The 68,199-nt window shown below is 60.8% G+C and overlaps 3 protein-coding genes across 10 annotated transcripts; 2 read left to right on the forward strand and 1 right to left on the reverse strand.

Moving 5' to 3' along the window:
* Positions 1 to 17,944: 17,944 nt before the first annotated feature.
* DPP9 (dipeptidyl peptidase 9) lies at positions 17,945 to 46,074 on the forward strand (the record flags this gene model as incomplete). 8 transcript variants are annotated; one of them, XM_080712861.1, is made up of 20 exons in its annotated part: positions 17,945 to 18,000; positions 22,975 to 23,228; positions 25,553 to 25,665; positions 26,997 to 27,170; positions 27,249 to 27,417; positions 27,603 to 27,716; positions 28,749 to 28,877; positions 31,387 to 31,448; positions 31,983 to 32,083; positions 34,015 to 34,192; positions 34,274 to 34,436; positions 37,041 to 37,120; positions 39,363 to 39,515; positions 39,619 to 39,754; positions 40,167 to 40,312; positions 40,386 to 40,532; positions 42,054 to 42,206; positions 42,688 to 42,830; positions 44,898 to 45,009; positions 45,982 to 46,074. In XM_080712861.1, 20 exons carry the CDS (start codon positions 17,945 to 17,947, stop codon positions 46,072 to 46,074), a joined length of 2,676 nt encoding a protein of 891 aa, XP_080568987.1. The 8 variants fall into 8 exon arrangements, with proteins under 8 accessions (XP_080568987.1, XP_080568988.1, XP_080568989.1 ...); XM_080712862.1 differs by having other exon boundaries at positions 40,392 to 40,532; XM_080712863.1 differs by having other exon boundaries at positions 40,179 to 40,312.
* A 3,120-nt stretch (positions 46,075 to 49,194) lies between these two features.
* On the forward strand, positions 49,195 to 56,575 carry MYDGF (myeloid derived growth factor; the record flags this gene model as incomplete). The annotated part of the gene is made up of 6 exons (XM_080712891.1): positions 49,195 to 49,368; positions 50,007 to 50,057; positions 52,247 to 52,308; positions 53,259 to 53,340; positions 54,833 to 54,905; positions 56,450 to 56,575. The coding sequence occupies 6 exons, from the start codon at positions 49,195 to 49,197 to the stop codon at positions 56,527 to 56,529; spliced, it is 522 nt and encodes a 173-aa protein (XP_080569017.1). The 3' UTR covers positions 56,530 to 56,575.
* A 3,075-nt stretch (positions 56,576 to 59,650) lies between these two features.
* TNFAIP8L1 (TNF alpha induced protein 8 like 1) lies at positions 59,651 to 60,211 on the reverse strand (the record flags this gene model as incomplete). The annotated part of the gene is made up of 1 exon (XM_080712890.1): positions 59,651 to 60,211. The coding sequence occupies one exon, from the start codon at positions 60,209 to 60,211 to the stop codon at positions 59,651 to 59,653; it is 561 nt and encodes a 186-aa protein (XP_080569016.1).
* Between the last annotated feature and the right edge of the window lie 7,988 nt (positions 60,212 to 68,199).

Raw genomic sequence — 68,199 nt, forward strand, 5'->3', positions numbered from 1 at the left:
TCTCACTAGGTTGCTGAGAGCCTCACTCAGTAGCTGAGGCTGGCTTCGAACCCGTGCGATCCTCCCGTCTCAGCCTCCCAAGTGCGGGGATCACAAGCGCGCGCCACCACGCCCGGCTTCTTGTTTATTTAGTTACGGTATCGGGATAGCACCCAGAGGCATTCTACCTCTAAGCTACATCCCCAGTCCCATATTTAGTCTTTTTAAAATTTTTTGAAACAGGGTCTCACCGAGTTGCAGAGGGCCTCACTAAGTAGCTGAGGCTGTCCGCGAACCGGGATCCTCCGGTCTCAGCCTCCCGAGAGCGCCACCGCGCCCGGCTCGATTTTTATTTAGAAACAGAGCCTCGCGTCTCAGCCTCCCCATCACGCGATCTCAGGCGTGTGCGCCACCACGCCAGGCCAGGCATGGTCCCTCTCATTTTTGTGCATTAGCAGCCCAGAGCTACTGTGCCAGCGATGGGTTCCTCCCCGCACCCCCAAATCCACATTCCCCGAGGCTGGAGGCTGAACATTCAAGCCCCCCGCCCGCGGGAGGTGCACACAGGAGGCGACTGACAGGTGCGGGCTGCCGAGGGAGCCCTGCCAGCCCCGCGCGGCCCCGCCGGCGCGCACGGAGCTTTCCCCCCGCAATTACGGTAATTAGCGGGCGAGGGAGGGGGCCGGAGGCGGGCTTGGGCCCAGCCTGACCTGCTTCCCGGCGCGCGCCCGGATTGGCCCGCGCCCGGCACGTGACACGCGCCGCCGACCGGTTGCTGGGCATCCCGGCGTTGCCAGGGCAACGCCCGCGTGCGGCGGAGAGGCGGGGAGGGGGATCGCGAGGGCCCGGCGCCCGGAGCCCCAGGGTCGCCATGAGAGAGGGCCAAGACCCCGAAGCTCTTGGCAATTCGTTCTTTTAACACCCGCGAGGCAGGCATGGGGGTTTCCCGTCTTTTGTTTTTATTTTTTATCTATTTATTTTTTGTGGTGCTGGGGGTGGAAGCCCGGGCTTTCTACCCCCCCCCCCCCGGCTGCACCCCCAGCCCTATTTTTTATTCTTTATTTGGAAACAGGGTCTCACTGAGTTGCAGAGGGCCTCCTCACTAAGTAGCTGGCTTCGAGCCTGCACCATCCTCCTGCCTCGGCCTCCCAAAGGCTGGGAAGGCCTCACTAAGTTGCTGAGGCTGGCCTCAAACCTGGGCTCTTCCTGTCTCAGCCTCCCAAGTACTGGGAGGAGAGGCTGCACCAGTGCGCCAGGCTCAAGAGTTGACCTTTCCTGTCTAATTCTTTTAATCAGTAGGACACCCATCCTCGAGCTTCATCCATATTGTGCATGAATCCCAACTTCCTCTTAAGGATAACTAGTACTGCACCGCGCTAAGGCGGCACAGTTCGCTGATGCACGCGTCCACAGACGACCCTAGGCTTTCCTACTTGGGGGCATCGTGGCTGCTGGGCCCAGCCCACGCACCTGTCATCCCGGCAGCCAGGGAAACAGGCAGGAGAATCACAAGTTCCAGGCCAACCCCGGCAGCTTGGCGAGACCTGGCCTCAAAATACAAAGGGTCCGGGGCGTTGCTCATCGGTACGGCCCTGCACCCCTGGCTTCAGCCCCCCACCACACACAGCGCCGAGGCAGGAAGGTGCGTGTGTTGGGGACCAAGAGTCCCGAGGCGGCCTTCTGATGGGGCGCAGGGTCACAGAGGTGGAAGGGGCGTCAGGTGTCGGCTTGCGGGAGGCTCCTATCAGTCTAGATGTGGGATTATTTTCCAATTATTCTAGAAACCGGTCAGCAGGCGCAGAGAGGAGGACAGTTTGTTTGTTTGTTTGTTTGCGGGTCTGGGGATGGAACCCAGGGACATTCTACCTCCGAGCTACACTCCCAGCCCTATTTTTTATTCTTTTATTTGTGGTACTGGGGGTGGAACCCAGAGGCTTTCTACCTCCGGGCTAGACTCCCAGACCTATTTTTTTTTATACTTTATTTGGAAACAGGGTCTCACTAAGTTGCTGAGAGCCTCACTCAGTAGCTGAGGCTGGCTTCGAACCTATGCGATCCTCTTGTCTCAGCCTCCCAAGCCCGGGGTTTACAAGCGTGCGCCACCAGGCCCGCTCTTTTATTCTTTATTTTGAAGCAGGTCTCGCTGAGGTGCAGAGGGCCTCACTAAGTAGCGGAGGCTGGCCGCGAACCGCGATCCTCCCGTCTCAGCCTCCCGAATGCTGCGATGGCGGGCGTGGTGTTGCACGCTTGTATGCATTTCAAAACCACGCCCATCTTGTATGCATTGTAAAAACAGTAGTCAAAGTAACATAACATCAAATTAAACCGCTTACAGCGCTGTAAGGACTCCGCTCGACATGACCGTAACCACCTTGAGACAGAGTCACCGAGAGCAGCTTGGTGTCAGGGGCCGGCAGGGAGGTCCCCAAGCACTAGAAAGCCGGGAAGGCCGCCATCAGGAGGAGAACAAACAGCAGACGGCAACTTTATTTCCAGGCCCGTCCCTTACGTAGAGTTCTTCGCGAGATAGCACCTGCCTAGTCAGCGAGATGTGCGCATGCGCGTTACCCCAGCCAGGCACTGCACATGCGCGCTACACGCGGCTTCCATCGTCGCGCGTGCTCCAATGCGCATGCGCGAGACGTGGCTGCTCTTCGCTGTGGGAGGTAAGTGCAACCTGTGGAGCCAGGGCCCGGGGCACCTGGGCCGTGCAGGTGCGCGTGTCTGCGCATGCGCGGTCCTGCCGTGCGCGGACCTTCCCAGCCGGACCCTGGCTCCCAGGACGGCTGAGACTACCTTGAGATCAGCCAGGGCCGCTCCAGCCGGGGGGAGTCACTCAGCCCTGACCCTTTTATTTTACTTACTAATTAATTTTTTGCGGTACCAGGGACGGAACCTAGAGGCATTCTACCTCTGGGCTATATTTTATTTTCTGTTCTTTCTTTCTTTTCTTTTTCTTTTTTCTTTTTTTTTTTTTTTTTTTTGGTACTAGGGATGGAACGCAGGGACATTATACCTCTGAGCTATACCCCCAGCCCTATTTTTTATTCTTTTTTTTTTTTTTTTTTTTGTGTGTGTGGGTCTGGGGATGGAACCCAGGGGCATTTGACCTCCGAGCTACACCCCCTGCCCAATTTTTTATTCTTTATTTTGAAACCCTGAGTTGCAGGGGGGCCTCACTAAGTAGCTGAGGCTGTCCGCGAACCGCGATCCTCCTGTCTCAGCCTCCCGAGTGCTGGGATGACAAGCGTGCGCCACCACGCCTAGCTCTATTTATTTATTTTTTTGGTGGTACTGAGGATGGAACCCTTCTACCTCCGGGCTACACTCGCAGACCCGTTTGGAAACAGGGTCTCTTAAACTAGCGAGGCCGGCTTGGTACCTGCGCGACCCTCCTGTCCCCGCCCCGCAAGCGCGGGGGTGACCAGGTTCGCCCCCAGGCCCGGCTCGCCCTGCTTTTGAGCCTTCAAATCTGTTCTTTTTCTCGTAGCACTGGCCACTGAGCCGCACACCACCCCCCAGCCCTTCTTATTTTCTATCTCAAGACAAGGTCCTGTTAAGCCGGCCTCCAACTTGTGGTCCTCCAGCCTCAGCCTCCCGGTTGCTGGAAGGAGGGGCGCGCACACCGGCCCAGGTTGCATTCATTTGTCCTCGTTGGTGAGGGGCCCATGCGTTGCTTTTTAACGTTCTGTTTTGAAAAGACTATGAAAGGTTCCGAGGATTGCAGCCGTGCCCGTTTCTGCCGTTGGCAGCACTTTAGCCACCTCATGGTTAATGAACGCCTCTAAGAACAAGACGGCCCTCTCGTTTATCCAGAACGTAACAGACTCATGAAATTTAATGACGTGATTAGCCAATGTGCACTCCATATTCAAATGTCACCGTCTGTCCACCTCTCCTCCTCTTTCTTCCTTCCTTCTTTTCTTTCTTTTCTTTTGCACTGGAGATTGAGCTCAGGGGCCTTCTACCTCCAAGTTAAACCCCCAGCCCCATTTTTTATTTTTATGTTGAAACAGTGTCTCACTAGGTTGATGAGGGTTTCACTACTTTGCAGAGGCTGTCCTTGAACCTGTGATCCTCCTGTCTCAGCCTTCCAAGTACGTGGATAACAAACGTGCACCCCCATGCCTGGTTTGTTTCTTTCTTTTCTTTTCTTCTTTTCCTTCTTTTCTTTTTTTTCTGTTACTGGGGATGGAACGCAGGGGCATTCCACTTCCAAGCTACACCCACAGCCCTATTTTTTATTCTTTATTTTGAAACCGGGTCTCACTGAGTTGCAGAGGGCCTCGCTAAGTAGCTGAGGCTGTCCGCGAACCGCGATCCTCCGGCCTCAGCCTCCCGAGTGCTGGGATGACCAGCGTGCCCACCACGGGCTCCAATTTTTATTTTCGAAACGGGGTTCTTCTAGGTTGTTGCGAGTCTGGTATGTTACCGAGACTGTCCTCTGACCTGCGATCGTCCTGTCTCAGCCTCCCCACGTGCTGGGGTGCCGGGCGTGTGCCGCGGAGCCCAGCTATGCTGGCGGGGTTTGGGTTTGGGCAAAAGGAGGTGCCATAGACCCCCAGTTTCTGGCCTGGGAGGAGAAACAAATGTTGCTGAGGTTGGCGCATGCTAGAGGGTGCGGGCCCCGTGTTTGCGTTCAGGTGCGCTGATGGGGGCAGGTGAAATGTGGGAAGTGGAGGAGAGGCTGGCTGGGGACCAAGTCCCCGCTTCTGCAGAGGCCAGGCGGCGATGGGCACGTGACCCGCAGCCCCGGTAGACCAGCTCGGAGCCCGTCCTCCCCACCAGCACCCTCCTCCAGCTCCAGACGCAGGGCCAGCCTCCCAGGGTCCCGAGAACCTCGGCCTGCCGCGCTGTCTGCCCTCCCAGAACACGGAATATATTTCCACATCCATTAAATTCAAAGGCAAGCCGGGTGCCGTGACGCGCCTGCCATCCCAGGACTTGGGAGGCTGAGACACGAGGAGCGCGCAGGTTCGAAGCCAGCCGCAGCTACTGAGCGAGGCTCTCAGCAACTCAGTGAGACCCTGTTTCCAAATAAAGTATATAGGTCTGGGAGTGTAGCCCGGAGAGAAAAGCCCCTGGGTTCCACCCCAGGACCACCACCAAAGAGAGAGAGAGAGAGAGAGAGGGAGAGAGAAATGGCCAATTAGCCACGGTGGCCATGTGGCTGGGCACGGCGCCGAGGACATTAATAGTAATTCTGGAGGATTCTCGCAATAGGCCGGGGCGGCCTGAGTGCACTCATGGCGGTGCGCCTCGCGAGGGCAGGGCCGACGGGGCGGCTGGGTGGCGGCGCCTGGCGAGTCCCTGGCACGGGGTGCTGGGTGGCACCGTGTGGCTCCGGGCCTGGCTGTGCGCAGCTGCACGAGCAAGGGGATTCTTGGTCCAGCTCGTGCAATACTCGAGCCCACACATGTGTGCAGGAAAGGTTGCTCCAGGCAGGACAAAGGGGGACCGCTGCCGAGACCCAGGGCCTCCCCAGATCCAACCGAGAGGGCGGGGACAGCCTCAGGGGACCCAAACGAGCCCTGAGGTTGAGGCAGGAGTCAGAGCCTTCCGATGGCGCACACTTGTCACCCAGCATTCGGGAGCCGGAGACAGGAGGGTCGCAGGTTCGAGGCCAGCCTCTGCAATCTAGGTCCTTTGCAACTTAGAGTTTCAAAATAAAACCTGGTTTCGGGAGGAAAAATGAAAGCCGGGCGCGGTGGCGCACGCTCGTCATCCCAGCATTCGGGAGGCTGAGACAGGAGGAGCGCGGTTCGAGGCCAGCCTCAGCTACTTAGTGAGGCCCTCTGCGACTCAGTGAGACCCGGTTACAAAAAAAAATAAAGAATAGGCCGGGCGCGGTGGCGCACGCTTGTCATCCCCGCGCTTGGGAGGGGGAGACAGGAGGATCGCGCAGGTTCGGAGCCAGCCGCGCGCTGGCTTAGGAGACCCTGTCTCCAAAAAAAAAAAAAAAAAAAAAGTAAAAGTAGGTCTGGGAGTGTAGCCCGGAGGTGGAAGGGCTTCCAGGAACCCCAGGACCACCTAAATAAATAAATAAATAAATAAATAAAAATGGGGCTGGGGGTGTAGCTCGGAGGTAGAACGCCCCTAGGTCAATCCCCAGTGTCGAAAAGAAAAAAGATTGTGCCTACTGACCAAGTTTCACTGTGTCGATGCACGTTTGGTGGAACCTGTAAATCAATAAATACGATTCATCACATGCAGTCAATTAGCTCAGGAATTGCGTAATTATTTCAATAGATGCAGAAGGAGTCTGGAACCACGCTCAGCACCTATTCACGTTAACGAGACGGGCAGACGGGTGGCGGGAGCGAGGCCGACCCATTGCGAGAGGACCACGCGCGTGACAGGCAGCGAGCGCCCGGAGAAAACCCGGATCCTGAGCCGGGCCTGTCACCCCAGCATCGGGAGGCTGACACCGGAGGACCGCGGTTCGAGGCCAGCCTCAGCTACTTAGGCCCTCTGCAACTCAGTGAGACCCTGTTTCAAAATAAAGGATAAAAAATTGGGCTGGGGGTGCAACTCGGAGGTAGGATGCCCCTGGGTTCCATCCCCAGTACTAAATAAATAAATAAATAAAAACCGATTGCAGGAAAAGTAGACACTGGAAGTATGAGCCAGGGGTTGTGGCACACTGCGCTTGGGAGGCCGAGACAGGGGGTCGCAGGTTCGCAGACGCCTGTGCAATGTGTGGAGACCCAGGCATTAGGGCTATAGGCGCACCAAGGCGCCCGGTTTTATTTTTTATTCAATTTTTGTTGCGTGGGTAGTAGCAGGGATTCAACCCAGAGGCATTTTACCTCTAAGCTATATCCCCAGACCTTTGTAAACATATATATTTTTGTTTTGAAATAAGGTCTGAGAGTCTGAGGTTGCTGAGGGTGGTAATTTGCGAGGCTGGCCTTGAACGTGTGATCCTCCTGTCTCAGTCTTACAAGTGCTAGGATTGCAATGAGCCCGCACGCCCGGCGAGCCTAGCATTTTATGTGACTGGTTTTGGGAGTGGAACCCAGGGGCATTTTACCTCTGAGCAGAGCCCCCAGCCCCCAGCCCTATTTTACTTCTTATTTATTTATTTTGCGGTGCTTGGGATGGAACGCAGGGGCACTCTACCTCTGAGCTCCACCCCTGCCCTATTTTTATTCTTGATTTTGAAACAAGGTCTCACTGAGTTGCGGAGGGCCTCGCTAAGTAGCCGAGGCTGGCCTCGATCCTCCAGTCTCAGCCTCCCGAGTGCTGGGAAGACCAACCTCTAGTTCAAGGCCAGCTTCAGCTACTTAGTGAGGTCCACTGCATGCACCATCATGCCCATTTTATTGTTTAAATTTTGATTCAGGGTCTCTATAAGTGGCTGAGGGTTTCACTAATTTGCTGAGGCTGGCCTTGAACGTGTGATCCTCCTGTCTCGAAAGGTGGGGCCACCGTGTTCAGCAAGCCCATGGATATTTTTCAGGACACATATCTGGGGAGGAGAAAAAGAAACGGGAATTTCAACACACCCCTTTTTGTGAGTGCTTAGAACATGCAGGTGAAAATTGGGGGGCCAGCTTGGCACCGCACGGGGTTCGGCTTTGGACAGGGGGGCTGTGACTCTAGCCAGCCGTGCAGGTGCCGCCCGGGGAGGGAGCTGGGCTGCGCGGGTGGCAGGTGTCCGCCTGTGGCCGCCCGGTGACCCTGGATCAGGCCGCCTCTGCAGGCGACCTTGTGGGGCTTTGCGGAGGGAGGACAGTTAATCAAGGTGCCCGCAGCCGCGGGGAGGGCGGAGCCGCGAGCCAGGTGTCTGTCTGGCCACCTGTCTGCCAGCTGCAGGGTCCTTCCCAACCCCAGGACCTAGTTTGGAAGAGGTGTGGGGATGGGGAGGGACAAAGACAGCCTGAAGCCCAGCGTGGTGGGGCGCGCTTGTCATCCCAATACTTGGGAGGCTGAGACAGGAGGGTCGCAGGTTCGAAGCCGGCCTCGACAACTTAGCGAGGCCCTCCGCAACTTAGAGAGACCCTGTTTCCAAATAAGAAATAAAATCAGACTGGGGGTTTAGCTCAGAGGTAGAATGCCTCTGGGTTCAATCCCCAGTGCCACATTAAAAAAAAGAAGAAAGAAAGAAAGAAAGAAAGAAAGAAAGAAAGAAAGGGAGGAAGGAAAAAGAAAAAGCTAAGCCCGGTGGCACAGACTTGTCATCCCAGCACTCGGGAGGCTGAGACAGGAGGTTCGCGGCCAGCCTCAGCTACTTAGCGAGGCCCTCTGCAACTCAGTGAGACCCTGTTTCAAAACAAAGAATAAAAATAGGGCTGGGGGTGGAGCTTGTAGATAGAATGCCTCTGGGTTCCATCCTTAGTATGAAAAAAAAAAAAAAAGAAAAAAGAAAAATAATAAAAGACAAGTTCACACAGGGTTCCTGGCGGCTGGCCGGGCCTGGGTGCAGTCCAGTGTGGATGGGTGCTGCCAGGTTTTCCTCCCAAGATGCAGCCTTCATAGCTCCTCTCGGGGCTCCTTATACTAATTACGCCTCCAGAGGTTGCATGTTGGGCCTGGGGAGCACAGTTCTTCTAAGGGAGGACTCCCCAAGGACACACACTCTTTCTAAGCAGGTGTGTGTGTGTGTGCGCGTGTGTGCGCGTGGCACTGGAGATTGAACCCAGGAAGGAAAGGGGGGCATTCTAACTCCGAGTTACACCCCCAGCCCTATTTTATTTTTATTTTGAAACAGGGTTTCCCTAGGTTGACAAGAGTCTCACTACTTGCTGGGGCTGGCCTCAAACCTGCAATCCTCCTATCTCAGCCTCCCAAGCACTGGGATTACAGGCTTGGGCCACCATGCCTGGCTACCATCCTTTTTGTGTGTGTGGCGAAATGCATATAACATATTATGTCATATCTTTGTTATTTCACAGGTCGGTCCCCAATGGCTGCGCCCAAAAGTTTATCTTGCAAGGTGCAGTGGTGCACACCTGCACTTCCAGCACTCGAGAGGCTAAGGCAGGGGGATTGCAGGTTGGAGACCAGCCTCAGCAACTTAGGGACATCCTCAGCAAGTTATGGAGACCCTGTTTCAAAATAAAAAATAAACCAGGCATGGTGGTATATACACATAATCCCAGTACTTGGGAAGTTGGGACAGGAGGATCGCGGTTCGTGGACAGCCTCAGCTACTTAGTGAGGCCCTTTGCAACTCCTGTTTCAAAAATAAAGAATAAAAAACTAGGGCTGGAGGTGTAGCTCAGAGGCAGAAAAGCCCCTGGGTTCCATCCCCAGTAATGCAAAAAAAAAAAAAAAATGGGAGGCTGAGACGGGGGATCGCAGTTCATGGCCAGCCTCAGTTTATTAGTGAGGCCCTCTGCAACTCAGTGAGACCCTGTTTCAAAATAAAAAGAATAAAAAATATAGCTCGGAGGTAGACTATTCCTGGATTCTACCCCCAATACCCTCTACAAAAGAGACTGTCCTTCCTCTTTAAGGCTGAGTACTATTCTGTGGTTGGGCGGGTCACGTGGTACGTCCATTCATCTTTTCCTGGACCTTGGTGGCTTCTGGCTCCCGCGGTCGTGAATCATGCTGCTATATAAGTGCTCCAGTGCGCTCTGAATCCTTGCTTTGATTTTTTTGGTGTGTGTGTTAGGTCTGGGGATGGCACCCAGGGCATTCAACCTCTGAGCTCCACCCCAGCCCTATTTTTTATTCTTTATTTTGAATCAGGGTCTCACTGAGTTGCAGAGGGCCTCACTAAGTAGCTGAGGCTGGCCGTGAACCGCGATCCTCCGGTCTCAGCCTCCCCAGTGCTGGGATGACAGGCGTGTGCTAGCATGCCCGGCTTTTTCTTTATTTTGAAACAGAGTCTCACTCGTTGCAGAGGCTGACTTTCAATCCACCGTCCTCCTGTCTCAGCCTCCCAAGTACCAGGGTTACAGGTGTGGTCCTTGTTCCTGGCTACACATGGGGCATTTTCTTAGAACATCCCACAATTATTGCAAGCACCGTTATTTCTGCGGGGCAGGACCCATTTGCAGGAGACATGGACCCCTCGGGTGGGCTTCCTCCTGGGCACTCTCTCCCTTCTCCCCGATGCCTGCGGAAGTCTCCTGGGCTGCGGAGACTGCAGGTAGCGCAGGCCACGAACCTGCCGCCAGGACGGCCTGCTGGGGACGGGCGGCCTGCCCAGCCCGGAGGTCTGGGGAGCCACTTGTGATTTTGAGGTCTGGGTCCAGGACGGGGATGGGGAGCAGGAAGCAAGGGCACTGGTCCCTGCTGACACCTAGCGGGAAGACGAAATTATTGCCCCTTCTGCCAGGGCTTCTACCCCGCCAGCCACGGCCCCGGGCCCAGCGCAGAGATTGCGGCCACCTGCTGGGAGTCACAGCATCTTCAGTGCCCTGGGCGATGGGGATTGGGCCGGTAGTGATTTTTTTAAATTTTTTTTCAGTACTGGGGATGGAAACTCAGGGGCATTTTACCTCCGAGCTATACCCCCACCCCTATTTTTTTGTTTATTTATTTATTTATTTATTTATTTTTGTGGGTCTGGGGATGAAACCCAGGGGCATTCGACTCTGAGCTACACCCCCTGCCCTATTTTTTATTCTTTATTTTTGAATCAGGGTCTTACTGAGTTGCAGAGGGCCTCACTGAGTAGCTGAGGCTGGCCGCGAACCGCGATCCTCCGGTCTCAGCCTCCCGAATGCTGTGATGACAGGCTCGCGCCGCCATGCCCGGCCTAATAAGGGCTGTATTAATTCTTAAATAAGAGCAAGCTTTCATACTTAGGCAGAATAATGTACTTTTCCCCCTCTGTTTCTAAGCTATCATCCAAGAGCTGCAGTCAGGGTTGAGCTTGGTCGGCTCAGAGTTGGCTGTTGGCCCCGCTGAACACGGACACCAGCCGGGCATGGCGGCACGCACGCGCGTCATCCGGCATCTGGGAGGCTGAGACAGGAGGGTGGTGAGCAGCCTCGGCCTCCTCCTCCTCCTCATCCTCCTCCTCCTCCCCTCCTCCTCCTCCTCTTCCTCTTCCTCCCCTCCTCCTCCTCCTCCTCCCCTCCTCCTCCTCCTCTTCCTCTTCCTCCCCTCCTCCTCCTCCTCCTCCTCCTCTTCCTCCCCTCCTCCTCCTCCTCCTCCTCTTCCTCCTCCTCCTCTTCCTCCTCCTCCTCCTTCTCCTCCTCCTCTCCTCCTCCTCCTCCTCTCCTCCTCCTCCCCTCCTCCTCCTCCCCTCTTCCTCCCCTCCTCCTCCCCTCCTACTCCTCCCCTCCTCCTCCTCCTCCTCTTCCTCCCCTCCTCCTCCTCCTCCTCACCTCCTCCTCCTCCTCCTCCTCCTCCTCTCCTCTTCCTCCCCTCCTCCTCCCCTCCTCCTCCCTTCCTCCTCCTCCTCCTCCTCCTCCTCCCCTCCTCCTCCCCTCCTCCTCCTCCTCCCTCCTCCTCCTCTCCTCCTCCTCTCCTCCTCCTCCCCTCTTCTTCCTCCCCTCCTCCTCCCCTCCTCCTCATCCCCTCCTCCTCCTCTCCTCCTCCTCCCCTCCTCCTCCTCCTCCTCCTCCTCCTCCTCCCCTCTTCCTCCTCCCCTCCTCCTCCCCTCCTTCTCCCCTCCTCCTTCCCTCCTCCCCTCCTCCTCCTCTTCCTTCTCCTCCTCCTCTCCTCTTCTTTCTCCTCCTCCTCCTCCTCCACCTCCTCCTCCTCCTCTCCTCTTCCTCCTCCTCCTCCTCCTCCTCCACCTCCTTCTCCTCCTCCCCTCTTCCTGCTCCTCCCCTCCTCCTCCCCTCCTCTTCCTCCTCCTCCTCCTCCTCCTCTCGTCTTCCTCTTCCTCCTCCTCCCCTCCTCCTCCTCCCCTCCTCCTCCCCTCCTCCTCCCCTCCTCCTCCTCTCCTCCTCCTCCCCTCCTCCTCCTCTTCCTCCTCCTCCTCCTCTTCCTCCTCCCCTCCTCCTCCCCTCCTTCTCCCCTCCTCCTTCCCTCCTCCTCCTCCTCCTCCTCCTCCCCTCCCCCTCCTCCTCCTCTCCTCTTCTTCCTCCCCCTCCTCCACCTCCTCCTCCTCCCCTCTTCCTCCTCCCCTCCTCCTCCCCTCCTCCTCCTCCTCCCCTCCTCCTCCTCTTCCTTCTCCTCTTCTTCCTCGTCCTCTCCTCTTCCTTCTCCTCCTCCTCCTCTCCTCTTCTTCCTCCTCCTCCTCCTCCACCTCCTCCTCCCCTCTTCCTCCTCCCCTCCTCCTCCCCTCCTCCTCCTCCTCCCCTCCTCCTCCTCTTCCTTCTCCTCTTCTTCCTCGTCCTCTCCTCTTCCTTCTCCTCCTCCTCCTCTCCTCTTCTTCCTCCTCCTCCTCCTCCACCTCCTCCTCCCCTCTTCCTCCTCCCCTCCTCCTCCACCTCCTCCTCCTCTCCTCTTCCTCCTCCTCCTCCCCCTCCCTTCCTCCTCCCCCACCTCCTCCTCCTCTCCTCCTCCTCCTCCCCTCCTTCTCCCCTCCTCCTCCCCTCCTCCTCCTCCTCCTTCTTCTTGGTGGCACTGGGGTTCCTGGAAACCCTTCTCCCTCCGGGCTACACTCCCAGACCTATTTTTATACTTTTTATTTGGAAACAGGGTCTCTTAAGGCAGCGCGGCTGGCTTCGAACCTGCGCCATCGTCCCGTCTCCGCCTCCCCAGCGCGGGGATGACAAGCGTGGCCGCCACGCCCGGCTCCCCAGTACCTTTTTAACTTTTATTCTGAAACAGGGTCCCCCTAGGGTGCTGAGAGCCTCACCAAGTTGCTGGGGTTGGCCTGCCACCTGCCATCCTCAGGCTTCGGGCGGCGCCACCAGCCGGGCCTAGGCGGCGTCCTGAGCTCAGTACTTAGCACCGTGCACTCACCACTCAGTGCTTAATTCCATTCTCAAGCTCAAACTCCGAGAAGCTTCTTACAGGCACTACACACCTAGACAGGGCCAATGCACCAGACTTAGAACCTGTTTGAAAAGAGACTGGAGGATCACAGGTTCGAGGCCAGCCTCAGCTACTTAGCGAGGCCCTTTGCAAACCAGTGAGACCCTGTTTCAAAATAAAAATAAGGGCTGGAGGTGTATCTCCGAGTTAGATCATGATTTGAACTGAAGTAAAAGGGCGATTGTTTAGATGATAATTTTCAGTATAAATTGTATCCTGACCTGCATCAATGAAAAAATAGTTTGGCTTCTGGATGGATTTGTGAGCCTTTAATTTTTCCATTTTAATAGAAGGTGTCATTCACGATCTAATAACGGGGTGTCTATATTTATTTTTCCTATGGTTTCCTTCTTTCAGTATCCATAGCTGGAAGGGGAATGACCTATATTCAAGAACAGAAGAATTTAACCCGCTGACCCCAAGCAAAGCTTTTCCGCTTCAAGAATTACAATGTCGCAGGGAATATTTGCTTAGAGTTACGCTGTAGCACTGCGGGGAGCGCCCCCCTCGTCGGTTTCCGTAGTGTAGCGGTTATCACGTTCGCCTCACACGCGAAGGGTCCCCGGTTCGATCCCGGGCGGGAACACGAGAGGGTTACGGGTTATTTTTACCGTAGACTACCGCTATTGGTTCGGATAGCCTGTGACAGCAATTCTAGCGCGTCTTAGGCTTTCTTGCGCTTTTCTTCCTCCTGTCGTTTAGGAATATTTAAGAAAACGTAGGCGTTATTTCAAAGTAATTAAAAAGTTCCTCTCGGTCACCTGAATTAGGAAAAAAATTGCAAAACGTAGCTGCGTTGGCCGGGAATCGAACCCGGGTCAACTGCTTGGAAGGCAGCTATGCTAACCACTATACCACCAACGCTGGCGCGGCAGGCCCGCCTTTCCAGATCCTTTAGTAGAAGCGGAACGGGCGCCACTGGCCGGCACCACCGCGCGGGGGTGTCTCTCCCTAAAATTCCCCACCAGCTCTACCGGAAGGTGCGGCGCGCGGCGGGTCCGACGCTCGCGCCTTCCCCCGGCGCCGCCGCCACGTTGGTACCGCCCGGCGCCATCCAATCGCGGGCCGCCGCCTGGGCAGCTGCACTTCCGGGTCAAAGGGCCCGAGCCGGCGGTCCCCCGTGTCCGCCGCCGCCGTCCCGCGCCCGCCACTTCCGGGCCGCAGCCGCGGGCATGGAGCCGCGAGCCTGAGGCGCCGCCGGCCCGGGACGCCCTGCCGCCCGCCCGGTAAGCCGCGCCCCGGGCCCGCCTTGGCCCGCCCCGCCATCGCCCGCTCTCGGCCTCGCCGGCCGCGGCCCCCCTCCATCGCGCCCCCTCCCCGGCCGCCCGCCATGGCCGGCCCTCCGGCGCCGCGCCCCGGCCGCCCTCGGCCCCGCCATCCTCCTCCTCCCGCGATCCCCCGCCGCGCCGGCCATTTCCCCCGACCCGCGCCCGGCCCGTGCTCGGCCTCCGCGCGGCCTCGACTGCCCCGTGGACGCGGGCGCCGTCCTCACCCCCGGGGCCTCGGGCGGCTCGAGCCAGCGCCCCGGGGTGTGGGCCCCAGTCCTCGGCCGGGCCCGGGGGACTCGGCGCTGTGGCCCCGCGGGCCTCCTGGGGCGGACTGAGCGCCGAGGCATCCCGAGGCCCGGCGGGCGGAGCGCCAGCGCCCCGCCAGGGCGCCCGCAGGCCGGAGGGCAGCTCGCCCCTGCAGAGCCCACCCGTAACCGCCGTCTGTTCTGCCAGGGTCTGTGCCCCATGACTGCAGTGGAATGGCGGCTCCTTGGACCCTGTAGAAGGTCAGTTGTCCCGGGGGCGGGCAGCCTCGGGTGTGGCCGCTGGGATTCGTCCGCCAGCTGCGGGAAGCGCCTTTCTGCGGTCGCCGGGGCCCTGCCCCGAGGGCCGCGCCGGGGAATTCAGGGGCGTCAGGGAGGGGGCGTGCGCGGATCCCGCAGGGTTCAGAGGAGGTCCGGCTGCCCCCCACTGTGCCCCTCGCACTCGGTCAGTGATTGGTGGACTCCCTCTTGGTGTGATTTTTATATTTATTTATTATTATTATTTGTGTGGGGGGGACTGGGGTTCCTGGAAGCCCTTCTACCTCCGGCTACACTCCCAGACCTATTCTTATACTTTTTTAATTTTAATTTGGAAGCAGGGTCTCTTAAGCCAGCAGGGCTGTCTTCGAACCTGTTCCATCCTCCTGTCTCCGCCCCCCAAGCGCGGGGATTACAAGTGTGCGCCGCTACGCTCGGCCTTGGTGTGATTTTTAAATAAGCTGTTCAGTTGACAGAAGGATTCTGCTTATGCTGTGTCAAGGGCCGTATCATAAAGACTTTGCGGGCACCATCCCAGCTCACCCGGATGGCCATCCCATTTTACAGCTGGAGGAGTGGAGGCGCACAGAGGTCGGGTGGCTGCCCCAGCCCCCGTGTCACACAGCCCAGAAGGGCTGGGCTGGGATTTGAACCCCCTCTGTCTGACATGGCAGCCCCCCCCCGCCCCCCCCGTCCACCACTGGATGGAGTGCAGCCAGTGCCTCTCACAGGGACTTGCTGCTTACCCCCTTCCACCCAGTCTCTGTCCCGTCTCGGCACTACGGGAAGCCCAGGCTGGGGCCTGGCTCTCTCGGGAGGAGGCCAGGCAGTGACTGAGCGGGCAGGAAAGTGCCTCTACCTCCTGTGGTTCCGGTTCAGGGCTGCGGTGGGGAGAGGGCAGCAGGCGCTGGACACCGCAGCCAGGTCCCTCTGTGGGCGTGGCAGGTGCCCAGCGCCTCCCTGGCCCCTGCCACTGTAGGCCGGGGCTCCCCAGTCACAACCACCCTCACCCTCGGACGCCGTCCATGTCTCCTGGGGCACAGCTACCCCCATGAGACGCCCAGACGGGGAAGGGTGGCGTAGGACGCCCTCCAGGCCGCGCTCTTGTCCAGGTGACAGGTGGCCAGGCGGCAAGGGCGGCTCACGTCCGCAGCGCTGTGGGCGCAGAGGAGCCACGGGAGCCGGTCCCAGCACCTGGGGGCAGGGTATCCCCGCAGAGGGCTGTGTAGAGGAGCCGCAGGGGGCCTGCAGCTGCCAGCACGGGTCTGGGGCCATTCTGGGCAGACGTCCCTTGAAGTATTTCCCGTAAGAATCACTTACAACTTCTAGGGATTTCTTTTCAAGTTTTAGGATGAATCAGGCATGGCGGTGCATGTCTGTAATCTGGTACTTTGGAGGCTGAGACCGGAGGATCATAGGTTCAAGACCAGTCTCAACAATTTAGGCCCTTACCAACTTAGATGGTTTCAAAATAAAAAAAAAATAAAACCCAGGCGTGGTGGCGCATACCTGTGATCCCAGTACTTGGAAGACAGGGGGGTCACAGGTTCGAGGCCAGCCTCAGCTACTTAGCAAGGCCTTCCTAGGCCAGGCTTGGGGGCGCACCCTTGTAATCCCAGCACTTGCGAGGTTGAGATGGGAGGATCAAGGTTCCTGGCCAGCCTCAGCTACTACTGAGGCCTTGTACAACTCAGTGAGACCTTGTTTCAAAATAAAGAATAAAAAAAAACAGGGCTGGGGGTGTAGCTAGGCAGTAGAATGCCCCTGGGTTCAATCCTCAGTAACCCCACACCTACTAAAGAAAAGGAAAAGAAATGTAGTGGAAACAAAATTGCATCTGTCTGAAGGTGTCCAGGCTTTTTCCCTTTTCTTGTTTTCTAATTGATAATATATTACATTTACATTGTAACAGGCAGTGTAACCCAGAAGTAGCTACTGGCCTAATACTTGGGAGGCTGAGACAGGAGTACCACAGGTTGGAGGCCAGCCTCAGCAATTTAGTGAGGCCCTGTTTAAGATAGATAGAGCTGGGCATGGTAGCATACGCCTATAATCCCAGTACTTGGGAGGCCGAGACAGGAGGATCACAGGTTCATGGCCAGCCTCAGCTACTTAGCGAGGCCCTTTGTAACTTGGTGAGACCCTATTTCAAAATAAAGAATAGGCCAGGCGTGGTGGCACACGCTTGTCATCCCCGCGCTGGGGAGGCAGAGGCAGGAGGATCACACAGGTTTGAAGCCAGCCTTTCTGGCTTAAGAGACCCTGTTTCTAAATAAAATATAAAAAATAGGTCTGGGAGTGTAGCCCAGAGGTAGAAGGGTTCCATCCCCAGCACCACCTAAATAAATAAATAAATATTTAAAGAATAAAAATTAAGCTGGGCGTGGTGGCACACGCTTGCAGTCCCAGTGCTAGGAGGCTGAGACAGGAGGATCGCACAGGTTCGAAGCCAGCCTCAGCTACTTAGTGAGGCCCTTTGCAACTCAGTGAGACTCTGTTTCTCAATAAAGGCTACAAAAAAAAAAAAAAAATATATATATATATATATATATATATATATATGGCTGTGGGTGTAGTTCAGAAGTAGATTGCCCCTGGGTTCAATCCCTAGTACTGCAAAAAAAAAAAAAAAAAAAAAAAAAAAGACAATGCTGGGCGTGGGGGCGCACGCTTCAATACCAGCATTCGAGAGGCTGGGACCAGAGGATCACGGTTCGCGGACAGCCTCAGCTACTTAGGCCCTCTGCAACTCAGTGAAACCTGGTTTCAAAATAAAGAAAAGGAAAATAGGGCAGGGGGTGTAGTTTGTAGGTTGAATGCCCCTGGGTTCCATCCCCAGACCCGCAAAAAAAAAAAAAAAAAAAAAGACCAAAGCTCGTGGTGTAGCTCACAGGTAGACCACCCCCTGGGGCCCGTCGCAGCACCATGTACGTTCACACATCATTCGCACACACACGCGGGTTCTAAGACGCACGTGGGCTCTTGGTCCCCGTCCAGGTCGGGGTCTGCGGCTGGGGTGCCCCTCGCCGGCAGTGGGCGCAGGCTGTGGGCTGACGGGTGGCGGGGACCGGCTCCCGGGGTCATACCTCGAGACCCCGCACCCCTGGCACTCCAGGGCTGGCCCCCAGCCTTCGCGGCATCGGGCTGTGCTTGGTGCCGGCGTCTCCTGCGTTGGGCGCAGCGGAAGCGGGCGCCGGGCGAGGGTGCCCTCCCTGCCCGCCGGGACTGCAGCCCGTGTCCTCTGCCGCGCAGGCCCCCACCCTCCCGAGGTCAGCCGAGCGGTTAATGCGGAAGGTTAAGAAGTTGCGCCTGGACAAGGAGAACTCAGGAAGTTGGCGAAGGTAAGGCCGGCTGGAGCTGGGGCCGGGCCGTGGCACAGGCCCCTGTGGGGCCACAGCCGGCACCCGGCTGTTCTGCAGGCCTCGCGCAGGGTCCCTCCCTCCGCACGCGGGGTCGCCCTCCGAGGCGGGACGCCTTGGACCCTGCGGGGTGCTGAGCAGTGTCCCTGGTCCCCACCCACTAGATGAGCAGTGCCCCCAAGTCATGATGGCTAGAAATGCCCCCAGCCACCGACAGGCGTCCGTGGGCCAGGCCTGCAGCCCGTACCTGGACTCTGCCCCCCTCGCTTCCCTGGGGGGCTGGGGGGGCAGGCCGTTCACCCCAACTCCGTTTCCCAGGCTCTGGATTGACCAAAATCCCGGAGCGTGGCTCACCTGCTCACGGTAGGCAGGGAACGTGCCGGCCCGGCTGTGGGGATTTCTCTGCCCAGCCCTTCTGGCCCGGCGCTGCTTTTCTAGTAGCGCGTGTCCTCAGTGGGTGGGAGCAGGCCAGCGAGGAGGCAGGAGGGCTGGGGAGACGGGTGAGCGCCGGGACTCCTGCACGCCGGGGTGTCTGGGGGCAGTGCCTCGGGGGTGGGCGGCAGTGGCGATCGGCGCTCTGCCAGTGCGGTCCCAGGCTGCAGAGTGCTGTCAGAGCTTGGTTGGCAGCTCGGTGGGCCCAGTGGAGCTGTTTCCTTAGCCGGCCCTGTGACCCCCCGGCTACGCCCCTGCCTCGGGCGGCCCTCCTGGGCTTTCGCCCTCCTTTCTGCCTGGCTGTCGACCTGGCCTGCGGAGCCTCAGAACCTGGCTTCTGCCCTCTACCGCGGCGTCCTCGGTCTCTGGGATGCGCGGGGGCAGCGGGGCCCCACCCTTCCAGCACGGAGGCCACGGCGTTCAGCCCAGTCCTGGTGATGGCCCCTGCAGGGTCCTCGGCGGTGTGTGCGGCCGGCCACTGGCGAAGGCGCTGCCAATTGGCCGGAGGAGAGTGTAGGCGGACTGGGTTAAGTGGCTTGGAACCCGCTTTCATCTCCCAGCTGTGTAAACTCTTGAGCTGGGAGCCGCGGCGCAGGCGGCGGGCCTGGGTCACCTGTGCCTTTCCCGTCCCCTCGCCCCGGGCTTGCCTGGCCGGGCTGTGGTGCCAGGCCTCGGCCTGCTGGGCGCGCTGGAAGCTGCAGCTGCCTCTGGAGGACCCCAGGCGCCCTCCCAATGTCTCGGCTCCTCTCCCAGCTCCTGGATCGCGCTTTTGCTTCTTGGGCGCTCTGCGGTGATCGGAGGCAAGATAAAGCTTTACGATTCTTTGCTGTGGAAGTCATTTCCTAAGTGTTCCTGCCAGGCTCTAGCCTGTAGGGCCGCCAGTGCCAGGCCGCTTTTCTTTCTGCCATGAGCACGGGTTTGAACTGGGGCGGCTCAGTGTGGGTGCTCAAGCTAATCGGAGGAGCTCCCCGGCTCGGTCTTCGGGGCGAGGAGCCGGCAGCTCGTGGGGCTGTGTGGGTTCTTTGCATTTTGTTACTGGGGATTGAACCCAGGGACAGTATACTGCTGAGCTGCACCCTCAGCCCCGTTTTATTTTATTTATTTATTTATTTATTTATTTATTTATTTATTTATTTGTGGTACTGGGATAGAACCCAAGGGCATTCTACCTCTGAGCCACACCCCCGGCCCTATTTTTTATTATTTATTTATTTATTTATTTTGCGGGTTTGGGGGTGGAACCCAGGGGCATTTGACCTCCGAGATACACCTCCTGCCCTATTTTTTATTCTTTATTTTGAAACAGGGTCTCACTGAGTTGCAGAGGGCCTCACTAAGTAGCTGAGGCTGGCCGCGAACCCTGATCCTCCGGTCTCAGCCTCCCGAATGCTGGGACTACAATTGTGGCCACCACGCCCGGCTCCGTTTTACTTATTTATTTTATTTGGAAACAGGATCTCACTAAGTTTCCGAGAGCTTCCCCAAGTTGCTGAGGCTAGCTTTGAACCTGAGATCCTCCTGTTTCAGCCTCAGCCTTCAAAGTATAGGGATTGCAGTGGTGTGCCGCTGTGCCTTGCTTATTTTTATTATTTGTTTATTTAGTGGTACTGGGGATTCTGCCTCCAAGGTGCACCCCAGGCCAGGTTTACTCCTTATTTGGAAACAGGGTCTCGCAAGGTTGCTGAGGCCTCACTCAGCTGCTCCGTTGGCCTCAAACCTTCGATCCTCCTCCCTCGGCCTCTCAAGTACTGGGATGACGGGGCTGCCTCACCATGCCTGGCATTTATTTTTATTTTTCAGTTTTGAAACAGTCTCGCTAGGTTGCTGAGAGTCCCCCAAGGTCGTGGAGTCTGGCCGTGAACCTGTGACCCTCCTGTCTCAGCCTCCCAGGCACTGGGATGGCAGGTGTGCGCCAGTCCGTGGGGGTTTCTGGGCCTGCCCTGCCTAACACTGCCCGCGGCTTCCTGCTGCCCTGAAGGTGCCCGCCACCCGGCGTGTGCCACGCAGCGAGTGCCTGCCAGAGGCCCCCCTGCAGGGGGAGGGCAAGGGGAAGCTGGCCCCGTCGCGCTGGGGTTGGGCACCCACAGCCACAGTGCTCGGAAGCCACCTGCAGTTGGCCCTCTCCTGTCTTCTCCCGTGTTGGCCCCCAGCTCCCGCCCCGCACCCGCATGCCTCCTGCCAGGCCCCTTCGGGGGGGGGGGCACTTAGCCCTTTGGGACTCCAGGACTCCCCCCGCGACCCCTGCTCCAGTGGGGGGCGGGAGTCGGGCCCCTCCACCAAACAGCAGTGTCTCATCCACTCTGCCCCGAGTGTGAGGAAGTCTCTTTGCCCTTCCTGCCTCAGTTTCCCCACCTGCACAGCAGGCTGTTGCCGGCCCAGGTGAGCTGGCGTTCCCAGGGCCTGAGTGTTGGGGTGCTCAGGGACGCCTGTGCCATGCCCCTCCCTCGCAGAGAGCCGGGTCCTCTGCTGTGTGGCCGTGCTATGGGGTCTCCTGTGGCCAAGGGGCCAAGTCTTCGGGAGTTGGGATGCGCCAGGGCCCGGGGCCGCCCCAGCCACCCTGTTTTCCTGAGACCTCGCCAGCCATCCTGACTCCCCACGGTGGCTCTGGCTCTCTTGGCGCCCCGTCCCTCCTCCCCGGGCCATCCTGGTGTTTCCCAATGGGGCTGCTGTAGATGGGTGTTTAGATTTCCCTAAAATAAATATTTGCCTGGCCAGTCCAGTGGGGCGGTGCGCCGAGTGGTGGCGGCGAGGGTGAGGGGGGCCGGCCTCCCAGAGATGCGCAGATTCACCCTGTGTCCCCGTGAGTCCAGGGTCTCCTTGCGACAGGAGGCTGAGCGTGGGCCGCGCCGGGCTTCTCATCCTGGACCCTCAGGCCTGGGTTCTGCGGCCCAGCAGGCATAGCGATAGACACCTACCCTGCAGCGCTGCCCTGAGCAGGGCCCAGGGTGCCGGGCCCCACCAAGGTCGGGGATACAGCATAAACAGACAGATATGGGAGACGGGCCTGAGGAGGGACAGCAGGGTGCCCTGTGAAAGAGTGCCAGGGACCGGCTGAGGGGTGATGGGTGGGGTGAAGTGTTTGAGGATCTGCCAGGCCAGGTGTGGGGCGCACGCCCTTAATCCTAGTACCTGGGAGTCTGAGGCAGGGGGATTGTGGGTTCCCAGTCAGCCTCAGCAACTTAGTGGGACCCTGTTTCAAATTAAAAAATAGAATAAACAGGCTGTGGTGGCACACGCTTGTAATTCCAGCATTCGGGAGCTGAGACAGGAGGATCTGGGTTTATGACCAGCCTCAGCTACTTAGTGAGGCCCTCCGCAACTTAGTTAGGCCCTGTTTCAAAATAAAGAATAAAAAAATAGGACAGGGGGTGTAGCTCAGAGGATGAATGTCCCTGGGTTCTATCCCCAGTACCCCTCCCACACACACAGAAAGGTCTGAGGTGTATTTCAGAGGTAGAACTCCTGTGAATTTTTTTTTTTTTGGGGTGCTACTGGGGGTGGAACCCAGAGGCTTCCTATCTCCGGGCTATACTCCCAGCCCTATTTTATATTTTAATTGGAAACAGGGTCTCACTAAGTTGCTGAGGCTGGCTTTGAACCTGTGCGATCCTCCTGTCTCAGGCTCCCAAGGGCGGGGATTACAAGTGTGTGCCACCACACCTGGCAAACTCCTTTGAATTCTACCCAATGTCACAAAAAGGAAAAAAGAGAAACCTGGGTGTGGTGTTACACACTTGTAATCCCAGCATTCTGGAGGCTGAGACCTGGAGAATTACGGTTCGTGGCCAGCCTCAGCTACTTAGTGAGGCCCTCCGCAATTCAGTGAGACTCTGTTTCAAAATAGAGAATAAAAAATAGGGCAGGGGTATAGCTCAGAGATAGAATGTCCCTGGGTTCCATCCCCAGTACCGCAAAAAAAAAAAAAGAAAGAAAGAAAGAAAGAAAGAAAGAAAGAGTAGAGGAAGAAAGACAAGAACCTCTCAGATGCTTAAGCTGAGATCTGATAAGTTTCTCAAGCGAGGAGGGGAAAACGTTGCAGGCCGAAGGGACAGCGAGTCCTGAGGCCCTGCGTTGGTTGGCGAGCTGGCCCGTCTGGGAGCTGCCTGAGGGCAGATGCGGGGCTGTGCTGGGGGCACGGGCTGGGATTCAGGAGCGTGGCGGTCGGTCACCTGAGGACTGGGTGTTTTTGGTGGTTCATTGCTTGACTGGTCGTGGGGCTGGAGGCGGAGCCCGGGGCCCACCGTGCTAGACAGGCCCTCCCCCGCTGAGCCACACTGCAGTGGACACTGCCACTCCCACCTGGGGGCCGGTCTTGCTCTTGGGGCCCCGGGGCGGGAGGGAGGCTTGTGGGGGTGAGGGGGGGAGCGCAGGCAGGAGATGGTTTTAGGCTTTGCGAGCGTCGGCAGCTGCGCCTGGGATCTCAGAAGTGTGAGCGCGGAGGCAGGAACGGCCGGCGTCGTGTGGGGCGGGCTGGTCTGGGAGCACCCGGCATCTCAGTGTCCTGCCCGGTCCTCCTCCTCGTAGCTTCTCGCTGCGCTCCGAGGGGGCCGAGAGGATGGCCAGCGGGACCCCCGCGGCCGAGCGTGCGGGCGCGGGCGACGCGGAGGAGCTGGCGGCCCGCTTCCAGGTGCAGAAGCACTCGTGGGACGGGCTGCGGAGCATCATCCACGGCAGCCGCAAGTACTCCGGCTTCATCGTCAACAAGGCCCCGCACGACTTCCAGTTCGTGCAGAAGACGGACGAGGCCGGGCCCCACTCCCACCGCCTGTACTACCTAGGTAAGCCGCTGCCGCGCCCACACGCGCCAGCCAGCACCCCAGGGAGCCTGTCCTCTGCCGGTGCCCCAGGCGCCCAGCTTCAGGGTAGGGCAGGGCGCTCCAGGCCTGCACACTGTTCCACGCAGTCACTCAGAGGCAGAGCACCCTGGGTTCAGTCCTCAGTGCCCCAAAAACAAAGCGGCCGAACTTTGTTCTCTCAGGCCAGGAGTCCACCATGTGAGCTGTGTGGCTGATGGCCCTCCTGAGGTCCTCCTGAGGAGCCCCCTCCAAGGTCCCCTCCTGAGGAACCCTCCGGAAGCTGCAGGCGGGGTCTGTTCCTCCTGCCCAGCTCTGGCTGCCGCCGCCGGCCCTTGGCTTGTGGCCACATCCCTCTGCCGTCTCTGGTCGGAGGCCTCCTCAGCCATCGGCGGCTTTCCCTGCCTGCCTGTCACCAGGACGGGGGCTGGCAGGATGCCTCCCCAGCCCAAGCTCTTAATTTACTGCCAGCTGCAAACCCAGAGCTACTGACACGGTGGTGTTCCTACCCAGGCCACGGAGGTGGGCACCTCTCTCTGGGGCCCCTGTTCAGCCTCTACAGACCTGCTAAAGGAGAGACTCCCTCCAAGCCGCAAAGGACAGCTCGTGGTAGAGATGTGAGGGAACCCGGGGTGGAAAGCCCAGCGGCCGGAGCCAGAGGCTGGAGCCGTGTGTGTCAGGGCTGGGGCAGAGACCCCCAAACACGCTCAGAGGAGCCCAGGGCCACGGTTCTTGGTCAGAGAGAGGGTCACCCTGAACTAATTCCGTGTGCTCACGTAGCCCCCAGGGCAGCCCAGGCCTCCCCGCAGCCCCGCGTGTTTAGGACATGTCTTGGTGCCAGGCCACGCCTGATTGCCGTCCCGGGAGGACTGCGAGGGCTCCGAGGCTGCCCGGGGAGCCCACGCCTCGGCAGGTGCTGGGCTTGCCATCTGGAGCGCGGCCCAGGGCGCCCTGGGACGGCGCCTCTGGCTCGAGCAAGGGCTGGGACAGCAAGAGAAGCCGGGAGGGACAGTGGCGGCACAAATCAGCAGCTGTCCTCGGCCGTCCCCGCCCCTGCCTCTATGCCAGGCAGCGCAGCCCGGCGCCAGCACAGCCTGCCAGGCACGCTCTGGCTCACGCCCCTCGGCGCAATCGCTTACTGATCAGCGGAGGGGAGGCGGCTCCTGCGCCTTGGCCAGGCCTCTCCTGAAGGCTGGTCTCCCAGAGCGCCCCTGTGAACTGACTGTCCCACACGCCTGCCTTGCATTCCGCCCTGCTCTTAAAAGATGAGATACACGCCGGGCGTGGCGGTGTGTGCTTGTGATCCCACTACTCGAGAGACTTAGTGAGACCCTACTTCCAAATAATACTAAAGGAGGGGCTGGGGTGCAGTTTGGAGGTCGTGCCTGCGAGGGCCGCCCCAGAGTGGCCCGCAGTCGGTCCCAGGCCGTGCTTTGGGGGAGCGGGCTAGCGTCCTGCTGTTCATCCTCGACTCGGCCGCTAACGCAGTGCCGGGGGCTGGACCCCGTGCCAGGGGCTCAGCACACGGCCATCCTGGTCACAGCCTGGTTTGGGCGGAGAACAGAACCGGAGGTGCACGGGAGCTGGTCGCCCTGACCCTGGCGATCGTCGGTCGCCTTAGTAATGACCACAGTGTCATTATCCGTCATGTCCAAGATGCTTCTAGGTGGAACACCCAGCCCCAGCCAGGGCTCTGTGCCTGGGGTTCCGCACCCCCAGACTCATCCTACCACAGACTCGGCCAGCCCTGGACTGGATACTATAGTACACTACAGGGCTTTCTTGTGGCTTGTCCCTAAGTGATACGGTGTAGCCACCACGGGCATGGCATTCCAGTGAGGCAGGCCAGGCCCCAGAGGGGCACGTGGAGGAGGCGTGTGGGTCCTGTGCGCACACTGCACCGTGGGCATGAGGACTTGGGCTCCGTGGGTTTGGTATCCATGGGGACCTGGAACCAGTGCGTGGTGCAGCCGGCGGTGACTGTTCTCTCTGCTGAAGAGCATGGGGCGCCCTGGACCCGCAGCCCCTCCCGCCTCACGGGAGCGGGAGCGTGGCGGCTGCTGAGGCGGCAGTGCCCACCCGTCCTCACGGGACCGAGCTGTAGCCGCTCTCGCTGTGCAAGGAGGAGTGGACTGAGGTGGCCCTGGCCCTCGCAGGACACTGGGCGGGGTCTGGGGGCATCTGCCTGCCTTGCTCCTGGCGGGGAGCAGCGCAGAGGGACCCTGGGGTGGGCCCCGTGGCTGGGCTGTCCGCGGAGGGCTGGGCCGGTGGCGGCCGGGTCCTCACGTGGCTTCCCTGCTCTGCCTCAGGGATGCCTTACGGCAGCCGGGAGAACTCGCTGCTCTACTCTGAGATCCCAAAGAAGGTGCGCAAGGAGGCCTTGCTGCTACTGTCCTGGAAGCAGATGCTGGACCACTTCCAGGTGAGTGTGTCCCGCCCGCCGGCCGCCTCCCGCCCGGAACACGCCCCCGGGGCATCCCGCTGCATGTCCTCTGCAAGGCCAACCCGGTGCCGGTGCCGTGGTGCCCACCACCATCCCAGAGAGACGCAGGAGCCCGAGGCAGGAGGGTGGCAAGCTTGAGGCCAGCCTGGGCAACTCGGCCGGGCCTGACTCAGGATGGAGGGCTGGGATGTGGCCCAGCGGCAGGGCCCCAGGAGTTCAGTCTGTCTTTCTCTCTTTCTTTCTTTCTCTCATACTGGGGATGGAACCCAGGGGCCTTCTACCTCAGAGCTATACCTCCAGCCCTATTTTTTATTCTTTATTTTAAAACAGGGTCTCACAGCCGGGCGTGGTGGCGCATGTAATCCCCGCGCTGGGGAGGCTGACACAGGAGGATCGTACTGGTTTGAAGCCAGCCTCAGCTGGTTTAAGAGACCCTGTTTCCAAATAAAATATAAAATAGGTCTGGGAGTGTAGCCCGGAGGTAGAAGGTCCCTGGGTTCCATCCCCAGTATCAACACACACACACACACACACACACACACACACACACACACACAGAACAACACAAAAAACAGGGTCTCGCTGAGTTGCAGAGGCCTCACTAAGTAGCTGAGGCTGGCTTCAATTGTGATCCTCCTGTCTCAGCCTCCCAAGTGCTGGGGTTACAAACATGTGCCCCCAGAACCACTGGTTCTCATTTCTTTTCTTTTTTCTTTTCTTTTCTTTTTTTTTTTTTGTGGTACTGGGGTTCCTGGAAGCCCTTCTACCTTCGGGCTATGCTCCCAGACCTATTTTTATACTTTTTTATTTGGAAACGGGGTCTCTTAAGCCAGCGCGGCTGTCTTCGAACTTGCGCGATCCTCCTGTCTCCGCCTCCGGAGCGCGGGGATGACAAGCGAGGCCGCCACGCCGGGCGCACCTCATTTCTATGTTGTCATCTTTGCGTCTTGGCTTGGGCCTGGGCCTTGGGCATGGCGGGCAGGTGCTCCACCACTGAGCCCCTCCCCAGCTGCTTCTCCCTTTTACACATGCAAGAGTGCTCCTTCGGAGTCCTCTCCTTGGCCGGAGTCCTCTCCTTGGCCAGGTCTTCAGAATGCCCCGCAGCCGCGTGCTGGGCGTGACAGGTCGCCTGCCCGCCCCGGCGCCCCGTCCTGCGGTCAGGGATGGTGAGCTTGGGCCCCGCCGCTGCAGAGTGCTCGCAGGCGGGAGCGTCCCCGGGGTGCTCTTGGGGGAAGGGCGGGGTCTGCGGGGCTGGCAGCGGGGCCAGGCAGGCTCTATGGCCGCTGCCAGCCCCGCCCGTGCGTCCCCAGGCCACGCCCCGCCACGGCGTGTACTCGCGGGAGGAGGAGCTGCTGCGGGAGCGCAAGCGTCTGGGCGTCTTCGGCATCACCTCCTACGACTTCCACAGCGAGAGCGGCCTCTTCCTGTTCCAGGCCAGCAACAGCCTCTTCCACTGCCGTGACGGCGGCAAGAACGGCTTCATGGTGAGCCCCGGCCGGCCGGCGGGGGGCCTGCGGGGCCGGCGGCCGCCTGACCGCCTCTGTCCGCGCCTCTGTCTGCAGGTGTCGCCCATGAAACCGCTGGAGATCAAGACCCAGTGCTCGGGGCCCCGCATGGACCCCAAGATCTGCCCCGCCGACCCCGCCTTCTTCTCCTTCATCAACAACAGCGACCTGTGGGTGGCCAACATCGAGACGGGCGAGGAGCGGCGGCTGACCTTCTGCCACAGGGGTGAGGGCCGCGCCCAGCGGCTGGGGGCACTCCTGGGGCCGAGCCACAGCCCCATCCTGTGTGGGCCCACTGGGAGGGGAGCCCAGCACGGCGCAGGTGGCAGGCGTGGTGAGGGCCGGCTCTGAGCGCCATCCCGCGGCCCCGCCTGGGTGTTGGAAGGCCGTCTCATCCCTGCTGTCTCCTAGGTCTGTCCAATGTCTTGGACGACCCCAAATCCGCGGGCGTCGCCACCTTCGTCATCCAGGAGGAATTTGACCGCTTCACGGGCTGCTGGTGGTGCCCCACAGCCTCCTGGGAAGGTGGGTCCCCCTCCGGGTTGCAGGCTCCTGCTCGGGGCTCGCCGCCCTCGCTGACCTGGTCCCCACAGTCTCAGAACCCGCACAGCCTGAACGCCCTGCCGCCCCATGTCTGTAGTTGGGACGGATCAGCACAGGACGGGAGACCCCTGCTGCCTGCCCGCATTCCTGGCCCAGCCACACGGTTTCTGGAGGTCTCAGTGGCCAGTCCATAGAGAGTTGGGGACCCAGTGGGTGGGGCGTGTGCTCAGCACCAAGGGGGGCCTCAGTCACCCTTCTTTCTTTTGTGGTACTGGGGATTAGATCTAAAGGAGTTTTACCCCTGAGCTCCACCCCCAGCTCCACATTTTGTTTTTTATTTTGAAACAGGATCTCGCCAGCTGCCAAGACTGGCCTTGAACCTGTCTCAGCCTCCTCAGTACTGGGATTACTGGCACGGGCCACCATGTGGATGCCAGGCTATTTTTTTTCTTGGTACTGTTGATGGAAGCCAGGAGCATTCTGCCTCTGAGCTACGACCCCAGCCCTTTCTGTTTTTTTTTTTAATTTTGAAACTGTCTTGCTAGCTGCCAAGGCTGCCCTCAGACCTGTAGTCCTCCCCAAGAGTACCGCAGACGGGGGCCTTGAGCCACAGAAGCTCTGGTCCCGCAGTCGTGACAGGCTGGGCCGCGGCGGCCCGCGCTGGCCGGCAGCTCGCGCCTTCCCTCACGCAGCCGTCCCTTCGTGTGTGTCTGTCCTGGTCTCCTCTTCTAGAAGGACAGCAGTCACACTGTCTGGGCCACCCTATGACCTCCCGTTACCTTGATCACTTCTTTAAAGGCCTGGCCTCCAAATCCAGCCACGCTCCGAGGTACCGGGGGTTAGAGCGGCAGCATCGTAGGGGCACAGTCCGGCCCGGCCCGCCCCGTAGGGGCAGCTCCGGCCCGAGGACCCCCACGGGCTTACGGCGGGGCACGTGGCGGAGCAGGCCCGGGGTTGGGGCGGTGGCAGCGGGCCGGCGCCCCATGCCCGCCCCCAGCAGCCTGCCCTCCGCAGGTCCTGAAGGCCTCAAGACGTTGCGCATTCTGTACGAGGAGGTGGATGAGTCCGAGGTGGAGATCATCCACGTCCCCTCCCCCGCGCTAGAGGACAGGAAGACAGACTCATACCGGTACCCCAGGACAGGTGAGCAGGGCAGGGGGCTCGGGGTGTGTCGGGAGCCGCGCGCCCCAAAAGCTTCTGCCCTCGGGGGCTCGGCTCCTTGCTTGCTGACCTTGCCGGGCCTATCTTAGAGTGCAGAGGTCAGCCGGGGGTCTCTGGACAGGGCCAGAGAACAAACGCAGACTCGTCGTGCCAGGTGGAGTCTATTCCAAGCACCGGCTCCACCATGGCGGCCCCCACACAGCTATCTATGGGTGGCCCAGCCCAGCCCGACGGAGCTTTCCGCCGGCTGCCCGCCGTCCCCAGCGACTCAGAAGCCCGAGGCAGGGCGCCGGCCTGTGGTAAAGCAGTGACGTGGGGCTCACTGGCGAGGCGCCCCTGGCGGGCACGTGGCACCCACCTCGGTCCCAGCCCTCCGCCGAGCCCCGGAGGGAGGCCACAGGCAGTGAGCTAGACCCCGCGGGTCAGAGAAGCTGCTTGAGATTCACTTCTTTGTTGTCCTGGGTTCAAGCCCAGAGACAGTCTGCCTCTCCACCACACCCCCAGCCCTTTTTGAAACAGTTTTAAAGCCATTTATTTATTCATGTTACTGGGGATTGAACCAGGGGCATCCTGCCCTAGAGTTATACCCTCAGCCCTATTTTATTTTATTTTTTATTCTGCTTGTTATTACTACTTTGGAGTACTGAGTAGTGGACTCAGGGGCCTTCTACCTCCCAGCCACACCCACAGCCCTAGCTCTGTGCGTGTGTTTGAAGTAGGGTCTCCGTAGGTCTCACAGGGTATGGCTGCATTGCTGAGGCTGTCCTCCCATCTGCAGTCCTGTCGTAGCCTCCCAAGTACTGGCTTTACAAACAAGCATGTGCCGCCATGCCTGGCTCTTATTCTGAAACGAGATCTGGCTAATTTGAAGAGAGTCTTAACCACTTGCTGAAAGGCTGTCCTCAAACCTGCAGTCCTCCTGTCTCAGCCTCCAAGTACTAGGATTACAGTTGTACACCACAAACTCAGCTTATTCTCTTAATATTTCTTTTTCATCATTTAAAAAATTATATTTTATTGGGCACAGTGGCACATGTTTTTAATCCCAGCACTTTGGAGGCTGAGACAGGAGGGTCGCTGGTTCACGGACAGCCTCAGCTTAGTGAATCTAAGTTTGTTTGTTTGTGTTTTTGGTACGGGGGTAGCACCCAGAGGCTTTCTACCTCCGGACTATATGCCCATACCTTTCTTAAAAATATTTTATTTGGAAACAGGGTCTCACTAAGTTGCTGAGCCTCACTAAGTAGCTGAGGCTGGCATTGAACCTCTGCGATCCTCCTGTCTCAGTCTCCCAAGCGCGGGGATTACAAGCGTGCGCCACCACGCCTGGCTTTCCCCGGGGTTTTATTGTGACACGTCCCGTCCTTGTAGCCAGCCTAAGCTCACCAAAGGCAGGGGCTGGCCACCCCGTGTCTGCCCACCACCTCACCCCAGAACCGCAGTGAACAACAGTCTGGCCCGGTTTTCTTTATCCTTTTTTTTTTTTTTTTTTTTTTTTTTTTTTTGGTGGTACTAGGGGTAGAACCCAGGGGCTTTCTACCTCTAAGCTATATTCCTATTTTATATTTTATAATATAAGTTGCTGAGAGCCTCACTTAGTAGCTGAGGCTGGCTTCGAACCTGTGGCATCCTCCGGTCTCAGCCTCCCAAGTACTGGAATTACAAGTGTCCGCCACCACGTCCGGTTGTTATCCCTTTTTTTTAAGCCCAGGAGTATTCTACCTCTGGGTATACCCCCAGGCTGTTTAATTAATTAATTAATTTATTTATTTATTAGAAACCGTCTTACCTCAGCCAGACGTGGTGGCGCACGCTTGTAATCCCCGCGCTTGGGAGGCTGAGACGAGGATCGCACAGGTTCGAAGCCAGCCTCAGCTACTGAGTGAGGCTCTCTGCAACTTAGTGAGACCCTGTTTCCAAATAAAATATTAAATAGGTCTGGGAGTGTACCCCGGAGGTAGAAAGCCCCTGGGTGCCACCCCAACTGCCGAGGGCCTGCCTAGGTTGCTGACACTGCTTGAAGCGCGTGGCTTCTGGCTCGGCCTCCCAGGTGCTAGGATTAGAGGCTGGCGCCAGCATACCCGGCACCGTTCTGCCCCAAGCCACCCTCAGCCCTTTCCGGTTTTTGTTTTGAAGCAGCGTCTCACTGGGTTGCTGAGTCTGGCTGTGGGTGCTGGGCCGCCTCTGAACCTGCGATCCTCCTGTCTCCCCTTCCCAAGTGCTGGCATTGCGGGTGTGCACCGCTGCGCCCTGCCGTGGCCTGTGCGTTCTAAGCGGTAAAGTGAGAGTCGCATCCTTGTGTGGAATGCGGTCCAGACCTAGGTCAGAAGGTCCCTCCTGAGGAATCTGCGCGTGCCAGGGAGGAGCCATGCCCGCAGGCAGACCCGGACGCCTGGCACCCACCCACCAGCCGGCTCTGGGCCGTGCGTGCGACTCGGGAGCCCTCGGCACATTCTGGTGACAGGGCCTCAGCTGGCTTTCGTTTTCACAGGCAGCAAGAACCCCAAGATCGCCTTGAAGCTGGCGGAATTCCAGAGTGACAGCCAGGGCAAGGTGAGGGGCGGGAGCGTCCTGGGACCTTGCAGGGCAGGCGGCAGGCGCCACGGGCCCTCCCAGCCGGGCCTCCCGTCCAGGCCCTCCTCTCCGCCTGTGTGCGCCCCAGTGGCGCCGAGACAGGGTGGTGGGTACGTGGAGGAGCCCAAGTCCCCTGGGGCGGGAGCCCCTCCCTCGGCACCTGAGCAGGGCGCTCCCCTAGCCCTGGCGCCTCCTCTCTGCCCAGCCCCCTGCCTGGGGTCCTCAGGGAGCCGGGTGCTGACTGCCTCCCCAGTCCCAGTCCTGACCCACCGAGGGCTTCTTGTGGCTGGTCCCCGCCGGCCCCAGAACCGCACCAGCGGGGCCTGGGCCGGGAGGGTGGGGCACCCGCGCCAGAGCCGGGCAGCGAGGACAGCCGGCACACCGCGGGGACTGTGCGTCCGGAGTCCGCGGCCGGGACTCTGGCACCTGAATTGGGGTGCAGATGAACCCCACACGGTGGCCGTCTTCCTGGCGGGCGCAGACAAAGCCTGACCCGACTCCGTCTCCCCGCAGATCGTCTCGGCCCAAGAGAAGGAGCTGGTGCAGCCCTTCAGCTCGCTCTTCCCCAGCGTGGAGTACGTCGCCAGGGCCGGGTGGACGCGGGACGGCAAGTAGTGAGTGTCGCCATGCCCTCCAGAGCCGCCGGCCGCCCGTGCCTGGCCTGTCTCCACACGGCGCTAACCTGGGCTCACCAGGCGCGGTGCCACGCGCTTGTAATCCCAGACCTAGGGAGGCTGAGAGAAGATCACGGGCTCCTTCCTGAACAAGGCCCTCGGCAACTTAGGGACACCCCGTTTCAAACAGACAAACAAACAACCCAAAGCTAGCCAGGCGTGGTGGCGCACACCTGTCATCCCAGTCCTTGGAGGCTGAGACGGGAGGATCATAGGTTTGTGTCCGGCCCTCAGCAACTTAGTAAGGCCGGGCGTGATGGCGCACGCTTGTAATCCCTGCGCTTGGGAGGTTGAGGCAGGAGGACCACACAGGTTCAAAGCCAGCCTCAGCTACTGAGTGAGGCTCTCTGCAACTCAGTGAGCCTGTTTCTTCCAAAGAAAGTATAAAATAGTTCTGGGAGTATAGCCTGGAGGTAGAAAAGCCCCTGGGTTCCACCCTCTGTACCACAAAATAAAATAGAGCTGAGCGTGTGTAGCTCAGAGGTAGAATGCTCCTAGGTTCAATCCCCAGTCCAAAAAAAAAAACCCCCAAAAAACCTAAATGGAAATAAAATAGAACAGGGCAGCTCAGAGATAGACTGTCCCTGGTTCAATCCCTGGTACTGAAAAAGAAATAAGAAAGAAGGAAACTGGATTCTCAGTGCTGATGTTGCAGCCCTGGGAGGTTTTGATGAGATTCTCAAACTTCAGAAGTGCTGAGTCAGAACAGGTGCAGCGTTCACCCACTGTCCAGTCTGCATCTCACCCACCGCTCACGGCGGCTTTTGTGCTTTTAAGTAACTGGGGAAGTCGGGGCGTAGGGGTGCACGCTTGTCATCCTAGGACTTAGGAGGCCGAGACTGGAGGATCAAAGGTTCGAGGCCGCCTCAGCAAATTACTGAGGCTCTCAGTAAATGAGTGAGACTGTTTCCAAATAAAAAATAAAACAGGATGCTGGGCGTGGTGGCACATGCTTGTCATCCCTGCACTCGGGAGGCTGAGACAGGAGGATGGCGCAGGTTCGAGGCCAGCCTCAGCTACTTAGGCTCTCAGCAACCTAGTGAGACCCTGTTTCCAAATAAAGTATAAAATAGGTCTGGGAGTGTAGCCCGGAGGTAGAAAGCCCTTGGGTTCCACCCCCAGTGCTACCAAAATAAATAAATAAAAATAAAGCAGGGCTGAGGGCGTAACCTGGAGGTGGAAGGCCCCTGTGTTCCATCCCCAGCGTCCCTCTCCCACAGTCATAGCTGCGCGGCCTGCGGAGCCCGAGCGCCCACGCTCTGGCTTTTTTTTTTGTCGGTACTGGGGATGGAACCCAGGGGCATTCTATTTCGAGTGACACCCCCAGCCCTATTTTTTATTCTTTTTTTGGAAACAGGGTCTCAATCTCACTGGGATGCAAAGGGCCTCACTAAGTAGCTGAGGCTGTCCGCAATCCTGTCTCAGCCTCCCAAGTACTGGGATTACACGTGTGTGCCCCACGCCTGCCTCCCAGCCATATTTTACCAGGAAATTCTGCTTCTGCCAGCCTCAAACACTCCCAAACCCTCTACGGGTCGCTGGCGCAGCGCCTCCACTCTAGCTGCCCCCAGAGGGGGCCTGCACGCCCGCCTGCGACAGGTTTCTCTTCCGTGCTGTCTTTGCCGCTCCCTCGGGTAACGCGTTTCCACTTAGGGTACCGGCCTGTCCCCTCTTCACATATGGTCGTGGGGAGTCCACTGAACACAAGCGGTGGGGTGAAGGGTGGTCAGGAAAGTTCCCACATCTGGGAAGTGCTGCCTAGGCTTGGCAAGGAGGCTGCTGCAGGGCCGCGGAGCCTGTGCGGCCTGCCCCGTAAGTTCCTGTCCCCTGGCGGCCGCTCAGGCTCGGCTTTCCTGTCGGCTCCCTCCCAGTGCCTGGGCCATGTTCCTGGACCGGCCCCAGCAGCGGCTCCAGCTGGTCCTCCTGCCCCCGGCCCTGTTCATCCCCACCCCGGAGAGCGAGGAGCAGCGGCTGGCCTTCGCCAGAACCGTCCCCAAGAACGTCCAGCCCTACGTGGTGTACGAGGAGGTCACCAATGTCTGGATCAACGTAAGGGGCGGCCCAGAGGGCGGGGCTGGCCGCAGCCCTGCACCGCGCCGCCTCTGACCCCTGCCCCCGCCCCGCCCACAGGTGCACGACATCTTCTACCCCTTCCCCCAGGCGGAGGGGGACGAGGAGTTCTGCTTCCTCCGCGCCAATGAGTGCAAGACCGGCTTCTGCCACCTGTACAAGGTCACCGCCATCCTGCAGCCCAGTGGCTACGACTGGACGGAGCCGCTCAGCCCCAGCGAAGGTGAGTGGAGCGGAGGGGCCGCGCTCACCCGAGGTGTGCGTGCGCTGGGCGTGCCCCGGAGGACCAGGTCAGCAGAGGCAGGCGGCGGCCTAGCCAGTCGCGTGTTTACGGAACACCTGTGTGCCAGGCCCTCGGCATGTCCCAGGCTTGCCACCTGTCTTCCCAAAGGGTTACACGTACCTGGAATCCCAGTACTTGGGAGGCTGAAGCAGGAGGATCGAGGGTTGAGGACGGTCAGCAACTTAGCGACACCCTGTTTAAAAACAAAAAGTAAAAGGGCAGGGGGCATGGCTGGGAGAAGCCCCCAGCCTTGTCCCCAGGGCCACACAAGATTGACTGGCTGGGGTCTCACACTGTCTGCAGCTGGGCTGCGGCTGCTGCCCCATGACGGCGGCTTCACCGTGTAGCCACGGCAGGAAGCCTTGGAGGCGCCTCCTGGCACTCGGTAGGCAACATGGCCGGCCCTGCTCTGGCTGCCAACGGTGCGATAGCAGGAGGAGGCCGAAGCGGCCCCGGTCATCCGTAAGGCTCTAGTGGAGGAGACGGCAGTCCCAAGATGACTGAAGACACCCAGGGCCAGCCACCTCCGGTCTCTGCCAGCGCAGCAGAGCCAGGGCAGAGGGAGCAGCTTCTCTGTACAGCAGGTAGAACAGCTCTGTGTGACGTGACCCAGCGCAGAGACCTGGACCACACAGGGAAGAGGTGCGCAGCATGCCAGGCAGAGGGAGCCCGTGCCAAGGCCCTGGGGCAGGCCGCCGCCTGTGTCTGCAGCAGAGAGGGTGATGGGAAGGGGAAGGGCAGGCTGTGCGGGGCCCCGTGGGCTGCGCGGTGCTCGGGCATTGACCCGTGGGGAAGCAGGAAGCGGTCGGCCTCACACTGGTCTGGAGGGTCTCCTCTGGTTTCCGTGTAGCACTCGCGCTGTGGACCAAGGAGAGGTGACCGCGCCAGGCTCATGGCCGGGCCCGAGATGCCCCTGTGGGTCCAGGTCTGGATGGGCCCCGACAGCCCAGCCCATGCTGCCTGCCAGGGAACCGGGGTGGGCTCTGAGGGAGCGAGGCCACGGGGGTGTCGCAGGGTACCTGGGTCCGGTGTGACCCAGGAAGACAGAAGGGCCGTTTGGAGGGAACACTGCAGGGCTGGGGTTCGGACAAGCGGGAGCTGAGGGCTGAGGGCTGATAGCCAAGGTGCCTGTCGGCCGGATGCTGGGCCTGGGTCCCCGGCAGCAGGACAGACCCCCAGAAGGATGCATCGCAGTCCCGACAGGCTCTTCAGAGTGGGCAGGTGCTCTCTATTGGCTGTGCGGACACTGGGGCCGGGTCCTCTGGGTCGGGCGTCCTGGGCCCTGCGGGTGCTGAGCAGTGTCCCTGGGATCCCATCGCTGTCCTCAAGGCTCCCTGGAGGCATATCCCTCGGCTCACCTCCCAGATTGGAGGTGGGCCACAGACAGACCAAGGCCACCCCCAGTGCAGGGGCAGAGACCGAGGGTGGCGTCTGCAAGTGCCGGGAGCCTCGGGGAACAGGAGCGGCGGGCAGGCTGCTCCCAGCCTACAACCAGGGAGCTGAGGCTGAGAGTGGCCGCTGCAGCGCAGGCCGTCCTGCCGTCCTGTGGGCTAGATGCCGCTGTGCTGTCTCCAGGGAGAGCTCCCTGAGCTGGGCGTGGTGGCGCGCTTGTCATCCCGTACTTGGGAGGCTGAGACGGGAGGATCACAGGTTCAAGGACAGCCTCAGCAACTAGGGACACTTTCATCAACCTAGTGAGAACCTGTTTCAAACTAAAAATAAAATCGGGCTGGGGGTGTAGCTTGGAGGTGGAATGCCCCTGGGCTCCATCCGCGGCGCCACCAAAAGGAAGAAAGCCCCCTGGATTGAGACGTGTGCTGTCGGGCTGTGTCTGGCTGGCCGCCACTCGGGGCCCTGCGGGTGGACTTAGAGCCCGCTCCGCCTCCCGGAGCCCGTGCCTGAGCCGCGTCCCTGATCCTGGTTGCCGTTGATGGAGCTGACGGCGGCTGCTCAGCGGGCCTGAGCTCTCCAGGGCGCCGTGATGCCCAGACCCGCTGCAGGCTGTGTCCGCGCCCACGGCTCGCCCCCACCAGGGTGCCCTCGGAGCAGCCCGGCGGGCGGGTGGGACGGGGCTTGTGGCGTTGGGAGGCGTGTGCACCTCAAATGAGATCGGGAGGGACAGGGAAGGGGGCCGGGGCGCGGGGAGCTCAAAAGGCCAACCGAGGAGTGCCGAGTGGGGTGTGTCTCTGAGACCCAGAGGGGCCCCTGAGCTAGAGGAGATGGCGGGCAGCGCAGGCAGCGGGCGAGCAGCCAGGAGGGAGCCCGGAGGGACGGCAGGTAGGAGCCTGGGCCCGCGTCAGCCGGCACGCTGCCAGAGCCCAGCGGGAGAGGGCGGGGGCCTCCCCATGGGGTCCATCCCCCGGCGACTGCACTGCAGGCGGTGCTCGGGACGCCTGTCCCTGCCGGGCACGCGTGGGTGATGGTTTCCTTTAGACCGTAGGCAATGAGCCGGAGTCCCGGCCGGCCTTGGCCGTTTGCGCGGGAGTGCTTCCAGTGCTGCCCGCTTGCTGGTCCCTCTCAGCACTTCTTCTTTCTTCCTTCCAGATGAGTTCAAGTGCGCCATCAAGGAGGAGATCGCGCTGACCAGTGGCGAGTGGGAGGTCTTGGCGCGGCACGGCTCCAAGGTACGGGCCGCACGCCGTCCCCACGCAGGCACAGACCCCAGCACACCTTGGCGCAGCCCACTGGGTCCATGATACAAAAGCCCGCAGTCGACGGAGGGCTCTTCCGCCAACCCTCTGCGGTCCCGACCTCACGCCCAGCCTTAGTGATTCAAGGAAAGAGCCTCTTTCAAGGTTAAAAAAATAACTGACAACGTATCTTGGAGGTAGAATGCCCCTGGGTTCAACCCTCAGTACCAAAAAGACAACTGTCCAGGACCACAGGAGGTACACACACAAGCCAGTGCCCTCTCGGGCTGGCAGGAGGGGCTGCCGGGGGCCCGGCCTTCCTGGGACAGAGGCAGCGGGTGTCAGAGTCGGCCCACAAGATCCCCAGGGCACGCAGGGCCGCGCGGATTGCGGTACAGTCTTGATCGTGCGGTCAGGGAAGGAGGTGTGAATCCGCGCAGGCGGCTCCCTCCCTGCTGGCGCACCCAGTTCACGGCCTGGGGCTGGCTTTCGTCAGCCATGTGGTGGGACGTGACAGCGCAGTCCCTCCTCGCAGCAGGCTCCCTTGGGCACCGGGTGCTGAGCGCAGCCTGGCTCCGCGCACTCCACGCCAGCGCGCCCTCAGGCAAGATGGCCCCGTGCGGCCCCCGCCTGCCCCCAGACATGGCCCAGATGCCAAGGGCAGAGTCCCACACGTAGTCGTAGCAGCGGTACGGCACACGTGAGCCACTGTCACGAGTGCTGTTGTCCTAATCTCCGCCCCGAGGTCCCGGAGGAAAAGGCAGAAGCCTGTCAAAGCGGGCACGAGGAGAGTCCTCTGCAGCGCCCCGCCAGGCCTGGCCGGTCCCTCCAGTTCTGGACACCACGTGTGCGAGTGGTGCCGTAGTGTGCGCCGGGCCCTGGTTCCACACCAGCCCGTGTGCAGAGCTAAGCACAGCGACCAGGAGCGTCCTCCGTGTCCCCGGGAAACTCGTCACGGCCCTCTGGGTCTTGCCCAGCCACAGGGCTCCACAGGAAACAGAGTGATTTTCCAAAAACTATTTTGGAAAAAATAGTTTTCTTTCCTTTTTTTTTTTGGGTGGTGTGTGGTCCTGGGGATTGAATTTACGAGCATCTTATCTCTGAGTTGCACCCCCGGCCCTATTTTATTTTATTTTTTTATTTTTATTTTTTGCAGTGCTGGGGATGGAATCCACAGGTATTGTGCCTCTGAGCCATATCCCTGGCCCTATTTTTTTAATATTTTAAATCTTTTTTTTTTTTTTTTTTGTGGTACTGGGGTTTCTGGAAGCCCTTCTACCTCCGGGCTACACTCCCAGACCTATTTTTTTACATTTTTATTTGGAAACAGGGGCTCCTAAACCAGCGTGCGTGGCTGGCTTCGAACCTGCGCGATCCTCCTGTCTCTGCCTCCCAAGCGCGGGGATGACAAGCGTGCACCACCATGCCCGGCTATTTTAAATCTTTGAAACAGGATCTCCCTGAGTTGCAAAGGGCCTCGCTAAGTACCTGAGGCTGAACGCAAACCACGATCCTCGTCTCAGCCTCCTGAACGCTGGGTGTACAAGCGTGCGCCACCACGCCTGGCATCCCAGCCCTATTTTATTTTTACTTTGAACTTTTACACAGGTTGATGAGAGTTTCGTTACGTTGCTGAGGCTGTCCTCTAACCTGCAGTCCTGTCTCAGCCTCCCGAGTGCTGGCCCCCAGGCGGGCACCTGGGCGGAGCTGTTGCTCTGGCCGGGAGCCGCTTCCCAGTCTGCAGAGCCTCATGCGCGTCGATCCCCACGTGGAGCTTCAGCGGTGGCCTAGAGTCCCGCTGCTGGCAGAGTTCTGTGCCCCTCCTCCTCTGTGCACCCCAGACACCTCCCTTCTCGCACCCTGAGGCCGGCCTGGCTTCTGCCTTCGTGCGTGTGTGGTCACTGCAGCCATCGGCTGCTCCCTGGCTCCCAGGCCCATCCGGGCCGGCGTGCTCGGCCATGACTCGGTCCTGTCTGTGCTGGCTCAGGGCTGGCCCCCTCGGCTGCCGCGTGTCCTGTGTTGAAGACGCTGAAGGAGACGCGCGGGGCCTCCCGGGCACCCAGGCAGGGGCTGGCAGCCCTCCCCTGCCTCCATCCTGGATGGGGGGGCGCTGGGCTTGGCGGCCTGGCTCCATCCGCACCAGAGACGCCGGGTCGGGTGGCGCATCGCAGGCAGCTCCGCGCCGGAGCCAGGGCAGCGCAGCCCCGCCCGCTCACCAGGAGCCCGCTCCCCGCAGATCTGGGTCAACGAGGCGACGAAGCTGGTGTACTTCCAAGGCACGAAGGACACGCCGCTGGAGCACCACCTGTACGTGGCCAGCTACGAGGCGGCCGGCGAGATCGTGCGCCTCACCACGCCCGGCTTCTCCCACCACTGCTCCATGAGCCAGGTGCGCGCGGGACGCGGCCTGCCGCGGAGCGCTCCGGGACGCGGCCGCGCAGGCTCCGCGGGCGGGCGGGCGGCCGCGCACTCAGCGTCCCGTCCTCCTGCAGAACTTCGACATGTTCATCAGCCACTACAGCAGCGTGAGCACCCCGCCCTGCGTGCACGTGTACAAGCTGAGCGGCCCGGATGATGACCCGCTGCACAAGCAGCCGCGCTTCTGGGCCAGCATGATGGAGGCCGCCAGTGAGTGGGCGCGGGCGGGCCGGGCGGCTGGCCCTCACATGCTGTCAGCCCACACCGTACTGCTGACGGCTCTCATTTAAACCTGCCCACCCCCAGATGTGTGCACAAGAAACCTTAGCCAGGAGCGGCGCGCGCCCTCGCCCCGGCGCCTGGGAGGCCGGGACAGGAGAATCGGGATTCGCGGGCAGCCTCAGCCAGTTAGCGAGGCCTCTGCAACTCCGTGAGACCCTGTTTCAAAATAAAGGATAAAAAGTAGGGCTGGGGTGGAGCTCGGAGGTCGAATGCCGCGGGGTTACTGCAGAAAAAAAATCAGCGAGAAGTCACTGACCAAAGAGGCTGTTGGGCTCCGGGGGCGGGCGGCGGCCCCTCTGGGGGTCGCAGGGCGCGGCTCCCAGCGCGCTGTCTCCCACAGGCTGTCCCCCAGACTACGTGCCTCCCGAGATCTTCCACTTCCACACGCGCTCGGACGTGCGGCTCTACGGCATGATCTACAAGCCGCACACCCTGCAGCCCGGCAAGAAGCACCCGACTGTGCTGTTTGTGTACGGGGGCCCCCAGGTGGGTGCGGCGCCCGCGCTCAGCCTCCCGGCCGCCGGCCCCACCGCGTCCTCACGCACGCCCTGCCCGACAGGTGCAGCTCGTGAACAACTCCTTCAAAGGCATCAAGTACCTGCGGCTCAACACGCTGGCCTCGCTGGGCTACGCCGTGGTCGTCATCGACGGCCGGGGCTCCTGCCAGAGAGGGCTGCGCTTCGAAGGGGCCCTGAAGAACCAAATGGTAAACTCCCGGCCCTCCCCGTCGCGTGGGGAGCCGAGGGCACGCCCCAGTGGTCTGCTCTGAGCCGCGCCCCGGGCGGGCACTGCTGGTCCCCAGGAAGGCCCAGGGCCCGTGCAGACACGGGGTGGCGCACTAGACGTGGAGCGGGGCCAGGGTGCTGATGGCAGTAGTGACGGCGGGGCTGATGGTGAAGGGGTGAGGACGTGACGGCGCCCATGGTGCTGGAGGCGGTGGTGATGAGGTGGGGGGATGGCGGTGACAGTGATGGTGGTGGGGAGATGATGATGGTGAGAACGGTGAAGATAATGGAGATGCTGGTGGTGGTGATGTTGATGGCGGTGGGTGATGCTGGTGATGGTGGTGGTTGTCTCCGTCCATTTCTATTGCTCTAACAATACCACCTTCAGGGTCATTTATAAAGACTAAAAATTTAGAGCTGGGCGTGGTGGCGCACATTTGTAATCCCAGTTTTTGGGAGGCTGAGACAGGAGGATCCGGGTTCATGGCCAGCCTCAGCTACGTAGTGAGGAGGCCCTCCACCCCTTAGTGAGATCCTATTTCAAAATAAAGAATAAAATATTGGGCCTGGCGTGGTGGCGCACGCTTTTAATCCCCGCGCTTGGGAGTCAGAGACAGGAGGATCGCGCAGGTTCGAAGCCAGCCATGCTGGCATAAGAGACCTTGTTTCAAAAACATAAAAATAGGTCTGGGAGTGTAGCCCAGAGGTAGAAGGGCTTCCAGGAACCCCAGTACCACCAAAAAACAAAAAATAAAATAAAATATTGGGCTGGGGCCGGGCGTGGTGACGCACACTTGTGATCCCCGCACTTGGGAGGCGGAGACAGGAGGATCGCGCTGGTTCAAAGCCAGCCGCACTGGCTTAAGAGACCCTGTTTCCAAAAGTAAAAAAGTATAAAATAGGTCTGGGAGTGGAGCCTGGAGGTAGAAGGGCTTCCAGGAACCCCAGTACCACCAAAAAAAAAAAAAAAAAAAATGGGATGGGGATGTAGCTGAGTAGAATGCCCCTGGGCCTAGTGCCGGCAAAAAGGAATGAATGGGTAAAGATTTAAGCCTGGTGTGCCGCATGCCTGTCCTAGCTGTATGAGCAGCCAGGCAGGAAGATGAGCGAGTTCAAGGCCAGCCTGGGCGACTTAGGGAGACCCTTCTCAAAATGAAATTAAAGCAATACTGGGGACGTGGCTTGGTGGCAGAGCACTTACCTCGCATGCCCAAGGCCCCGGTTCCACCCGATGCTCAAGATGGAAGTGTATCCCGTGGGTCTGAAGGACGGAGTGACGTCCAGGACCCAGGCAGCGGGGGGAGGGCGGCCAGGCAGGGTGGCCCCACGGCCTCAGCCCTGGCATGGCAGGACACCAGACCGCCCCATTTTAGGATGGGCACCCTGAGGCCCCGAGAGGGGATGCGGCCTCCTCAGAGCCTTATGGGAGGATCCCGAGGGACTGTGGCCGGTGGACAGGGCCCACAGGGAGGCCACTGAGCTCGGCCCGGCCTTGTCCCCAGGGCCAGGTGGAGATCGAAGACCAGGTGGAGGGCCTGCAGTTTGTGGCCCAGAAGTACGGCTTCATTGACCTGAGCCGCGTTGCCATCCACGGCTGGTCCTACGGGGGCTTCCTGTCGCTCATGGGGCTGATCCACAAGCCCCAGGTATTCAAGGTGGGTCCCCGGCTGCTCGGACCCCAGCCCCGGGGAGGGGCCTCGGCAGGGGCCTTGCCACCTGGCTGTTTCTCCCTGCAGCAGCCCCACGGGGCCGAGCCCCCCTCCTCATTGCCCGCCACCGCCGACCCCAGGATGGCATCCGGCTGCACAAAACCCCGCCAGCAGCTCTCTGTGGGAGGCTGAGCCCGGGACGCCTCGGAGGGGCAGAGGTGGGGCACGGTGTGAAGAGCGCGGGGAGGGGCCCCGGCCATGGCGGCGCTGCGGGCTGCGGGGCGGCCATGAGGAGGCGGCGGCGGCAGGACGGCGGGCGGCCCCTCCGTGCCCTCCACGGCGCTCAGTCCATGGGGACGCGTGGTCTCACGACCCTTCCCCGCCGGCCGGTGTGCATGAGCCCAGGGGAGGCCCTGGGACGGCTGGCCGAGCCGCGCCCTGACCCGCCGCGCCTCTGTCCCCCGCACCCGTCCCCTGTATTCCTCAGGTGGCCATCGCAGGTGCCCCGGTCACCGTCTGGATGGCTTACGACACAGGGTACACGGAGCGCTACATGGACGTGCCGGAAAACAACCAGCACGGCTACGACGCGGGCTCCGTGGCCCTGCACGTGGAGAAGCTGCCTAACGAGTGAGGCCCCGCCCCCGTGCCCCTTGCCCCGGAGGCCCCGCCCCCGTGTCCGCCCTCAGTGTGAGGCCCCGCCCCCTCGGCCTGGGCCCGCCCTTGGGGTGAAGCTCCACCTCCTGGGCCCGCCCTCAGTGTGAGGCCCCGCCCCCTCACCATGGGCCCGCCCTCAGTGTGAGGCCCGCCCCCTCGCCCTGGGCCCGCCCTCAGTGTGAGGCCCCGCCCCCTCGCCCTGGGCCCGCCCTCAGTGTGAGGCCCGCCCCCTCGCCCTGGGCCCGCCCTCAGTGTGAGGCCCCGCCCCCTCGCCCTGGGCCCGCCCTCAGTGTGAGGCCCGCCCCCTGTGCCTTGGGCCTGATCCTTGCCCTCCCTCCCCAGAGGGAAAGAAAGTTGGACCCACAGGTTTCAGGCTCCACCTTCCTCCCTCCTCAAAGCGCTTGGCTAGGAGTGTGTGTGGCGCTGGGATTTGAACCCAGGGGCATTTCACCTCTGAGCTACGTCCACAGCCTTATTTATTTATTTTTGTGGCACTGGGGATTGAACCCACGGGCTTCTCCCTCCAGGCTCGCTTGAGCCCTGTTTTACCTTTATTTGGAGGCCGGGCCTCACTAGGTTGCTGAGGCTGTCCTCAAACCTGGGATTGCTGTCTCAGCCTCCCAAGGAGGCCTGGGGCTCGCCCGTCAGCCCTGCGCTGTGGCCGCTGACACTGCTGGCTCCTCGGCGTCCTCTGTGGTGACGCCGTGTAGTCCACGGGGCTCCAGCGTCCGTCCCCAATGTCCCCAGTGGCTGGGGTCCCCGGGGCCCATGCAGTCGTGGGACGGAGAGCTGCGCAGGTCCTCCCAGGGACCTACCCCGAAGACCCTGCGGCCAGCCACAGCGGGCTGCGGCTCTGGACCTGTGTGGAGGACCCCGGCTGCTGCACACACCCCTCCATGTGCCCCACGCACGCCTTTATCTCCTCTCAAGTTCAGAGCCAGAGGTCCTGAGAGAACTGGGCGTGGGGGCGCACACCTGTCATCCCAGCGCTTGGGAGGCTGAGACAGGAGGGTCCGGTTCACAGCCAGCCTCAGCTACTGAGTGAGGCCCTCAGCAACTCAGTGAGACTGTTTCAAAGTAAAGACTAAACAGTAGGGCTGGGGCTGTCATTCAGAAGCAGAGTGCCTCTGGTCTGAATACCCAGTACCACAAGGAAATGAGTGATTTTAAAATAAAGAGCCGGAGCTGGGCGTGGTGGCTCATGCTAGTAATCCCAGCATCTGGGAGGCTGAGACAGGAGGATCCGGTTCACAGGCCCTCTGCAACTCAGTGAGGCCGTTTCCAAATAAAAGAATAAACACTAAGATGGGGGTAGCTTGGAGGAAGAATGCCCCTCTTTTCCATCCCCAGTACTGCAAAACTAAATAAATAGCCAGGCCCGGTGGCACATGCCTATAATCCCAGTACTTGGGAGGCTGGCACTGGAGGATTACAAGTTTGAGGCCAGCCTCAACAAGTAGACTCTCATCAACCCACTGAAACCCTGTTTCAAAATAGAAGTAGGGCTGGGGATGTACCTTGGAAGCTGAACGTCCTTGGGGTGAATCCCTAGCACCGCAAAAACAAGGTGTGGGGAGACGGCTCGAGAGGCGGCAGGGCTGCTGATCAGGCGGGCTTTGCTCTCAAGGGGTGGAATGTTCTGGAACTAGAGAGGCGGCGGGCACCCCGCACTGCGGGGCTGCCCAAGGCGGCCGAGTCATTCTGCTGGACATGGCTACCCCAGCTGGGCACCGTGGCACGTGCCTATGCTCCCAGGACCCGGAGGCCGAGGCTCAAGGCCAGCCTGGGCACCTAGCGCGCTCCTTCCTCAACAGAAAATAAAACCAGGCCGGGCCCGTGGCTCAGAGGTAGACCACAGGAAAAAGAAAAGAGGACCCCAGACAGGAGAGCAAATCACAGGTGGCCACCGCTGGGCACAGCAGCTCCAGAGCTCCCTCCGCCCCCCTCCCGGCCGAGCTCGGGGCTTCTGACCGGCCCGGCCGGCCGGCGGCGTGCGGGGCGCCCGGAGCCCTGCGTCAAGCCCTTCTGCTCTGTCTCCAGGCCCAACCGCCTGCTCATCCTCCACGGCTTCCTGGATGAAAACGTGCACTTTTTCCACACAAACTTCCTTGTCTCGCAGCTGATTCGGGCGGGGAAGCCGTACCAACTGCAGGTGAGTGGCGGCTGCTGGGCGGCCTCCAGGCCGGGCTCCCGCTCTGCACACGCGGGGACGGCGGAGCGGGTTCCAGGGGCCAGTGTAGGGAGCCACAGGCAGTAGGCGTGGCGGGCCCGGGGCCAGGGGAGGGACCCCGTGGTGAGCGTGGCCGGCGGCTTCGGCCGCTGGCCCGCGGGGCACAGGTCTTGCCACAAAGCGAGGTGTCTGTGTTGGCCTGGCCTCTGTCTCACCACGGGCCTGGCAGGTCCAGGGCCATGGCCGGGCCCCGCAGAGGGAAGAGGGCGCCCGTTCAGGAGGAGAGCCAGGGGCTGGGCACGAGCCTGTCCGGGGGCAGGGTGCCAGCCTTCGCAGAGCCAGGCGGGGCTTTACGGGGGGACAGCCTGATGCAGCCAAGGTTAGAGGAGGGAGGCCCGGGAGCCCGGCGGGGGAAGCGGGTGCCTGTGGGGGAGCAAGGTCCAGAGACCTGGCTCAAGCCCAGCGTGGGGGCGCACGCCTGTATTCCCAGTACTCAGGAAGCTGAGGCGGAGGATCGTGGGATCGAGGCCAGCCTCAGCTAGTTAGCAAGCCCCTCATTCAAAACGACAAAGTCGGGCTGAGGTTTAGCTCAGAGGTAGAACCCCCGTCTTCCATCCAACACCAAGAAGAAGGAAGCCAGCCCTGCTGGCGGAGGCGGCGAGGAGTGGGCGCAGCTCTGCCACCGGAGCAGTGTTGGGTGGCAGCCAGCTTGTGGGCGCATCTGGACGGTCCTCCTCGGCCCTCCAGCCCCGGGAGCCCCTTAGGCTCCCCTGGAAGCGAGACCGGTGCCGGTCCACCGAGGGCCGGGCTGGCCGGCCAGTCCTCGGGTTCCTCACCGGGCCCTCGGGGACGTCGGTGCGGGCTGGCAGACAGAGGCCGAGTCCCACCCAGGCCCGGGCTGCAGAAGAGGCCGAGGGCCCCGGCCGCACTGCCCAGCTCTGCCGTCCCCCGCAGATCTACCCCAACGAGAGGCACAGCATCCGCTGCCCCGAGTCGGGCGAGCACTACGAGGTCACGCTGCTGCACTTCCTCCAGGAATACCTCTGAGCGCCGCCGCCCTCGGGAGCCGCCCTCGCAGAGCACAACGGCGCCGCCGCCGCCACGGGCCCGGGGGCCTGGCCGGGGCCACAGGGCGCCTCCGCCCGCCCGCTGGACGCCGCGCCGGAGCCTTCGACCCTTTCTGTTTTGTATTACCGCGCCCGGTTTCTTTGCTTGCTGCTTCTTGGTTGCCAGGACAGAGACGCGGCCCGTCTCCACGGGCCCCTCGACGGCCCCTCCTCGCTGTCCTCGGGAGGAGGAGGCCGCGGCCCGCGGGTGGCAGAGGCCCCCGCCCACAGACTCGAGCCCGCGCCCGGCCCAGCACAGAAGCATGCCGACACCCGCCGCCGCCAGCCACCCACTTCATATCTGTGTCGTGTTTTGGGGGGAGGGCATTTTAAATAATTATTTAAAAGACAGGAAGCAAGGAGGGCCCAAACTCGAACCGGCCTGTTGCTGGCCAGCAAGGTTTCAGTGCTGCTGAGCCCTGCATCGCGGCCTGGAGGAGTGCGCGGGAGAAGCCCCTGCGCCGACCTGAGCTTCAGGGCAGCACAGACGTAACCGGCCGCCCGGCCGCCGGCACACCTGGGGCCACCGCCGTGTGCCACCGCCGGGGCTGGGACTGCGCCGCCTGGGGCTCATACTCCCCCTCCCTCTCCACCAAGAGTTTGGGCAAGAAAAGTAAAGAGAACAGAAAACGGAAAAAAAAAAAACAGAAACCACCTCTACATATTATGGAAAGAAAATATTTTTGTCGATTCTTATTCTTTTATAATTATGTGTGTAAGATGTAGACTCATTAAACGATTCCATGTGGAAGCGGTGCCACCTGCCTGGGGCTCTGAGCGGGAGGGTGCCCGGGCTGCTCGGGCTGGCCCTGCTGCGGTGCTGCGCCCGGAGGCTGCAGGGCGAGACGGCCCCTCCTGGCACACTCCCCAGTTGGAGGCCGGCACAGGCAACTTAGGGAGGCCCTGCCTCTAAAGAGGAGGAGCGTGGCCCGTACACTGCCGCCTGGCACGGGGGAGGCTCTGCATGCCATTCTCCCCAGCACACAAGGAAGCAAGACTGCTGACGGCGCACACCTGTGGTCCTAGTACTTGGGAGGCCGAGACAGGAGGATCACAGGGTGGAGGTCAGCCTCAGCAAGCGGTGAGACTCAACAGCCTGCTGAGATCTCATTTAAAAGTACGTGTAGCTCGGAGGTAGAATGCCCCTGGGTTTAACAAAAACAAGCTTGGGGCCATGCGCCTCCGATGCGTGGATGGTGCCCGTGCGCACGGGGCAGCGTGGACTCGGCGGGCCCAGACTCCTCGCGCCACCTCGTCTGCTTGTCTGAGAGCGTCCTCGCCGTGCCGGCCTCCCTGACCCCGGGGTGCAGAGAGACACGGGTTCCAGTCCTCCCTGTCGGGGCACTGGGCCTTCTGGATGAACTTTCTCCTCTTGCAGTGCTGGTGACTGAACCCAGGGGGCGCCCCACCACTGAGCCAGTCCTCCTGTCGGTCCTTTTTTATCTTGAGACCCGTCTCACCAGGTTGCCCAGCCTGGCATCAAACTTGTGCTCGTCCTGCCTCAGCCTCCTGAGTGAGTCGCTGAGATGACAGTGTGGCCACTACAGCCTGCTAGACTTTTGTTGTGTAAGTAATGAGCCCGAAGCCGGGCGTGGTGGGCACGCTCGTAATCCTGCGCTCGGGAGGCTGCGACGGGAGATCGCGCAGGTTCAAAGCCAGCCACGCTGTTACCGAATAAAAATATAAAAGATATGTGTCTGGGAGTGTAGCCCAGAGGTAGAGGGGTTTCCAGGAACCCCAGAACCACCAAATAATAATAATAATAATAATAATAATAATAAATTCTTTTTAAAAATAAAGAATAAAAATCGGGCTGGGGGTGTAGCCCAGAGGTAGAATACCCCTGGATTCAATTCCCAGTACAATGCACGCACGCGCGCACACACACACACACACACACACAGAGTCAAAAAATAAAAAGGAAAAAGGACTGGAGATGTAGCTCAAAATGGTGTGTGGGAGCCACGTTCCTTCTGGAATCTGTTCCTTCTGCTCCAGGAGTAGGAATACCCCGTGCCTGTGTGTGTGCGCGTGTGTTACTGGGGATGAGACCGAGGGGCGTTCTACCTCTGAGCTATACCCTCAGCCCTGGTTATTTTTATTTTGAAATACGGTCTCGCTAAGCTTCTGAGACTCCTCTTGATTCTGTGGTCTCCCTGCCTCAGCCTCCCCACCACTGGAAATACAGATGTCCGCCCCACACCCGCTCCGTCCTGAGTGTTGGCCCAGTCTGTCCCTGTGGCCCGAGGTTCACATCGACCCGTCTTAATGACGCAGTTTAGGATGTGGTTTTATTTTGATATAACAATTTCTAGGGTGCAAAAGAAAAAGATTCTTATACCTACCAAAATGTAGTGAAATATCCAAGGCACTTATGTATGACGATAGCTGTCTACGAAATCTAAAACTGACACCCTGTAAGGGAAAACAAGCGGGGCGCGGCGGCGCACGCTTGTCATCTCAGCAATCGGGAGGCTGACACGGGAGGATCGAGGTTCGCGGCCAGCCTCCGCCACTTAGGCCCTTTGCAACTGAGACCCGGGCTGGGTGGACTCAGGGCGAGCCCCCGGCTCCGCGCCCGGCCCGCACACTGCCAACAGCCGGGCGGGATGCCGCGCACCGGTACCCGCTATCTCGGAGGCTGAGGCCGACCTAGTGAAATTCTGTCTTAACCCAAAAGGGCTGGGACGCCCTGGAGTTCGAGTCCCAGTACCAGAAAAAACTCAACAACAGGCAGGAGACACCTGTATAGCAGAGGGACTATTTCTCTTCACTTTGACACCTGGGTAACACACAAAAACTTCAAGCGGAAAGTAAGACTTCCTGTCGCTTCTCCCCACACGTTTGAGCGCCCCCGGCCGGATCCCGGCGCCGACCGCTTCGCGGGGTGGGCGAGCCGAGGCCACGCCCCCTCCGCGCAAGCCCCGCCCCGCGCCGACGCCGGGGCCGCGTCGCTCACGTGAGCAGGAGCGCGGCTCCGCCCACCACGCCGCGGGGCGGGGCTTCCCGTCACGTGGCCGCCCTGGCCCCGCCCCGCCCCGCCCGCAGAACCGCGTCCAAGATGGCGGCGCCCGGCGCAGCGGGGAACGGCGGCGCGGCGGGCTGCTGGGCCGCGCTGCTGCTGGCGGCCGTGGCGCTGGGCCCGGCGGAGGCGGTGTCCGAGCCCGCGAGCGTGGCGTTCGACGTGCGGCCCGGCGGCGTGGTGCACTCGTTCTCCCAGCGCGCGGGCCCCGGGGTGGGTGTCGGCGGCCGGCCGCGGGCGCGTTGAGCACGAATTCGCCTCGCTTTGCGTGGAGCTGCGGGTGGAACCCGGGGTCATTCTTTTTCTTTTTTTGGTGGCACTGGGGGTGGAGCCCAGAGGCCTTCTACCTCCGGGCTAGACTCCCAGACCTTTTTTATACTTTATTTGGAAACAGGGGCTCACCAAATTGCTGAGACTCGCTAAGTTGCCGAGGCTGGCTTCGAACCCGCGATCCTCCTGTCTCCGCCTCCCGAGTACTGGGATCACAAGCGTGCGCCACCACGCCCAGCCGAAAGGGCGTTTTGGGGTGTGAGTTTTACTCTTGCCGGGGCTGTCCGCCAACCTGTGATCCTCCTGCCTCGGCCTCCCAAGTACTGTGGTCGCAGGCATGCGCCACCACGCCCAGCCAAGTACCTCCTCGGAACCCAGGACCGGGACAAGCTTTTTGTGCTAGGCTTGCGTTGCAGGAAGGGGAAGTCGAATCTGTTTGCCTTTGCCCCGGGTGCCCAGGTGCCCTCTGTGCAGGCCCATGTGCCTAGAGGGGAGGCTGTCGGAGGGTGGAGGTTGCAGGGCCTCCGGGATGTCGGCGCATTGCCTCCTGCCCAGCCGTCTCTTTCCCCTTCTGTCTCCAGGACAAATACGCTTGCACGTTCACCTATGCGTCTCAAGGAGGGACCAACGAGGTGAGTCGTCCTGCATCCCGTGTCACTGACCACACAGACATCTCCAGACACAGTCGGGCGGGGCGTCCATGCACGCGTCAGCCGTCGCTCACTGAACCACCCTGGCCAAACCTGTATAAAGAGCGTCCTGTTAATATGACGGCAGCCGGCGTGGGGGCCACGCTTGTCATCCCAGCATTCGGGAGGCTGAGACAGGAGGATCACGGTTCACAGACAGCCTCAGCTACTCAGTGAGGCCCTGTTTCAAAAATAAAAAAGACTAATAGGGCTGGGGGTGTAGCTCAGAGGTACAGTGCCCCTGGGTTCCATTCCCAGTACCACACACACACACACACACACGAAATGCAGCTGTGAACATCTCTGTGTGGGTATTCTCTCTTTGGTACTGGTGGTTGAACCCAGGAGGCATTCTACCTCTGAGCTATACCTCCAGCCCCTTTTATTTTTAACTTTTTTTTTGAAACAGGATCTTACTGGGTTGCTGGGAGTCTTTTTAAGTGGACAGGGCTGCCTCAAACCTGTGATCCTCCTGTCTCAGCCTCCCAAGCACTGGGATCACAGGTGTGCGCCACCACACCCAGCTCCTCTGTGGACATCCTTAGGTGGGCCCGAGTGGGCTCCTTGGGTGAGACAGGTCTAGGAGTCGGCCAGCTGCTTCACATGATGGGGCACCTATAACTCTGTGAGAATTGGCCGCAGAAGCCAGGCGTGGTGGCGCACGCCTGTCATCCTAGCATTCGGTAGGCTGAGACAGGAGGATCGCAGTTCACGGCCGGCCTCAGCTACTCAGTGAGGCCCTGTTTCAAAATAAAGAATTAAAAATTGGGCTGGGGGTGTAGCTCCGAGGTCAAATGCCCCTGGGTTCCATTCCTAGACCTGCGGGGGTGGGGGGGGAAATCAGCTGCAGTGTTTCCTGGGGGTCACACACAGCACTTTGTCTTCCTGCCACCCATGGGTGGGCTTTCCCGAGACTCCCCACCCTCCCCCGGCCTCGCCGCGGCTCCAGGTCAGCAGCCCAAGGAGCCCCGGGCACTGCCTCCCCGGATGTCACGGTGCAGCCCCACCACCCCATGGCCCGCCCAGTGTGGGGCCTGTCAGACATTTGCTCCTCCTGGGTGGCAGCTGGCGCGCAGACGCCCTCTGTTCCGCTCAGCTGTCGTGCTCAGCACCACAGGTGCACCCTGGAGATGTCTAGGGACATCTGCGGCTGTCCTGGTGGGGAGCTCTTGGCGCGGCGCAGATGGTCAGCTCGCTGTCGTGCCCAAGTTGCCCCACGCAGGGAAGGAGCCGGAACGGGAGCCGGGCCCCGGCATCCGAGCCCTGACCACGCCGCAGGAGGACCTGGCCTGCGGCCCGGGCCCAGCCTCCGTCCCCACAGTATATCGCTGCAGTCGAGAGCCATGGGCTGTCCTGTGCAAGGCACCCATTGTGACGTCCACAGTGATGACCCTCTCCCTTCGGTCTTCTTCCGTTTTGTCTGTTCTGTGTGTGTGGTACTGGGGATGGAAGCCGGGGCATCCTACCTGCCTCAGCCTCCGGGCGCTGGGATGCCAGGCGTGCGCCACACGCCGGGCTGTTTTTTCTTCCCCTCTGATTGGCCTAGAAATGGGCTTGTTCCTAGAAGTGGCGAAGCACCCATGTTCACCAGGAATACCAGTGATCAGAGTGCACCAGGACTCCTGGCAGAGGGTTGGCAACGCTCGCTCTACTGGTGAAAATGAACTGCCGTGAGGCCTGAGAGCCCCAGGCGCTGGGCCTGGCCACGGTGATCCCGGCGCGCAGAGCCGGGGCCGGGAGCTTAGGGAGAGGCAGCTTCAGCAGCCCAGTTCCAGAGAACCAAGGGGCTCACCTCCTGCCGCAGCCTCCTGCGTAGTAGCTGGGCTAGAAGTGTGTCCTCTCTCCGAGCTAAGCCCTTTTTATTTCTTACCAGGTCTCGCTAAGTTGCCACGGCTGGCTGCCAACCTGCGATCCCCGTCTCAGCCTCCCCAAGTACTGGGATTACAGGCGTGCGCCGCCACACCCAGCTTGGACGTCATGTTTTGTGGCAGGGATGGACGAGACAGACGCCCTACCGCCACCCTGAAAGGGGAGGGTGTCTGTGGTGGGCCAGCCCCCACATGGGAGCCTGGCCGGCTCTGCAGAATGGGAGGTTAACTTTGCGCTCAGAGCCCGCGTCTGTTCTGTCTCAGCAGTGGCAGATGAGTCTGGGGACCAGCGAAGACCACCAGCACTTTACCTGCACCATCTGGAGGTGAGGCAGCCACTCCGGGGCCCGGGGAAGAGGATGGGCTGGCTGCCCTGGAGGGGTTGCAGGCCTTGGGGTGGGCGTCACAAAGTACAGGCAGTGGGGGCATCCACCGTGGGGCTGGGGAGGGCGCTGTGGGGCACAGGCCTGGAAGGCCGCGGAGTGGCCGCCCTCCCTCAGGCAGCCCAGTGCGGAGCCGGCTGCAGGCCCGGCCTCTGCGGGGAAGCCGGCTGGCCGGCTGAGTTTGCTGGTCACAGCCTCTGGGAATCAGAATCCATGTCCCTGCCCCAGGGCCCCACACAGCCTCCAGGGAGCCTGTAGCTGTCCAGTGTGAGCTGCTGCCAGAGCAGGGGTCCAGGTTTGTGATCAGAGCCTCCGGTCGCCTACCGGCAGATACATGGCGGGCCCTGCTGTGTGGATCCCTGGTGGGGAGGGAAGAGCAGGCAGGCAGGCAGGCAGGCAGGCGTGTGCTTTCGGAAGTGTAGGGTGGACCCCGCAGGAGCCCCCCCATTCCTAGGAGAGAGCCCAGGAGACCTTTGAGAGCCCACCCAGCCCCTACCACTGGCCTTGAGGCTCCGCCCTCGCCCAGCCCCGCCCACAAAGCCCGAGGCTCCACCCACACCCAGTCCCTCCCATAAACCCAGAGGCTCTGCCCACCCAGGTCTCCCCCCACCCCCCGCCTTGAGGCCTCCGCCCACCCGGCCCCTCGCTGGCTCCTGAGGGCTGAGGCCAGGTGTGTGGCCAGAGGAGCGCCCTCAGCGCCTGTGGCGGCCACCTTCTGGCACGTGCCCTGCTCGGCCCCCCTCGGCCTGGCCACCCCGGAACCTGGGCCGGCTCCAGTGAATGAGTGTCGGCCGGGGTGGGAGGCGCGGGTGGCCCTGCCCAGGCCTCCGCACGGCCGCGCAGGGCAGTGGGTGGCCGCCGCCAGAACGGCCTGACCGCGCCCTTCCTTGCAGGCCCCAGGGGAAGTCCTACCTCTACTTCACCCAGTTCAAGGCCGAGGTGCTGGGCGCAGAGATTGAGTACGCCATGGCCTACGTGAGTGCCGCCCGCGGGGGCTGGGGGGTGGAGGCTCCGCAGGGGCGCAGGACCCCAGCCCCTGACCCTCAGCCTCTGCGGACCGGGGCCCACCCGACAGGCAGGCGCAGGCAGGTGCCCGAGCCTTTTCACAGTGGGTCAGAGGCTGGGAAACGACCTGGAGCACTCCAGGTTCCACCAGAGAACCGGAACGCGAGGGCGCTCGGACCCGGGCCTGGCCACCGGGCTGCGGGGCAGGTGGACGCAGCCTCGGTGAAGGCCAAGAGAGTGCGCTCCAGCCGGCCCGCGTGGGTCCCAGCCCTCGGGAGGCTGAGACAGGAGGCTCGCGGTTCACAGCCTCACTACGTAGTGAGGCCCTGCAACTCCATGAGAGCGTTTCAACATAAAGAATATAAAAAAGAGGGCTGGGTGTAGCTCAGAGGTAGAGTGCCCTGGGTTCCATCTCCATACCACACACCCCAAAGACATAGTGAGGCGGGTATGGTGGCGTGCCCCTGTGATCCCAAGACGGGGGAGGCCGAGGAGGAGGAGAACTCCCCTGGGCTCTAGCACCACACATAGAGACTGTGGTGGTGGTATTGTTTCTTTAAAAAAAATTTTTTGGTGGTAGTAGGGATTAAATTCAGAGGCATTCTCTCTCAGCCACACCCTGGGACCTATTTTATATATTTTATTTGGAAACAAGGTCTCACAAAGTTCTGGAGGGCCTCAGAGGTTGCTGAAGGTGGCCGCGGACCTGTGATCTTCCTGTCCGCTTTCCAAGCGCTGGGGTTCCGGGTGTGAGCCACCACACCCGGCTTCTGTAAAATGTATTTGGTGGTCCTGAGGATGGGACCCAGGGGCATTCTACCTCGGAGCTACACCCCCAGCCCTATTTTTAAATATTTTTTCATTTCTTGAAACAGGGTCTCACTGAGTTGCAAAGGGCAGTGCTAACTAGCTGAGGCTGGCCATGAACTGCCATCCTCCTGTCTCAGCCTCCCCAACACTGGGATTACAAGCGTGTGCAACCATGCTTATTTATTTAATTATTTACTTATGAAACAGCTGCAGAGGGCCTAACCAAGTTGCTGAGGCTGGCCTCAAAAATGCAATTCTCCTGTGTCAGCCTCATACTGGGATTACAAGTGTGCGCCACCACCCCTAGCTTACTTTTAAATTAATATAAAACGATTAAGCTGAAATTAGGTGGGTAACGGTTAAGGTTGGTGAAGCGCCTCCCCCAGGACTGGCAGCCGAGGCTGGCGTCTGAGGCTTGGACAGTGGCTGCCGATGGCCGGGGCCCCGGTGCCTGGCGTCTGAGGCTTGGACAGTGGCTGCCGATGGCCGGGGCCCCGGTGCCTGGCGTCTGAGGCTTGGACAGTGGCTGCCGATGGCCGGGGCCCCGGTGCCTGCCTGGCGCCTGGTCGCAGCAGCGGGCTGCGAGCTGCCCCTGGAGAGCCGACGGGCCCGCTGGGCGGCTTCTCCTGACCTCCGGGCTGGTCTCTTTCAGTCGGAAGCCGCCTTTGAAAGAGAGGACGACGTGCCCCTGAAGGACGAGGAGTTCCAAGTGACCAGAACGGCAGGTGGGTGCCGGCGGGGCCGCGGGCGTGCGCAGCTCCAGCAGGGCGCGCTGAGCTCGGCGTTCTGTGGCGCTCGGCGCAGACACCTCGCGGGCTAGGGCGCACCCCGCGAGCCCCCCTGTGGGGCCCAGGCTGCCCCAAGAGGGATCAGCTTGGGGGCCCGGGCTCGGGGTAGCGGCCCACCTGGCCCTCATCCATGGCGTGCCCCGCTGACCCGAGGGCTCCGCCAGGCTCGCTCCGCCACGCAGGCGAACCTGGGCCACGGCACAGCCCTCACTCCGCCGTGTAAAGGTCCCGCCAGGCTCAGCGCCCAGCACATCCACCCCACAGCGACGAGGGCCAGCCCTGTGCCCAGGGCACCGCAGTTTACAGGCGCTGAACAGGGCTCTCAGGTCGCTTTCCCAAGTCACAAAATCCTGTTTTCTGCCGGGCGTGGTGGTGTGCACCTGCTAGCGGCTCCTTGGGAGGCCGAGGCAGGAGGACCACTCGAGCCCAGGCGTTCGAGGCCAGCTGGGAAGTGCAGTGAGGCCCCAGCTCCAAACGTATTTCCCACATGGTGCTTTTAAGGCCATTTACAAATCCCAGCGTTGGTCTGTAAGCAGTGGGCGGGCGCGTGCCAACCTCCTGAGGCCGGGCAGGAGCTCCGTAGAGGGTGGCCGCACACCTGACTGCAGACACCGCCGCGTGCCTGAGGCCGGCCGGGTCACCGCTGCACAGGAAGAGGGACGCTGAGACAGGAGGGTCTCAGGTTGGAGGACAGCGTCAGCAACTTAGTTTTTTATTTTGAAACCTTGTTTGTTTCAAAATAAAAAGGGCCAGTCAGGAACAGTGATCCACACCTGTAATCCTAGTGTTTGGGAGGCTCAAACAGGAGGCTCAAAGGTTCAAGGCCAGCCTCAGCTACTTAACAAGACTTTCAACAACCTGATGGAACAAAAAATGATAGGGCTGGCAGTGCTGGGCCCGGTGGCTCAGGACTGCGATCCCAGCACTGTGGAGGCCGGAGCCGGAGATCACAGGTTCATGGCCGGCCTCAGCTACTTAATGAGGCCTCAGCTGGCTTAAGAGACCCTGTTTCCAAATGAAAAATATAAAATAGGTCTGGGAGTGTAGCCTGGAGATAAAAGGCCCCTGGGTTCCATCTCCAGTACCACCAAAATAAATAAAATAAAAAGGGCTGGCTGTAGGTCAGTGGTCTAGTGCCCCTGGGTTCAATCCCCAGAACCACAAAATAAGTAAAAGCGGTATAGCTAAGGTAGAGCGTCCCTGGGTTCACGTCCCAGTGCCAAAAAGAAGAGAGAGAAGAGAGGAAGGCAGAAGGTGCCATCTGAGCTGCGCTCTGGAGCGGGTGGGCAGGAGGGCGAGGGAGCCGGGGCCTGCGTCCTGGGCGCACGTTGGGCCGCCGCCTGCTCAGCCTTGGCCTGGCCCTCAGCCTTCCTGTGACCCTGGAGGCCGGCCCTGCCCGCCTCTCCCTGCCCTGGAGGGTCCCTGCGGGCAGCCTCGGGCCTCGCAGCCGCCGCCCGCTGACCCGCGCTTGTGTCTTGCAGTGGCTCACAGGCCCGGGGCCTTCAAGGCCGAGCTGTCCAAGCTGGTGATCGTGGCCCGGGCGGCCCGCAGCGAACTGTGACTGCAGCACCTGGGCCACCTCGCTCCTGCCGAGGAGCCAGGCCCTGAGCCGGGCGCGGGGCCGCCTTCCCAGGCTCTCGGTTCCCCAGCCCACGACGCCCTGAGAGGACCACACAGCCGCTCCCGAGGGCCCTTGCTCCGGCCCCCAGGATGTGAGGACGGGGCGCAGGCCCAGCTGCTCTGACCTCCCCCGCCGCCCAGCCACGGTGCCTGCCACCTGCTCCACAGGGCCGCTTTCTTACGACTCAGCCCGGCACGGAGAGAGACAGACGTCCTTTTGTATTTAAATAAATAAAAGCCAATTGCAAAGCCAGGCAGGCTGAGCCTTTGTGGGGTGTGGCAGGGACGGCCAGGAGCACCCGCGGCGTCCCCACGGTGAGCGGCACTGTGCGCCGGGCTCCTCTGCACCCAGGCCGCGGCCTCGCTTCTGTGCCGGCGGCTCCCTGGCCTGGAGGGCACGCCTGTGCTCACGCCGGCGTCTTCACGCTGGGACGCAGCAGAGAAAACACCTGCAGAAACGCCGCCGCAGGGAGAGCGGAGGGCCTGGCCTTCGCCCCCCTCACCGGCTTCGGAGGCCCGGGGCGTGCGGGGCAGCAGAAGTGCGCACCCGGAAGGCGTGGAGGCCGGGGAGGCGGCGAGAGGGACTGGGGGGCCAGCCTCCTGTGAGGGCCCTTCTGAGGCTCCATGTCACCGGGAGGCCCTTGACTCAGGATGGTGGGCTTCGGTGGCACGGGGCTGCTGGTGCCTGGGCGCCCTGTCCAGGGCTGGAGGCCAAGGCTCTGTGGGGCCCGTCCAGGCCTGCGGGCCGCAGTGGGGGCTCCTCATGGTGCTCCCGGCCCTTGGCCGACTCGCAGACCGTGGGCTCAGACAGCACCATGGGTTCTCGGACATGTGCTCCCTCGGTCCCTAATGTACCTTTTTTGTGGGTGCTAGGATGGAACCCAGGGGTGCTCTCTCTGTCTTCAGCTCTATCCCCAAGCCCTTTTTTTGTCTTTTGTGGTACTGAGGTTGCAATCCAAGGGCTTTTTACCTCCGGGCTATTACTCCCAGACGTATTTTTTTAATATTTTATTTGGAAACAGGGTCTCACTAAGTTGCTGAGAGCCTCACTAAGTAGCTGAGGCTGGCTTCGAACCTGTGTGATCCTCCTGTCTCAGCCTCCCAAGCGCGGGGATTACAAGTGTGCACCACCACACCAGGCTCTTATTCTTTATTTTGAAAACAGGGTCACTGAATTGCCGAGAGCCTCACTGAGTAGCCGAGGCTGGCTGTGAACCTGCGATCCTCCTGTCTCAGCCTCCCGAATGCAGGGATGACACAGGCGTGCGCCCCAGGCCCAGCTGACAGTAACTTAATGAAGCTTCCAGGCGAATCCCCTCGTGTGGGGCCATGAGAGGAGGCCACCCTTTTTTGGTCAGCAGCAGCCCCACTCTTTAGCTCTGAGACTCATCCGAGGGCCCGGCCGCCGGGCGTGGGCTCGTGAGTGGCCAAGGCACAGGTGAAGGGCAGATGCCGAGCCGGGCGTGGTGGCGCCGCTAGTATTCCAGGCCTTGAGGTCGAGACGGAGGACGGCGGGGGCAGCCGCTGCAGAAGTGAGGCCCCCGCCTGGCAAGGCCTTGGCTCAGAGCGCACAGCAGGGCCGGGGCTGTGACTCGGCGGTGGCCGGCTCGCTGCGCAGCAGGCGCGGGCACAGCGATGCTCTGCAGGGAGGAAGCGCGGCGGCCGGGCACATAGTTCCCGAGCACACTTCTGTTGTCTCTGGCTTTCATCAAATCTCAGGTTTCCGAGAGCCTAGGCAGTGAACAGGCAGTTGGGCCTGCGCCCACGGCGAGGGCTCAGATCCGGCCCCAGAGAACCCCGTGCAGGCTTCCTGAGCGTCACCGTAGGCCAGCCCGCGGGCAGCCGGGGCACGGCGAGGGAGGCTCTCCCGTCAGCCAGTGCGCGGGGTCTCGATGGGTGGGCAAGGCCTGGCCTGCGAGCGCTGGCAGCTGACCCGGTGCCCCAAACACTGGACGGGACAACTGAGCTGCCTCCTGCCCACAGGCCTAAAGGTTTGCGACCTTTGCCCCAAATGGCGCGCCCTGCCTCCGCCAGGAACCCCAAACAGCCTCCCTGACCCGCAGAGGGCTTTTGCAACCTGCCGAAGCCCAGCCCAGGGCCCTGGGAGGTGTCCACAGCCCCAGGGAAGAAGCTGGCCGTCTCCCGTGGCTGCCGAAGCTGAGAAAACGCTTTGGGGATTTGGGCGGTACTGGGGCCAGAACCAGGGCCGTGGGCACAGGTGTGCCAGGCAGGCGCTAGCCCGCGCCACACCCTCAGCCCAGTGTTCTTAGTTCAGTTGTGGGTTTTCCCAATGTGAGTTGTAAAACGTACAGGCATCTCAGGTGGCTTTGCCCCTCCCAGTGGGTGTGAGGGGCTTCAGTCTCCAGCTGACCGGGCACCCTTGGAGGACCCTCAACACTGGCACAGTCCATGTGGCCCGTTGATTCGCCGCCCAGGACTGCAATGGGGGGCTTAAACCCGGCAGTCTCGAGGTTCTGGGCTGGGGCCCACGACTGCAGCGAGGGCAGGGCTGGCTCACTCTGCAGCTGCGGGAGAATGTGCCCCAGGGCGGCCGTCCTCCGTGTTCAAGGCTTGTAGACCCTGGTCCCAGCCCTGCCCCTTGGCACATGGCGTTCTCTCTCTCCACGAGTCGGGCCAGGGCCGAACGCTCCACTATGACCGTCATCCCAACGCACTCCCTCCGCAGCCACCCAGCTTCCAAAGAGGGTCGCCTTTTGAGTCAGGCACCGAGGCACAGGCTTGTAACCCCAGCATTCGGGAGGCTGAGACAGGAGGATGGCGGTCAGCCTCGGCTACTTAGGCCCTGTTCCAAGAAAATAATAAAAAATCGGGCTGGAGGTGTAGCTCGGAGGTAGAATGCCCCTGGGTTTCAGACCCAGTACTGAAAAAAAGAAAAAGAGAAAAGGTCACTTTTGAGGTCCCCGAGATTAGGCGCTGGACGCGGGCATGGGGCGGGGGCACAACCCAAAGCCGGCGCCCCTTCTCCCTGCCCCGACCCCGGGAAGGAGCCAGGGCTGGGGTGGACGGGAGGGAGGCCCCTGCGGCCGGCGGCCGGCGGCGGCTCAGATGCTGTCCTCGTCCAGCATCCTGCCCAGGCCCTCGCAGATCCTGCGCAGGTGCGAGCGGTAGGGCTCGGCCGGGCCGTACAGCGCCGCCAGGAAGTCGCCGTCGGCGAAGTGGCCGAACACGTGGTTGATGCGGCCGTGCGACTTGGCGGTGAGGTGCGGCCCGGCCGCCTGGTGCAGCAGGTCCCGGCACTCGTGCAGCCCGGCGGCCAGCACGCGGCGGTCGAAGGTGAAGTCCACCTGGTGGAAGCTGAGCGCCGTCATGGCCAGGCTGCGCGCGCGCTGGCGGAAGCGCTGCAGCAGCGCCAGCTCGGGGCCGGCCAGCTGCCCGGCGCGCAGCAGCAGCGCCAGCTTCACCGCCACCTTCACCAGGTCCTTGAGCACCTTCTGCGCCTCCTTGCGGCTGCGCGTGAACTCCTTGGTGGCGCGGTACAGCTCGTCCAGCACCTCGCTGCTGGTGTCGTCCACGAGCGCCGCCACCATGGCCTTGGACGCCATCTTGCTCAGGACCTTCTTCTGGGCCTGCAGGGCCAGGCTCTTGGTGCTGAAGGTGTCCATGGCCCTGCGGGGAGGACGGAGAGAGCCGTGGGTCCTCACGGGGATGTGTAGGTGGGCACGCGCGAGCGGGCGTGGCCGGGAGGCAGCCAGGCCACTGCGGGCGGGGGGCGGGGCAGGCGCCATGCAAATGAGCGGGCGTGGCGTCGCAAGGGGCCGGGCCTCTATGCAAATGAGCGGGCGTGGCGGCACCAGAAAGGGACCCGGCTGCTATGTAAATGAGTGGGCGTGGCTGTGTGCCAGAGAGCTGCCAGGATGCTATGTATGAGTGGGTGTGGTGGTGTACCAGAGAGCTGCCAGGGTGCTATGTAAATGAGTGGGCGTGGCTGTGTGCCAGAAAGGGACCAGGATGCTATGTAAATGAGTGGGCGTGGCTGTGTGCCAGAGAGCTGCCAGGGTGCTATGTAAATGAGTGGGCGTGGCTGTGTGCCAGAGAGCTGCCAGGATGCTATGTAAATGAGCGGGCATGGCGACACCAGAAAGGGACCAGGATGCTATGTAAATGAGAGGGCGTGGCTGTGTACCAGAAAGGGACCCGGCTGCTATGTAAATGAATGGGCGTGGCGTCGCACCAGAAAGCCACCAGGGTGCTATGTAAATGAGTGGGCGTGACAAAACATCAGAAAGAAGTCGGGAAAGTATGTGAGTGGGCTTGGCGGCGCAGGCGGCTTGTAATGCGTGGACCAGGTAGTGCGCCAGAGCACTACCAGGACAGCATATAATTGGATGGCGTGGTGGTCTTCTGAAAACCTCCAAGGTGACATGTAAATGAGTGGGCGTGGCCATGTGCCAGAAAGCTGCCCCTGGTAATGTACATGAATGGGCATGGCCATGTGCTGATAAAACTTTACTGACACAGACAGACTGGGGCTTGCACCCAGAGGCATTCTATCTCCAAACTACGTGCCCAGTCCTAATTTTACTTTCTTTGTTGTTGATTTATTTACTTATTTTTTTGGCAATACTGGGGATTGAACCCAAGGACGTTCTATCTCTAGGCTATACCCCCAGTCCTTTCTTAGTTTTCGTTGTGGTGCTGGTAGTAATGGGGATGGAAGCCAGGGGCCTCTACCTCTAGTTTACACACACACACTTTTTTCTTTTTCTTTTTTTCGGTGGTACTGGGGTTCTTGGAAGCCCTTCTACCTCTGGGCTACATGGTTTTTTGTTGTTTTTGTTTTTTTTTGAAATAGGGTCTCTTAAGCCAGCGCAGCTGGCTGTGAACCTGCTTGATCCTCCTGTCTCCGCCTCCCAAGTGTGGGGATTACAAGCGTGCGCCACCACGCCAGGCTCCCCTGTACTATTTTTTATTCTTTCTTTTGAAACAGGGTCTCACTAAGTTGCTGAGAGCCTCACTAAGTAGCTGAGGCTGGCTTCGATCCTGCGCGATTCTCCTGTCTCAGCCTCCCAAGCGCAGTGATTATAGCGTGCACCACCACGCCCGGGTCCCATTCTTTAATTTGGTACTGCCGAGAGCCTTGCTGAGTTGCTGTGGCTAGCCACAAACCCGCAATCCTCCTGTCTTAACCTCCTAAAGCCTGGGATCCCAAACCTGCCCAGCCTATGTTTTGTTTTAAAATAAGGCCTTGCAGCAGGGCGTAGGGGGCACAAGCTTGCAATCCCAGTCCTTGGGAGGCTGGGAGGAAGATCGCAGGTTGGTAGACAGCCTCAGCTACTTAGTGAGGCCCTTTGTAACTTAGTGAGACCTTATTTCAAAAGAAAGAATAAAAAATAGGGCTGAAGGTGTAGCTCAGAGGTAGAATGCTCCTGGGTTACACCCCCAGTACCAAAATAGATAATAAATAAATAAATAAATAAATAAATAAATAAATAAAATTGGGCTGAGGGTGTAGCTCAGAAGTAGAATGCCCCTGGATACAAACCCTAGTGCCAAAAAAATAAAATAAAAAAGAGCTCGCAGCCCTGTGGGCCTCTGTCCCTCCTGCCTGGGTTCCCGGCTCCAGGGTGCCCCCTTCAGCCGCCTCCCTGGGACAGCTCTGGGAGCGTCTCAGCCGCGTGGTGCCAGGGTCACACGGGGCTGCTCCGCTTGCCTTAGCTGTGACCCCCCGGTCTGCAGGGTCACATGCCCACTGAAGGGCCCGGCCTGCCCAGGCAGCGTCCACCCCCATGCCGCCAGCCCCAGGCAGGAATGCCGCCCGGCCCCCGGGACCCCCACAAAGCCCGCCATTGTGCGGCCCAGGCCTCCAGGACCCACCCCCGATGCCCTCTTGCCTGCCCTCGACAGTCAGGGCGGCCGGGAAGGGCTGGACAGGCCTTCCCTGCCCCCGCCCCGCCCCGGTGGCCAGGCCCCGTGCTCCCCACAGAGCCGGGCCAGGACTAGCACTGCGGAAGCCAGGGGGATCCTCCCGCCGTCTACACTGGGAAGAGGAGCCAGGCTCAGAGAGGCACAGGAGCAGCCCCTCGCACCCAGCCCAGGCCTGGACCCCAGCCGGTGTCCACGAGTGTGTGCTGGACCCAGGGACAAAGGACGTCTGCACACACGGAGACGGAGAGGGCCCCGGGCCCAACAGACATAGAAACTGAGGCCAAATGTTTCAAAATGGAGACTAAAAACCAGGAAGCCGGGCGCGGTGGGCACGCTCGTCACCCCAGCACTCAGGAGGCCGAGACCGGAGGATCACGGTCCGCGGACAGCCTCAGCTACTTAGGCCCTCTGCAACTCAGTGAGACCCTGTTTCAAAATAAAGAATACAACACTGGGCAGGGGGTGGAGCTCGGAGGTTGAATGCCTCTGGGTCCATCCCCAAACACACACACACACACAAAAAAAAAAAAATATTAGGGCTGGGGGTGGAGCTTGAAGGTTGAATGCCCCTGGGTTCCATCCCCAGACACACACACACAAAAAAGATAAAAAAAAGAAAAGAAAGAAAGAAAAACAAATAGGGCTGAGGGCAGAGCTTGGAGTGAGAAAGGCCGAGGTCCCCAGCATCAAGGCCACTGGAAGGCCCCGCAGCAGCCCCAGCAGGGAGAGGGACAGAGGAGGGGAGGCAGCTCCCCTCCCGGCCTCCAGAGCTGCCACACCTGGGCATCCAGCTGCGGCCCCCCAGGCCCGGCCCATTGTTCTGCCAGAAGCTGCCCTGTCCCCGCAGCCGGGCAGGAACAGGACTGTGCTCCCCGGGGAAAAGGCCTTGGACCAAAATAACCCCGGCCTTCCTTCCGGCAGGAGGCAGTGAGGCCGCCGGCAGCCTCCTGGGGCAGGGACTTTCCCGGCGTCCGAGGGCCGAGACCCCGATGGACCTCCGCCCAACTCCTCCCGACTCAGCCTCCCAGGGGCTGGGGTTACGGCCGTGCCACCACACCCAGCACCTCCAGCCCATTTTATGGTTTTGTTTTTGGTATTGGGGATTGGCCCCACAGGCATTCAGCCTCCAAGCTACAACTCCCGCCCTGTTTTATTTCTTATCTGGAAACAGTTTTTCCCTAGGTTGCTGAGAGCCTCCAAGGCTGGCTGCAAACCTGCAGTCCCTCCTCTCAGCCTCCAGGCTCTGGGGCTGCAAGCGTGTGCCCACCACGCCCGCCCGTTTGGTTTGTTTGTTTGTTTGTTTGTTTGTGGCACTGGGGATGGAACCCAGGGGAATTCTACCTCCGAGCTCCGCCCCCAGCCCTATTTTTTTTTCTTGCAGTACTGGGGATGGAACCTAGAACATTCTATCTCTGATCTACACCCCCAGCCCTATTTTTTTTTATTCTTTATTTTGAAACCGGGTCTCACTGAGTTGCGGAGGGCCTCACTAAGGAGCTGAGGCTGGCCGCGAACCCCGATCCTCCCGTCTCAGCCTCCCGAGTGCTGGGGTGACAAGTGTGCACCAAAAAATATATATAAATAAAGCCGGGCGTGGCGGCGCACGCTTGTCATCCCCGCGCTTGGGAGGCAGAGACAGGAGGACCGCGCGGGTTCGAAGCCAGCCGCGCGCTGGCTTAGGAGACCCTGTTTCCAAATAAAAATGTAAAAATAGGTCTGGGAGTGTAGCCCGGAGGTAGCAGGGCTTCCAGGAACCCCAGGACCACATATATATGTATAGAAAATCATTCTCAAAGGCTGGGCCGGGCCTCTGGAGAGGGCCCTGGGCTGAGGACGGGAAGGAGTCCGGGAGGGGAGCGTGGCAGAGGAAACAGCTGGTGCAAAGGCCCTGAGCCGCGGCCGCGAGCGCTCCCGTCCCGCTCCGCGGCACCCGGGAGCGGCCTCCCCCAACCCCGGAGCTGGGGCGTCCGGCCGCCAGTTCCCTCCCTCCCCCGGCTCGGCCAGGTCAGCAAACTGGACCACACCTTGGACTTTCCGTCCTTGGCAAACCCCACTCCACCATCTGGACTGCGGACTCTGGCCCCATCTGGCCGCTGGCCGCCTGCAAGCTGGGCACAGACGCTCTGGAGGTCGGGGTCGCTCCTGGATCGTGCAGTGTCTACACCACAGTCCAGCGAGGCCAGGAGGCAGGGCCGGACACCGCCAGCCCGATTTTTCATTCTTTATTTTGAAACAGGGTCTCACTGAGTCGCAGAGGGCCTCGCTAAGTAGTTGAGGCTGGCCTCGAACTGCGATCCTCCTGTCTCAGCCTCCCAAATGCTGGGATGACAAGCGTGCGCCACCACGCCCGGCTTTATTTTATATTTTATTTAGAAACGGGGTCTCACTGAGTTGCAGAGGGCCTCACTAAGTAGCTGAGGCTGGCGACCAATCCCCATCCTCCAGTCTCAGCCTCCCAAGTATTGGGATTACAAGCCTGTACACCACACCCGGCTAATTCTAGCATCCGGGAGGCCGAGACAGGAGGATCGCGCTTCGGGGACAGCCTCAGCTACCTAGTGAGGCCCTCTGCCACTCAGGGAGACCCTGCTTCAAAATAAAGAATAAAAAATAGGGCTGGGGGTGGAGCTCGGCAGCGGAATGCCCCTGGGTTCAAGCCCCAGTACCGCAAAATAATAATAATAATAATAATAATAATAATAATAAATAGAGAATAAAATATAGGGCTGGAGGTATAACCCAGAGGCATGATGCCCGAGTTCCATCCCCAATACCACACAAAAAAAAAGAAAGATAAAGAAAAAGAAAAGGCCAGCCGGGCGTGGTGGGGAGGCGGAGACAGGAGGATCGCGCAGTTTCGAAGCAGCGTGCTGGCTTAAGAGACCCTGTTTCCAAATAAAAAAATATCTATAGAAAAATAGGTCTGGGAGTGTAGCCCGGAGGTAGAAGGGCTTCCAGAAATCCCAGTACCACCAAAACGAAAAAAAGAAAAGGAAAAAGCCAGGCACGGTGGCGCACACCTGTAATCCCAGTTACTCGCCAGGCTGAGACAGGAGGATCGCAGGTTCGAGGACAGCCTCAGCAAGTAGTGAGACTCCTGGCCACCAGGGAGACCCTGTTTCGTGAGGCTGCGGAACATTCTAGAGAAACAGTGTGGGCCTCGCTCCGTTGCGGAAACCTTGAACCTGCGCCCTCCCGTCTCAGCCTCCCAAGTAGTGGAACGGCAGGCGCGCCAGCCGGAGGCGGAGGGCCTGGAAACGCGCCCCCAGCACTCCCACCCGGCGCATGAATTCTTCATGTTGCACACAAAGGGCGTCAATAATTGATGGGCCGCGCGCAGGGCCGGGCTGGCGGCTCCTCAGCCCCGGCTGAGCCGGCCTCGGCCTCCGCCCCTAACTGGCCACCGTCCCCACAGCCCCGGCGCAGGTCCCCAACTCTCAAACCGAGTCCCCCGGGCGCCCAGGCGCCCTCTCGGGAGCTCCCTCCCTCTGCCCACAGCTTTCCTTGCACCAGGCTTGCTGCAGGCACCCAGGGCCCGTTTGTCGAGTGAATAAACGACCTCCCAGCAGCAGAGGGCACAGGGTCAGAGAAGTCACCCCGGGCCGCGTCCCCAGCAGCCCCGCTGTGCCGTCCGCTGGCTCTGGCCAGGCCGAGGGGCCGCGGCTGCCCCAGCCCCGCCACCCCAGGGCGCTCACGCCTCCCAGACGTTCCACCCCAGCTGCTCACGACCAGCTTCCCCCGACGCACCGGTCGTTACAGAGAGGGAAACTGAGTCACACAGCCCCGACGTGGCCGAGTGGGACTTGACCGCAGCCCCTCACTCAGAGGCCGGCTCGCTGTGTCCCGAGCGGCCACGGAGGCTGGGCCTGCTCAGTGGCCGTGTGTGCGGGCGTGCATCCCGGCACCACCTATGCCGGCAGCAGAGGGCCACGACGATGCCCGTGACCGACAGACACTAAAGTGCCCAGGAAGGGGCCGGGCATGGCGGGCGCGTGTGACCCCGGCGCCCGAGCCGGAGGACCGCGGTTCAGGACCAGCCTCAGCTACTCACCGAGGCCCTTCTCAAAACAAGGAATAAAGACTCGGGCGGGCCTGGGTCCGTCCCCAGTACCGCGGAATTAAATTAGGTAAAATAAATAGGGCCGGGGCCGTCCTGGAGGTAGAATGCCCCCGGGGTCCGAAAATAAAGAGCCGGGGGTTCAAGCTCCCCCTCCTGTAGGGCCCACCCAGGGGTGCCGGGTCCTGGAAGCCGTCACCCACTCTCCAGGTCTCCTCCCCGCCCCTGTCCCGTCATCCCCCGCCAAGAAGACAGGTGGGGAAACTGAGGCCCGGCCGACTCGGCCAGCGGGCTGCAGTAAGCGCGGGCAGTGGCATCCTGGGGAGACTGGCCGGAGGGCCAAGGGGTTCCCGCAGAGGGATGGCGCCAGGCCCCGCCCACACCGGGCGGGGCGTCTCCATGGCAACGGCTGGCGTTCTTCCCGGGTGCCCTCTCCTGGCCCCACGTGGCAGGGACTAGACCCCTCCAGCCGAGGGGTCGCGCACCGAAAGGCCCTCACCTTGAGGCCTGAGTTTCCGGGCGCCAGGCGGGAAACTGAGGCTTAGGGCCCAGATCTGGGGAGGCGGGCACAGGAGGCCGGCCTCAGCCACCTAGCGCCGGGGTGTAGCTTGGAGGTGGACGCCCGGGTCCGTCCCGGGGACCCTAAAAGGCTGCGCAGGGCTGAGCCCGGGAGGCGGAGGCTCCCAGGTGTCCCTTTGTCCCTGGTTTCCATAGTTACAGCGTCCCGCCCTCCTCCGCCCTCCCAGGGCCCGGCCCCTGCTGGCAGGTCCTCCGTCACCCAGCCTGTTATGTTTCAAAGTTGGCGCCCATGGACCTGGCAGGGCGGTGGCGGGTTGAGCAGGTGCAAAGGCCCTGAGCCTGCCCGGGACGGGATGGTCCCACGTGCCTGCATTTGGTATTCTCGGGGCCCTAGAGACCAGGGAGTTCTGTCCATCCTTTATTTATTTATTTTATGATACTGGGGACTGAACCCAGGGGCACTCTGCCTCTGTCTTTTTGGTTTTCAATCATCTGTTTTGAAAAGGGGCCTCTGAGCTGGGTGTGGCCGTGCATGCCCGTAATCCCGGGACTTGGGAGGCCGGGACAGGACCCTAGGCCTCAGGACAGCCTCAGCTACTTGGCGAAACCCTGTTTCAAAATAAAGACGAGGGCCGGGGGTGGAGCTCGGAGTTGAATGCCCCTGGGCTGCATTCCCAGACCCGCAAATAAATAAATTAATTAATAAAATTAATTCAGGACGCTGAGACGGGAGGATCGCGGTTCGAGGCCAGCCTCAGCTACTTGGCGAGGCCCTCTGCAACTCAGTGAGACCCTGTTTCAAAATAAAGAATAAAAAACAGGGCGGGGGGCGGAGCTCGGAGGTAGAACGCCCCTGGGCTCCATCCCCAGTGACACACACACACACACACACACACACACACACACGCCTTTCTACTTGCCCTGCGTCTCAGTGTTGCTGAGGCTAGCCTTGAATCTGTGGGCCTCCTGTCTCAGCCTCCCAAGGGCTGGGATTACAGGCGAGGCCCAGTGCGGGGCTGTCCCTCCCATTTCAGTGTTGGAAGCCCAGGCTCTGAAGCCTGGAACCAGCACGGCGCGGCTGACCCTCGGCTGGCCGCAGGACGCCGGCTCCGGCCTGCAGCTGGGCTCAGGAGGCCGCCCCCGCCCCAG

Source organism: Muscardinus avellanarius, assembly GCF_963383645.1.
Source record: "Muscardinus avellanarius genome assembly, chromosome: 16".
Lineage (NCBI taxonomy): Eukaryota > Metazoa > Chordata > Mammalia > Rodentia > Gliridae > Muscardinus > Muscardinus avellanarius.